At 46.2% G+C, this 72,089-nt stretch overlaps 1 protein-coding gene across 2 annotated transcripts; it reads right to left on the bottom strand.

The window, feature by feature from the left end:
• Positions 1-30,177: 30,177 nt before the first annotated feature.
• On the bottom strand, positions 30,178-38,691 carry ATP5MC2 (ATP synthase membrane subunit c locus 2). Of its 2 annotated transcripts, none has more exons than XM_086965233.1 (5): positions 38,619-38,691; positions 37,417-37,489; positions 33,830-33,907; positions 31,038-31,228; positions 30,178-30,482 (listed from the first exon to the last, which is right to left on the bottom strand). In XM_086965233.1, the coding sequence occupies exons 2-5, from the start codon at positions 37,453-37,455 to the stop codon at positions 30,368-30,370; spliced, it is 423 nt and encodes a 140-aa protein (XP_086821359.1). In that variant the 5' UTR covers positions 37,456-37,489; positions 38,619-38,691; the 3' UTR covers positions 30,178-30,367. The 2 variants fall into 2 exon arrangements, with proteins under 2 accessions (XP_086821359.1, XP_086821366.1); XM_086965240.1 differs by having other exon boundaries at positions 38,566-38,619.
• Between the last annotated feature and the right edge of the window lie 33,398 nt (positions 38,692-72,089).

Genomic DNA, 72,089 nt, shown 5'->3' with positions numbered 1-72,089 from the left:
CACTTGGAGGTCGGGAGGTCCGGGATGAGTGAGTCCAGACACCCAGCAGGGGGGTGGAGCCGGCGCCCGGGGAGGCGATGGGCGAGCGGCACTTGGCGGGGGAGAGCCATCGACACCTCTTTCTCCCATTGACTTGCCAAGTAGCCCGCTCACCTCCTGGGTGGATGGTGGTGCCGGGATGTCTGAGGCCTGGCCAGGCCCAGGGTTGAGGTCGATCGGGGGCCAGGCGGCCTCGTGGGGGAGTGTCCAAGATGGCGCCCCAGGATGGGCGCGAGGGCCGGCAGTGGATCGGCCCCACGAGGTTGACATGCTCGAGGGCAGGGGTCCCTGAGGGGACAGAGGACGTGCAATGGTGGTGTGTGGTACTTGCGGGCCCGGACTCGGGCCTGGTTGGGCCGGGGGAGAGCGGCCCTTCATGGGGCCTGTCCAACACTTGCTATTTCTAAATGCTGCGGGAAAGGGCTGGAGATTTTTATCATGAATATATATGGCCCCAACTATGATCACCCAGGTTTTTATCCAGCCTGGCGTCGAAAGCTCAGTTGCACGCGCTGGGTTATGTTCTCTTGTGTGGAGACTTCAATCTGGTCAGACAACCTGATAAAGATAGATCGGACGGCCCAGCCAGACGCCCCTCAGCCTCTGCCAGAGTGCTTGAGACGTCGATGTTGAGTCTTGATCTCTGTGACGTTTGGAGACACAGGCACCCACTACAGGGCGGTTACACACACTATTCCGCACCACATAATGTGCACACTGGAATTGACTACTGGCTGGCCTCCAAATCCCTAAACCAACATGTCGAAGCTTGCACGATATTGCCCACACCTATTCAGGTCACTCCCCACACTTATTGACTATTGCCTCGCCCAAAAAGCGTATTCCCACGTGTATGTGGAGTTTCCCACCCTATTCACTGCTTGACAGTGTATTTAGAGAAGACCTGGCCACATCCATTGAGACTTTTTTCAAAACTAATGTGAGATTGGTGGATTCGTTCCAGACTGTGTGGGAGGCCTTTAAAGTGTATGTTAGAGGGGTCACCATCTCTAAACATGTGAGTGTCCTTAGATTGATTCGGAACAGACTAGAGTCCCTAGAAAAAAAGCTGAAAGAGTTAGAGGCGCTCAGAATTACCGACCGGAGTGAAGTGCTTACTTGCGAGCTAGCGCAGACGCTACGTGATTATCAGGAGGAAGCTGATGCGGAAATAAAACACCTTGGGAAGTATGCCACTGTTGGACTTTACGGTGAGGGGGAACGTCTGGGAATGGTTTTTGCATGAACGGTTAAACAGCATAGAGACAGAACTGCGATTCCAGATGAGGACGCTCCCATCAGGCCCACCACTCACCGAGACACAGGTGGCTGGGAATACTATGCGGCTTTGTATGCCTCTCGAGGACCGGTTCCGGAATTACCGTGGTTATCTAATTTACCGGGAATTCTTAATGCATCCGATAGAGGGCGAGGAGATAGTTTGGGCTCTGTCAGGGATGAAGGCTGGGAGCGCCCCGGGTAATGCTGGCCTTACAGTTGCCTTTTATAAGGCATTCTCTGAACTACTGTTCCCGCAGTTGCTTGAGCTATATGAAAATATTTGCACCTCTGATGCCACCGACTATGCGTGAGGCGATACCGGTTGCTATACTCAAACCTGGGAAACTGAGGTTCCGTGACGGTTCCGTGACGACTTGAACCCGTGTTTTTAAGTTTGTCGGAAATACATAAAAATGGTATCAGTGAACCGCAAATGATCCATTTAGTATATCCTAGTGTTTTCGCTACGCTACGAGCAAGAGCACTCCTTCCACTGACACATTTCTGATATACACACGGCATCCATCTTAGATCGTGGCCGCCATTTTGTGTTTCCTTGCCCTCACATATGCAATAGCCTCTGATCATTTCATTCACTTCACTTTGATTAAAGACACGTAGCCTTAGCCGGAGATTCACCTCTTACGTGACACGTGCACCTTAAACCAGATCACGCTGTAGCTGCATGACTCGACAAAGGCTGCCTCCTCTGCCCGAGGCCAGTCCTGCCAAACTGGTCTTCGTGTCCATTGTACCTGATCATGATTAGGCGGCCGAAGCCGGTAGCCTTGCCCATTTACAACCCACAAACATCTCTTATCCCGCTTTTCTATCTCCTGCACCTGGCTCTACTCTTTTCCTTCTGGGCCTTTATTAGGGGGAGGTAACGAACTTTACGATGAGGCGGTCCGGGTCTTGAATGCAATATTGACAAGGGATTGTGATGGACTGGTGGGAACCCCTCTTCGTGATGTTTGGTATCAGATATTATCGACAGTTCCTGTGTAACGCCAAATATTTATTGTTTAGAGACACAAAAGGTTTGGGAATGTACCGACATGTGAAATATTTGCCTAGAGCACAATTTTTAGTATATAAGGAGCAACCCACTTTGTACAAATCGAACAGTCTCCTAGATTCTGCCCGTGTGTAGATTCTGTGATTTCTGTGTCCCTGCAGTAATAAACCTTTGGTCTTTGACGCCACCATCGAGAAGCCCGTGTTTCTGTTCATTTGTGCACCAAGGCAGGTGGAACTCCGGGGTCTTCGGGTGTTGTACCCTGACACCTCTGGACGGAACCAAAAAAGTCCAGAACTCCAATTGGCGCCCAACGTGGGGCGACGTCATTCGGTACCGGTCCAAAAGCCTGAAGAGTTCGAGAAGCTTCGTGTGAAGATTCCTGAGGGAGGCGCCCCACTTCATCGATCCCGGCATATCGCAAAAGTGGCCCTGAAGTTCTCTTCCACGAGGGTTCCCGTTCAGGACGGCTGCAGTGGGCCGTTGCCTTGACCGTCGCCCTGTCTTGGACCCGAAGTGGTGCAGTCCTTAGTACGGCGAAACGTGACGGGTTTCTCCTTGGTGACGTCTTCAGTGCCTCAGTTAAGTATTTAGTGATAGCTAGCTGGTTACTTTTGTGAGGATTGTTAAAAATCCTTGATCGGTTCTTGGTTTGGTTTGGTTTCGTAAGATTATCACTAGTTGTTCTGGTTACGATAATCTATTTGGTTCAGTTTTGGGTATCGATACATCAGTTCGTTTTTTTGTAGGCCTAAGTTCTTGGTTCAAGTGCACAAATTTGTTTCGTGTTTGTTTGTTTTGTGTTCCGGACTGAAAATGGTAAGTCGGAAAATGTTGTCTTGTTTTAGTTGCAACAGTGACTCACAATTAGAGGACTCTTGTCTGGTTCCTCCGATTGGGACTCCCCTTTATGATTTATATTGCAAGTATGGTGTGGGTCCTATAACTTATAATGAGATATGGGTCCGCTATTGTAAGAAGGATGGTGTCCTTAGTTGGCCACTGCATGGTAGTTTTGAACAAGAGATTCTCGACAATTTAGAAGAGAAATTGTTTAGGAAGAAAGCCCGGCCGGCAATGTTTGATTCCTTCCGTTATTGGCGGAAAGAATCCAAACAGAGAGAAATGAAAAGGTTGAAGAAAGAGCAAAAAGAACAAGAAGAGTTAACTCTAGAGCAAGCGACTAAGCAGTTGCAGGCTGACGAGTGTGAGAAAGCCATAGATGTAGCCATTAGAGAGCGTAACTTAGCGATTGACAAGTGCTATCCTGCCTTGCCATCGAAAATGGCTAAGATACTGGAGGATTCTGAAAACGATCCTCTGCTATCTTATCTGTTACGGTCGCCTCCACCGTATGCACAAGGTGCTACGGCTCCACTGATCCCGAATGTTCAATTGCCGGTTGCTGGACAACCTGGTGTTCTTGTTCCTCAGAATCAAGTTCTTATACCTCCTGTGGTGAATGTAAATGTTCCTACAGCTCCTCCTCTTCCCGCACTGCCCGCTCCTATACCTACCACTGTACCTATTGGTCCTCAAACTATTTTCCTCGATACTCCTACTGTTTCGTCATCTATTCCTACCTCTACTGCGTTCTCTATGTCTGCGAGTGTACTAACTCCACTTTCTGTTCGTCGAAGAATCACTGATTCTGTTACTAATATGCTGTCGCCTATATATAAAACCTTGATTAAGACTCCTACTCCTGACTCTGTTCAGAGACGGAGTCAGCTTCCAAGTACTGAGGAACGGGGAGTTTTAGACTCCACAGCTCTCAGATGGATTACAAAAGTTAGAAGATATAGTACGAAAGATGTGTTAGAGACATTTATGCAATGGGGAGAACCAACGCAACGATACGTCTTTGATGAGATGTGCTCGTTGTTACGTGAGGAAATAGAAGAAGACGATGTCGAATCAGATTTGGAAGATTTAATTAAAGTGCAAAAAGAGTTTGCTGCTGGAATGATAGTGGGTGAGAATATAAAGCAAGCGATGGAATTCATTTTGAGTTTTAGGATTGATCCATCTCTTCGTTCACCGAGAGATTTAGAGAAAGGTAAAATGAAGCTAAGTCGCCAATATCCTATGAGGGAGGTTCCTCCAATTTGGCGCGAAGCCGTGCAAGCTGATGCAGTTGCGGGTGTTGTAGCTGCTCCAGCACAGTTCCAAAGAGTATGGATACATATTCCGTGGAAGCGAGCAGAAGTGTTAGCAGTGAAACAGGCCTTGCCAGATCCACGTAAGAATCCAGCCGGATATTACAAGGAATTAACACAGACAGTTGAGGCTTGTATAATGAACTTAGCCGACATTGATATGTTGTTTGGTAATGTAGTTCCACAACCAGTGTGGGCTAAAATTCGTAGAGAGGATCATCAGGCTGCTTTAGGTGGTGATTGGGCAGCTATCACTGCAGCAGATAATCAACAAATAGGTGGTGCGAAACCTGAACCTTTGATCGCTAATCTGCCAGGTAGAATAATAGATTTAATGAAGACTCTGATGCCAGCATTGCGTGTTAATTGGGATAAATTATCCGCATGCAAGCAGAAGAAAGACGAAAGTGTCTCCGACTTCTTCACGAGGTTCGAAGAGACTTTTGTGGATCATAGTGGTCAGGACATGAGCACTGAAGGAGGACAGAGATTGTTTGTCGATAAATTTGTGCATAATTTGTTACCTGAATTATGCAATAAATTGAAAGACTCAGAAAGTGCGTGGGCTGTATCTACGACAGCGCAAATACTTGCGACTGCACAGTACTATGAAAATAGGGATAAAGAGGAAAAGGAGAAATCAGAGAAGAAAACGAAAGATTTAAAGACTAAAGTTCTTTTACAGCAGGCGTATCCGCCTCGCACGAATCAGACTAATATGCAACAGAATTCGTATCAAAAGACAGATTATAATTCGACCAGGCCTCAATATCAGTGGAATCAGTGCGCGTACTGTAAGAAAGAGGGTCACTATAAAAATGATTGTCCGATCTTAGCGCAAAATAATGCGGCAGCAGCTCAGAGAGGTCGTGGTGGTTATGCGCAGAATTCTAGAGGACGAGGACGAGGTGCTATGCCTCCACAAACGAATGATCGTCCTTCCAATCACTTTGATCAGAGAAATGGACAATCTGTTCAGCAAAATAGATCTCAGCAATATCTTGTTGAGGATTATTGTGAAGTTGAAGAGGGTTTTCAACAAAATGGGTACTAGGACAGCCATGGACAGAGAGAGGGAGTAGTATCAGTTCCAGTGGATCAGAGTGGGCCTTATGTCGCAGTAGCAACATCAGGTGTAGTCGAACCGTTTCTGTTGGATACTGGTGCCGCGAAAAGTTCTATCATGCATGCGAAACTCCCTGGCGCACCTTTGTCTGGCTCAACAAATGTTTCCGTAGGTTTTTCAGGCGCCCCTGTGTACAACCCGATATCTGGTCCTTTGTCTATTTCTGTTGGACCGTGTCAATTGAAAGCACCCTTAATTTTGACGACAGGTTGTAATGAAAATCTGCTTGGTTTAGATTTGTTAAAACGACTATATGCGACATTGTACTGTTCTCCGGAAGGAGTACAGCTTACTTTGGGTAAAAGACTCACCTCTCCGATGTACTTGTCAATGGACGCACTCCCGCCGGAGCTACGTTCACTCCCTGATTCTCTTTGGGCGACTGGTCCCAATGATGTAGGTCTACTAGAAATTCCACCGTATGTAGTAACTTTGAAAGCGAATGTAAAATTTCCAAGAATTCCCCAGTATAAAATATCGAGTGAAGGTGAGCGTGCACTCTTATTGATTGTGCAAGATTTGATTAAGAAAGATGTGGTTGAAGAAACGCGAGGAAATGTCTGTAACAGTCCTGTCTTACCGATTCTGAAGCGAACTGACCCTACAAAGCCTCCAGTTTATAGGTTTGTCATAGACCTTAGAGAAGTTAATAAGATTGTAATTCCGCAGTTTCCTGTAGTGCCAGACATTACTGCCTTATTAACATTGATTCCTGCTACAGCTATGTGGTTCTCAGTTATAGATCTCAAGAATGCATTTTTCAGCATTCCGATAGCTGAAGAAAGTAGGGATATTTTCGGCTTCTGTTTAGGAGGTCGGAGTTTCAGATTTAAACGCGCTCCACAAGGCTATTGTGAAAGTCCATCCATTTACAGTCAAGCTTTAAAAAGTCAGCTAGATTCTTTTGTCCTTCCTCCAGGCTCTGCCCTAGTACAGTACGTAGACGATCTTTTGGTGGCTGCCGATGACAAGGAAACTTGCAAGGCAGCTACAATTTCACTATTGCATCATTTGTCTAATTTGAATCATAAGGTGTCACCTTCCAAAATGCAATATTGCTGCCAAGAAGTAACCTACCTAGGTCACCTCTTATCAAAGGAGGGAAGGAAGTTGACCCCAGAAAGAATAAAAGCAATTACGCAGATGAGTGTTCCACGCACACAGAGGGAAGTACGTGCCTTTCTAGGTATTACCTCCTACTGTAGGCAGTGGATTCCAAATTTTTCACTTTTAGCAAAGCCATTGGTAGCTTTGACTGGGAAAAATGTTCCGAGTCCGGTGCCATGGTCTGATGAATGTCAAAAGAGTTTTGCTGAATTACGAAAAGCTTTGTGTTCAGCTCCTGTATTGGGCACACCTGATTACAGTAAGCCATTCACGCTCTACGTTCACGAAAGAGAAGGTTGCGCGTTGAGTGTCTTGACACAGAAGTTTGGTGATAAACAACGCCCTTGTGCGTATTTCTCATCAACATTAGATCCGGTAGCTAGAGCATTGCCTAGTTGTTTGAGGGCTACAGCGGCAGCTGCAGCTTCCATTCGACAATCTGCTGGTTTGGTGATGAACAATATGCTAGTGGTCATGGTTCCTCATGCAGTGGACACACTCATGAACCGAACGAAGACACAACACCTTACTAGTGCGAGATTATCTGGTTACGAGCTGACGTTATTAGCGAGTCATATTCAGATCAAAAGATGCAATGTATTGAATCCAGCAACATTGTTGCCGACTGATCAAGAGTCGAGTGATTCTGAGCCACATGACTGTTATTTCAAAACGGAGGAAGAGACAAAAGGTCGTATCGACTTGAGGGATACTCCTCTATCCGACCCGGATGGTACGCTGTATGTGGACGGGTCATGTTTTAAATTGGAGAATGGTGATGTGACTGCTGCCTACGCAGTAACGACTTTGAAGACGATTGTGGAGACTGCAAGAGTGAGTCAGAATTCTGCCCAAGCTGCAGAGTTAATAGCTCTTACGAGAGCGTGTGTTTTAGCTAAGGGAAAGAGAGTGAATGTGTTTACAGATAGTCAGTACGCATTTGGCGTGGCCCATAGTTTTGGCCGGTTGTGGAGAGAAAGGGGTTTCATTACGTCCCATGGGACTAAGATTCAACATGGTCAGCTAGTTAACGACTTGTTAGAATCTCTAACCTTACCGACTGAAGTTGCGATTGTGAAGTGCAGTGCTCATAAAGCAATCACGGATGATGTTGGTCGGGGAAATGCCTTTGCTGATGAAACCGCTAAACAGACAGCTAGAGACATGATGAGTAGAATGTACGTTGCTACGTCTGCAAGATGGATTGCTGAGTCTGGAATGTGTGAGGACACAATGGAAAGTGTGAAAGAGATTCAGAAAGAAGCGACTGAGGAAGAGAAACGCGTATGGAGAGAAAGTACGGGCAAATTGGACTCGAATGGATGTTGGATCGATTTGACAGAACAGCAGCGTTGGATGTTGCCTGATGCATATGTGCTTGCAGTAGTGACGATGGCGCATGGAGTGGCGCACATAAGTTCTAAAGGGATATGTAAGATGTTAGCTCCGGTCTGGAAGAATGAGGGAATCAGTAAGTGTGCAGAGAGAGTGGTGAAAAATTGTATGGTGTGCTTGATGCATAATCCTGGCAAGGGAATTCCAACTCCAGCTGGTCATTTCGCTCCTCCTTCCTGCCCCTTTGAAGTAATACAGTTAGACTTCATTCACATGGAACGCTGCAACAATTTAAAATACGTCCTGGTGGTGGTTTGTGCTTTTTCCAGGTGGATAGAAGCATACCCACTAAAGGACAACACTGCTTTATCAACTGCCAAAATTCTTCTCAAAGAATTTTTTCCTAGGTATGGAATGCCACGGATTGTATGGTCAGATAACGGAAGTGAGTTTATAGGGAAAGTTATGCAGAGTGTGTGTGCTGGTCTAGGATTGAAACAAAAATTTCATAGTGCGAACCATCCCCAGTCTGCTGGTTTAGTCGAGGGTTACAATGGCACCCTCAAGCTTAAAATAGCCAAAATTCAAGCATCCACAGGTTTGGCTTGGCCAGACGCACTTCCTTTGGCCTTGTTATCAACGAGAGCAACAGTGCATTCTAGAATAGGGCTTTCTCCATATGAGATTGTATTTGGCCGCCCGGCAAATGTCTGGGGTGTGCCAAGGCCTAAACAATTTTGCTCCATTGAATATCCTATGTTGATAGACTACCTTTACGACTTGACTGCTAAATTAAGTCTTATTCATCAACAGGTTTTTGATGCACTACCAAAGCCTCCGGAGAGTCCAGGGCATCAACTGAAACCGGGTGACTTCATAGTGGTCCGGAACTTCGCGAGGACAAAGAATCTTCAGCCTCGCTACATCGGCCCCTTCCAAATCCTACTGGCAACGAGGACAGCTGTACGTGTTGCTGGCCGGAAGAACTGGATCCACGCTTCTCACGTAAAGCGTGTTCCACTGCCGCTGCCCTACGACGACTGGGTGAAGAAGGGAATTGGTGCCTCCGAATCTGAAATAACTCCAAAATTTGTCCCTTTCAGCGATGCCGATTTGATTTCTGACACTTTGAAACGTGACTCTCCTCCTGAAAAGACTACTTTGAACATTGAACATTTGTCTCCAGCATCAGAAGAAACTTTGCCATCTGCGAACGTAAACTCTGCAACAGCTGCTAGTGATACACTATTTTCCGATCAGACAGTACCAGCGAAGCAGAAATACAACCTTAGAAGCCATAAAAAGGACAAATAAAGCAGGCAACTGCATATTGTGATTTTGATATTTATATACATTGGACTTTTTTGCTTTTCAGCCAGGAAGTTTGCTATTGTTTATTGTTTTTAATAAATTGCCTTGCCGTCTGGGTAGCCGTAGGGTCGTGGCTGTGTGCCTAGTTTGAATTTGCAGGGGTCTGACACAAGGTCGATCTTTCTGTTAGTACTGGGAACTCCCAGGGCTGACAGAGGCATTTTCATCTACGTACACATCATCAGTGGTCGCGAGCGGATTGTAGAAGATGGAACTTCCTGCGCTGCAACGAGAAAATGTGATTTACGTTCGCAGAAACAGACTAAATAGAATTCTTCATAGCAAATGTTTCTTGATGCAATGTGCCATTACATTTTTGATTGTTTTAGCAACACTGGTGGGTGGAATTGTCTTTAGCATAAATTTGATTTTTGTGCCAGTATCTACAGTACCTCCCCTTGATCCTGCTATTTCTACTGTTTCTTCTATACACTCTTTTCACTCGTTTCCGGAACATGAGCAAGCTCGACGCTCAGAATTCATTAATAATACTTTTGTACAGCTCTTGCATCAACACCAACTGGTAGTTAACACGACAGACTGCTGGGTGTGTGGCTTGATACCTCATACTATGGATAAAGGTATTCCCTATCTGGTTTTGCCTTTCAGCTACAATGGATCATTTCAGGCCCTTCAAACCATCTTTGCTTATGCTCTTGAGACCTATCCTCCACGTCCACCACGTTCCACTAAATATAACTCTGCTAACAAAGCTTTAGTCCAGGGAATTATTGACATGATCAAAGACGTCAATAATACTCCATCTTACCCTAGAGACGAATTGCGAGTATATTTAAGTTGGAATACTTCAGAGTATCGCCTTAGTTTAGGAGAAAGCAAGCGTAAAAGCTCAACTCCAATCTGGGTCGTACCTCACCGAGGTCAGGTCTGTTTGCAAGGTAATGGGAGAAATCCGAGAGCTCAGCTAGGGAGGAGTGAGTGCGTAGAGACTTATGTGTTTCCGGCTAACTCTTCCCCTGCCTTCCTTACTGCCAGGGGTACCTACTTCATCTGTCGAGACAGAGCTTATACATGGTTGCCTGCCGACTTCTCAGGATCATGTTATATTGCTCGATTATTGCCTCCGACATACACTGCTTCACCTGATTACCACAGAACAAGAGTAGCGAGAGGTGTCTTCAGCAAGGAAGATACCGCTGGTCAGGAAGCTGGAGACTTCTTCAAAGGCTTCCTTCCGTTCTGGGGGCCTATGGCCAATAGTAGAAACATACGTCAGCTAACACGGGTAGTTGAATCTACTATTACCGAAACTGCTGGTGCCCTTAGCAATCTGACAGCTGAGCTTCAGGCGGATAGGCTCATGACATTGCAGAACCGTATGGTTCTAGATGTTATACTTGCAGATCGAGGTGGGGTATGCAGAATGATCCAATCGAGCTGCTGTGTCTTTATTCCTAATAATGCTCCAACAGTTTACGAGGCGATCTCTAAGTTGCACAAGATTTCGGACTCCATACATGTAGACAAGGGAAACTGGTCCTTCATGGAGTGGTTTTGGACTCTGATCTCAGCGTGGGGATGGAAGGTTCTAATGGTCATTGGTGTCATCCTAGTATTCCTATTCTCATGTTGTCTGATTATCCAGTGTGGTCCTGCTCTGTGTAGTCTTTGTGCTGCAACTTGTCTCAGAAAACCACCTGCGTTTGGAGAAAAGACACGAGAAAGGATGATGATACAACAACATGTCACTGACCTGATGAGTATAGAACTAGATTCTGACATAGACTGAGTAATTGCCTATGTAAGGGCAAAAGGAGGGTCTGAGGTTCCGTGACGGTTCCGTGACGACTTGAACCCGTGTTTTTAAGTTTGTCGGAAATACATAAAAATGGTATCAGTGAACCGCAAATGATCCATTTAGTATATCCTAGTGTTTTCGCTACGCTACGAGCAAGAGCACTCCTTCCACTGACACATTTCTGATATACACACGGCATCCATCTTAGATCGTGGCCGCCATTTTGTGTTTCCTTGCCCTCACATATGCAATAGCCTCTGATCATTTCATTCACTTCACTTTGATTAAAGACACGTAGCCTTAGCCGGAGATTCACCTCTTACGTGACACGTGCACCTTAAACCAGATCACGCTGTAGCTGCATGACTCGACAAAGGCTGCCTCCTCTGCCCGAGGCCAGTCCTGCCAAACTGGTCTTCGTGTCCATTGTACCTGATCATGATTAGGCGGCCGAAGCCGGTAGCCTTGCCCATTTACAACCCACAAACATCTCTTATCCCGCTTTTCTATCTCCTGCACCTGGCTCTACTCTTTTCCTTCTGGGCCTTTATTAGGGGGAGGTAACGAACTTTACGATGAGGCGGTCCGGGTCTTGAATGCAATATTGACAAGGGATTGTGATGGACTGGTGGGAACCCCTCTTCGTGATGTTTGGTATCAGATATTATCGACAGTTCCTGTGTAACGCCAAATATTTATTGTTTAGAGACACAAAAGGTTTGGGAATGTACCGACATGTGAAATATTTGCCTAGAGCACAATTTTTAGTATATAAGGAGCAACCCACTTTGTACAAATCGAACAGTCTCCTAGATTCTGCCCGTGTGTAGATTCTGTGATTTCTGTGTCCCTGCAGTAATAAACCTTTGGTCTTTGACGCCACCATCGAGAAGCCCGTGTTTCTGTTCATTTGTGCACCAAGGCAGGTGGAACTCCGGGGTCTTCGGGTGTTGTACCCTGACACCTCTGGACGGAACCAAAAAAGTCCAGAACTCCAAAACCCCCGGAGGATTGTGCCTCCTATAGACCTTTGTCGCTCATGAATGTTGATGCGAAGATATTGGCCAACCGTCTCAGCCCTCTGGTCACCACAACGGTCGCTCCAGAACAGGCGGGCTTTGTGCCCAGTCGCAATTTGACCTATAACCTTAGGACAGTTTTCGCGGCCATGAAGCACACACACCCGGAGGTTCCTGCTGTGGCAGTCTTTCTCGACATGGAGAAGGCATTCGAGTGGCCTTTCATCAGGCGAGTCCTTGTCCAAATGGGTGTTGGAACGGTATTCCTCCAGCTCCTGGCGACGTTGTATTATGCGGTGCCCCAACGGAACGTATCCGGATTGGCTCCTTGGTTACTGACTCTACACAAATGTGCAGGGGTACGAGACAAGGTTGTCCCCTATCTCCTATACTCTACGCTCTGACAGCAGAGTCATTGGCTTGTGCGTTACGGGAATATCACGGGCAGAGGGGTATACGGTTCCCGAACTATCGCTTAATAGTATCCGCCTATGCTGAGGATACCCTTCTATATTTGAGAGCCTGAAGACAATCTCTCCCCAGTCTTGTGCGAGGTGGTGCTGTTCGGCTCCCTCTCCGGTATTAATGTCAACTGGCATAAGTCCACTATGTTCCCCCTCACGCCTGCCACAGGACGAGTGGACCCGGAATGCCCACTGATAGGGACAACGGATGCGGTTCGATACCTCGGAGTTCGACTGCATACTGATTCTGAGGTGGTGCTGAGGGAAAACTACGGGGTTGCCATCTCCAAACTGGAGGATGACATTGAGAGAGGGATTAACCTGCCTCTGTCGCTGATGGGGAGAATGTCCCTCATGAAAATGATTGTCTTGCCGAGTCTTCTTTTCCTCTTCATTAATATCCCTATGGTCCTGTCAAAAACTTTTTTCCACTAATTGCATTCACTGATGATTCGACTGGCATGGGCGGGCAAGCAGCCATGGGTGGCCTGGAAAACACTTACCCCGCCGTACACGATGGGGGGTTTAAGCACCCCTGATTTGGAACTTTATTATAGAGCGGCACAAAGCTATCATGCATAGCATTGGATCCATGGACCTGCAGAGGGCCCACACATTTGAATAGAGACCATTGTGGCGGACCCAACACCTTTACCTGCGCTGCTGTTTTTGCCCAGAGACCGGCGCACTGGCATATTAGATTCGTTAAAGTCTGTTACGCACGAGTGGCATCATATGCTGGAAGCCCAGGCTTGCAACTTGCTGTACGCTCCATTAGCTCTTTTTGATTGGTGCTATTGGCTCGCCCCATGCAAAGACAAAGGGGTAATAGAGTCGTTGAGAACGATGAAAATACATACTATGGGGGACCTCTTCGCAGATGGCACTGCTCGTTCCTGGGGAGATGTTGCAGGGAAAGGAGAGTCGTATTCGCTGATGCCGGGTTTTCAGTTTCATAGAGTGAGGATGCCCTCAAAGATCTATTGGGAGAGGATATGGCGGAGCCCCCGGAGGTTACGGCATTAACTACTGTTATTAGAGCTAAGTTGCCCGCTAAAATGGTCTCCAGGCTGTATCGCATAACCCTTGCAGAGAGGGACAAGGAATACTCTAAACCACGTATGGAGTGGCAGAGAGATCCCGGAGTGCCATTGACGGACGATAAGTGGCTTTACTGTTGCTCAAGTACTAAACAAATATATCTCAACGGGCGCCACATATTAGTTCATCTCAAATTTCTGAACAGAGTGTATTATATGCCTGAACGTCTCCATAGATACGGTCTGCGAGAGAGCCCACAATGTGAGAGGTGTGGAGCGTTGGTTGCAGATTTTTTGCATGTCGCATGGGCCTGTCCGGGGATTGCGGCCTTCTGGGGCAGGTCTATGAAGAAGTCAACCGTATTACTGAACTGGTATTGTCTCCAGACCAACTCCTGGCTATCTTTGGTAACTCCAAGCCACTCCCCAAGGACCTTAGACGACTGGTAGATATGGCCTTTCTCCTTGCCAAAAGATGTGTGGCCCTCTGTTGGCTGCGAGGTCCAACACCCACACTGAGACAGTGGACGAAAGAAATGCTCTATTGTAGCACCCAAACAGAGCTATATAGCGAATTGCTACCCCCACGCAACAGACCTAAGAATTTCTGGTCCCTTTTCTTGACCAGGGAGCCCTCACGCGAGACACAAAGTCCCGCGCACACAGATTGAATATAACAAGTAGAATACTACTATATGTGATTAACAAAAACAAATGTCCAACGTTGGTTCCTGGAGTTTTGATGTATGTCTCCTTTTATTAGATCATCACACCAATGGTAATTTACAGCCAGCCGACACGTGTTTCGTTAAAGCTCTGCACATATACAGATGCTGTAACTCTTCAGGGCTGGAAAAATACAGAAAAGGATGACCTGTAATCAGCATGCTACAAAACGCGTTCAGTAATCTATGTGCCAGAATGCAAATAGATATGACAATTTCAAAGTTCAAAGAATGTGATAGTACTTTGAAATGAGAAACCCCTAAGTGAAATAAAATCATGTTTTGACATGCATTGATCAATATTTGAAACATTAGAACGGCACTCTCAAATGTAGAGTCCGTTATATTAAGAAAGTGCACTGACATCCGTGATAAATGCGAGACACAGACAAATTATTCATAGTCACTCAACAAGAGTACCTATAAAAAATTCACAAAATGTTTACATAATTTATATCCATACATGAGCAAAGTCCGAATGAGTCCAGGAATTCACTAAAGAATATAAAGGTGAACACAAGGAGTGACATGTCAACCGCAAGCAACCCATCAGTGTTGTGCTTAGTATTAAAAAAAATATATTACAGGGCGACCTCAATGGCTGGATCCTTGATTGTTTAGGACTAATTATTTGTAAAAAAGTAAGAAGGGGAAAAAGAGAAAACAGGGAGAACAAGGGTTAGGTTGAAGTAAGTGCAAATCAAAGGAGGGTAACCCCCAAAACGGGGGGAAAACATCGCAACAAGAGGATTCTCACCCCTGGTCCGGTGATAATTCCAACCCGGCAGGGTGACCTATTCGTACAGCGGTGACGATGTATTATTTCTGTAAAAATGATATAGTACCCCATTTTAGGAATTAAATAAGTAGAACCCGACTATTTTAAATAACACAGAAGCCTGGGTACCAAAAACTAATCAGTAGTAAGTACAGTGCAAAATTATATAGCCAATTCTGTATACTCTTGGGTATTTCTAAGTCTATAACGGTCCACGAAAATTCTGGTCAAATAAGTAGAACCCGACTATTTTAAATAACACAGAAGCCTGGGTACCAAAAACTAATCAGTAGTAAGTACAGTGCAAAAATATATAGCCAATTCTGTATAATCTTGGGTATTTCTAAGTCTATAACAGTCCACGAAAATTAAGGTCAAAGAAAGTTTAGCGTTCTAAAACCAACTCTGTAAATAAGTCAACGAGTTATATTTGACATGACATTGCCTTATGTCTGCTTGCTAAAGAAACTATCATTCAATCAAACCCTCGCCACTCATAGTCATCTCTTACCCGATGTTAACGTGTCCCAATGTATGTAGAGGACGCCAGTATTCCACACTTATATGCCAACAGTGTATAAAGGTCCAAATCGCAAAGACGTACAAATTCCTTCAAAGGACACCATACGGGTACCCGCGGTGTATGGGTTCTAAAAAAAGAATATAGCGGGAACTATTAATAACGTATCCCCAGTTAGGGTGTGTCAAAATATCAACCATTATGACGGGCTAAATACTAGCCATCCAAACTAATAAGAAAGTCATATTTACCCAGGGTTGAATCACCCTCGCTGCACTGGTGTCCACGGACCCGGAAGTAATAACCACCCGACCCGGAAGGTAGAAATAACCACCGCGAGTCAAGAGGGATAGAATGCTAACCTGTTATGTCGTCAAACTCCATAGAAAAAAGACTATGTCGCCGCTAAAGAAGAGGAAAGTAATGATAATTTTATACGCCTCTAACTCGGTTATAAACCGCAACAACAGCGTATAAGACCGGGTCCGTATGAAATATGTCAAATTAAGAATTAAAATCAGTACTGCTTCAAAAGCCAAAACCCTAATTAAAGATGAAGGGTAAAATTGCTCATGTACTCGAAAACGTCCATACGACACCAAAAGGACTGTAAGAAAGGCGAAATAGAAAGAATAATGCGAGTAACAATACAGTATGAATTAAGGCGGTCAAGAGAAAAAAAGGGCTAAGGATTAAACAGATAAATAAATCATGGAAAAAGAAAAGAAACACCTCCAAATTAGTTTCATGCAACAGTATTATGCATAGATTGGAAGACATATGCGAGATTGTGACTGTTCGATGCAACTAATATCAAGAAAAACAACACGTAAGAGTTTACAACATCCACTCTACGTGTTTCATGTAGTAAGTTACCTTCTCAGTTAGAGAAAAGAGGTTATTGTTGCGGCAAAGGACTGTTCTGCTTATAGAGTGTATATATATCAGGGATTCCTAAAGCCCATCAGTCCCCGAGAAAGAATTGCATCTCAGGGTCACAGTTAAGCCCCCGTCCCACTGTATGAAGTCTTATAATCCCGAAGGCCTCAGCACGTCTGAGACAAAGCTCTCTGTTGCCACCTCTGTCAATAGGAATATGATCTATTCCCAAAAAAATGAATTATTTCTTAGGGCCTTGTGCCTGGCAGATGCTAGTGTGGATCGCCACTGGATATCTAGCATCTTGTTGTAATAGAGCTCTGACGTGTTCCCCAATTCTCTCCTTCAAGCTCCTAATAGTGCTTCCCACATACTGCAGTCCGCATTTACATTCAATAATGTAGACCACGAATTTGGTTAAGCAATTAATATTCAGACGAATATCATAGGTTTTGTCACAACTTGAAAAGTTTTTTGTCTTATGTTTAGCCCACCAACACATTCCACAGAATCCTATTTGGAGAGCTCAGCCATGAATTGGTTCTTAAGGTCCTTGGTACTGTAGGGCTAAGTCTATTGCGCAAAGTCCTACCCCTCCTAAATGTGATTTGAGGCTGTCTGGTCACGTAATTGGTCAGTGTCTTGTCTGCAGTAAGGATGTCCCAATGTCTTTTGAGGCTTCTACGTAGGACATGGCTCAGTTCATTAAAGTCAGTGACCATACAAATGTTGTCTTTTTTTTCCCCCATTAGAGATAGGTTTCGGCTTAAGAGTCTCTTCCCTCTTAACTCCCTTGATTCTATTTTTGGCCTTAAGTAGAGTGTGGGGGGAATACCCTCTTTCTTTGAAGCGTTGGTTCATGTCCTCAATACAGCCTTGAAATTCCGTCTCCTCGCTACAATTGCGTCTAGCCCTAACAAACTCCCCATAGGGTATGGCACTGATCTGGTGTATAGGGTAAGAGCTATCCGCGTGTAAGATAGAGTTACATGCAGTATTTTTTCTGAAAAGGCGGGTCTTTAGTTTGTTGTGATCAGTATACAGTTCTATATCTAGGAAGGAGATCTGTGTACTGCTAGATTCCATAGTGAATTGCATACCATATAAGTTACTATTCATATATGCAAGACATTCAAGCAGTTCAACCTGTGTACCTGCCCATAGAAGGAGACAATCATCTATGTATCTCCCCCAATAAATGATCTTGTCAATCCATTTAGCGCCTTTTGCACCCCAGATCCAAATTTTCTCCAGACAACCCTTAGAGACAGGCGAAGCTAGGAGAAAATTTCGACCCCATAGCGACCCCCCTGGTCTGTTTATACCATTTCCCCTCAAACAGAAAAAAGTTATTATTGAGGATAATTTGCATCATTCTAATTAGCATCTGGTTATGTAGCCACTCAGTGGCAGGCCGTATACTCAACATTCGTCTCACTGCTTACAAACCCAATTCTGAGTTGATATTCGTATAAAGTGCGACCACATCAAGGGTGGCCATAATCATACCAGTCTGCCAATCCACATCCGTAAGAATACTTAAGATATGTTTCAAGTCCTGTATATAGCTAGGTAGGTTACGTACCAAAGGGCCCAAAAAAATGTCCACATATTCAGACAGTTTTTCTGTGGGATACCCGATATAATTGGTCTACCCAGCGGGAAGTCCTGTTTTTTATGTACTTTAGGTAAAGTATATAAGTAAGGATAGGTGGGTCTAAAAATCTTTAAGTATGCCAATTCATCGTCATCCAATAAACCTTGGGAGTGCCACTGTACCAAGTGTTTATTGATCATGGATCCCAGTTGTCCTGTAGGGTTAAGGCCCAAAGGTTCATAACAATTTGTATCTGATAGTTGTGTAAGAATTTCATTGGTATAATCCTTTTTATTCATTACCACAACATTACCTCCCTTGTCCGCCTCCCTTATCAAAATAGTTTGATCCTCACTGAGGTTCTTTAAAGCCAGTCTTTCTCCTTTGGTGAGGTTATCACTAAAAAACTGTCCCCGATGTTTGTGTGTGGTTTTTAAGTCCCATTCATCCAGGTCCTGTAAGACCCGTTTATAGAACGTATCACAGAGTTCCCACCCAGGAGAGTAGGAGTCCACTTGGATTTATTTTTCAAACCACTGGTAATTGAACAATCCATGTCTATATCAAGTTCCTCCAATAATTGAGTCATAGTTAGTGGAGTCCTCAACCTCAGTTATAGATAATAACAATCGTGTTGCTTGTATTGCTTGGATACATCAGACACATTACTCATGCTTGCAATTGAAACTGGTTTATTCATTCTAGGATTGCACACAAAAAACTTTTTTAGCTGAAGTACTCTGACAAATTTATACAAATCGACCTTCATTTTACACATCACCAGTCTCTTTAGGGTTAAAGCTCAAACACTTACCCAGACAAGAAACCATATCAGTGTCAAGAATTTTTGTGGAGAGATTAATGACCTGTAAATCCCTGTTGTTGGAAGTTATTTCCTTATGTTGCCTGAGCGAAGTTTCCTCTTGTACTCTTCCTGGTCTGTTTTGTCCACCCCTTTGGCCTCTACGGGTTTTGGATCTTGTGCTGTTCTCCCTCCTTGGTTTCTGTTTCCCTTGCATATTGTTCAGACTTCCAATAAAAAAGCCAAAACTGGTGTGGTGTTGCTGATCTCATTGTCACTATTGCTAATGTCAAGTATACTGTTAAGTGTAGAGCCAGAAGCTACAGAAATATTATCCGCTTCTGGTGTGGCACCCGATTTAGTGTTACCCTTCACTATTGAGTCATATTTGCGTGCATATGTGAACATTCTTCCAGTTTTATGATCTATCTCATCACGTCTTAGTTGTCTCGATTTTCTCTCCTTAATGTCTTTTTGGTGTCTTGATAGTATGTCTTGTAAAATCACATAGTTTTTATCAGTGGCCTCTTTAAGGTTCATGTCCCTTGTTTCCTTTTAAAGGGTGTCAATTTCTGCCTGTAGTTTACTAACCTTTCTGTCTGAACTTTCAATTAAAATCATCATTAAAGTTTCAGAGTTAATAGTCAGGGATTGTTCCCACTTTACTAGGAGATCTGCATCTCGTTCATCATAAGTAGGTAAGACTTGGGAACGCAAGCCTCTCGGAATCCTTTTTAATTGTAAATATTGTTTTAAAGTGGCTCCGTCCCACCACGTAGCCTTTTCAGTTTTTTTCAAGCGTTCAAGTTTGAGAAATTTATCTCTTAGTCCCATACTGCATGTGGTGTTACCACTGGTAGTATTGTTTTTACTAGTATTATCAGTAGAAAGGGTTCCAAATAACTCTTCTGCTTCTTTGTCCCTGTCCATAATTGTATATGTCAACAGAATTTCAGAACGTATAAACAAGTATTAAGACGCTGTGGCAGCCCTTCCCGAGACAAAATATACACAACGAAGAAAAGGGTATTAAGTATACGGGAAGTAGGGGCGCTCAAACAATATTAGCGTAATTTGTTTGAGCGCCCCTACTTCCCGTATACTTAATACCCTTTTCTTCGTTGTGTAACCCTAACGCGAGACTCCAGGCAGGGAGGTTGCTGCCACGGCGACAGGGGCGGACTGCCCTACAACACACATTTAGAAGCCCAACGATAGGCCCCATGCCCCTCCGAATGACACACCTGATTCGCAGACTGTACACAGAGGAACGCGGTGGAGTGAGCTCTAGTGCAGTTTACACAGCCTACTGGGGGACACCTGAGGGGGATATTGCCACAAGACTTCTCAACTATGAATGGAACAGTTGCACTGCCAGGTTCTAGTCTTTAAATGTACTACTAGCCATGTGTCATTTATACTTATTTGCCTTTGATCCTGCGCTATGTGTGTACATGCTGATGCCTTGAATTGCTGCCTTGTTTTTTCTTGTTTCTTGAAATACCAATAAACATATTATAAAAAAAACAAAAGCAGTTAACAGAAAGTTTAACTAACACTTTGCGATCAAAAACCTGTTAGTTATACATAAAAAAACATTGATTAGATACAGAATAGAAAAAAGCATGTTTCAACAGTAATCTGGCTACATCCTAAACTGTTTATAAGTGTGCAAATGTTGCTTACTAAAGTGCTACAGTACTCAGAAAAACCCACAACAAATTGATCAAAAACATGTACTTTTTAGATAAAACCAACATAGATTAAATACAAGTAGATAGAAAAAAGCATGTTGCAACAGTAGTCCGGCTACAACCTTAATTTTTGGGCGATGCTGGAGTCAATATCACGACTATTTACAAGTGTGCAAATTTTTCAGACAATAGTGCTAAAGTGCTATAGTAGCTAGACAGACCCACAATAAACTGTCTTTCACTGGCACATACCCAGCACAGATTAAAAAAGAAAAAGAATAATTGAGACTATAATCTAGTAATTTCCTCAAGTTTTCCTAATAGAGCTTTGGTCAAAATCCCTACTTTTTATATATGTGCATATCCAGCACACTAAAGTGCAGAGTGATGAAATTCCAAGGTGCTGAGGTGCAAAATCTATACAAATGTTATTCCCACCATGGTTACAAGGTTCGCTAAATATTTCTAAACAGCAGTGAATTTCCTTGTAGCGCTTACCCGCCTGGCGTATGCTTCTTCAAACATCATAGTTTGTTTCATTTTGTTTAACCACTTTGAGTAGGAAGGTACAGCTTCCGACCTCCTATTCTGGAGGATTAAAGAACAAACAATGAGGGAGCAAATCGCTGTAAAAGTCTCCTCTGCTTTTTGTCCGATCGTCCCCTACTCTTGTAATGCCTAAGAGGGCTACCTCTGCTTCCGGATCTAGCCTCTTCTGAATTGCCAGGCTAATAGCAGAATTTTTTTTTTTTTACCCAGAATGGCTCTAGTTTTGGACACACGAAGAATGTGTAGCCAAGCCCCTTCACCTTCTTCCCGGCAGCAGAAACATCTATTCTCCACTTCCGGATATTTTTTGCTTAGAGTTTTAGGAGTATAGTATGCCATCCACCAGGGCCGGCCTTAGGCATGTGCAAGCTGTGCACCTGCACAGGGCCACCAAACCCCAGGGGCCACCACGCCAATATACATCCTTATTATGATAATCCTCTGAGAATGACTACATATTTGCGTGGCGGCCCCTGGCAGGGATTTGGCGGCCTCCGGCTCTGTTCCACTTCCAAACACCCTGACACCCACCCCTTCACTGGACTCTGCACCTGCGTTCCTCGGGGGGGCCCCCCTACCTAAGCTCCCTGCCCTGGGTCTCCATGAGCCTAGAGCCGCCCCTGCATCCACCGAGACAAGAAGGCCATCCTTTTAAAAGTGGCTGCTCTTAACGCCTTACTCCCCAACTAGGATATAGACTGCCACTCCTGGCTTGACAAAGTACAATTTGTTTCCTGTGTTACTCTTTCTAATAATTTCTCAACCAAGGGAGATTTGTTCAGTTTACTCAGCTGAGTGTACCAGATGCCCACCCCTCTTAATTTGGCTCGAAATAGAGCAATCACCTGCTTGGTTGGAAAGATATCTTTTTATAAAATGTACAATCTGTAGATACAACAAAAAGCCAAGCATGTTGCGTTCCCCGTATCTATTTTGAACCCATAGCCTGGTAATTATTTTTATTATTCATTAAAAAGTGCCCTAGTTCTTCTAAGCTGCAGTCCTTCCCGGTTTTTAAGGTGGCTAGAATGGATTTGAAGACCCAAGCTTTTACATTCTGCTAACTTTAAATAGTGGAATCCAGAAGAGCTGACATGTTTAAAGAAGGATTGCAATCTAGAAGCGTAGTCCTGCAAAGTCTTGTATCTAGTCCTCTTTGGCAGCTTAGATATTTTTAGAAATATCGGAATTTGAGAGCCATATTCCTGTACCATTTAGTCAAAAAAAAAAATTTAAAAAAGTTAATAATCCATTTGGCTCCAGCAAACTAGCTGTAAGATCTAAAATCGCTGCTTTGTAATAAGTTCGAATTTTCGGCAATGCTAACCCACCCTGATGAATTTCTAGCTATAGTATTGCTAACATGACCCTGGATGTCTTTTTACTCCAGACAAATTCCCTAAACATAGATTCAAGCTCTTCAAAAGTAATTAGTATTCATTTTCAAAAGGCTCGTTCATAAAAAGAAACAAGTAGGGGGAAGTATCTACATTTTTATAAGGGCTACACGGCCTATTAATGTTAAGTTGATATTCAGTAAGTTGTAGTAATTCATGCTTTCGTGACCAGAAAGTTCTTACTTCGTATTCTGGCACGCATTGAATTCTGGAATTCGTAATCCAAAAAGAAGTCCATAGCCATGTAGTATGTTGTAGGTAAGAGCTTTCTTAAGCTTCGTTACAGGATGGTAAGTGGGATGAGTAGTTCAGCAATGCAGCCCAACCAGGAGCAGGATCCGTGCTGCTCAGCCCATCCACTCAAACGGTTTCTCTCTCAGCTCCACCAGGCACTCCATCAAGCATTTTAACATGCCACACACACACCACATTCATACTGGCGGAGCAGCAGGGAATAGATAGCTAAGGGAAAGGTTGCGAAGCAACAATACATGTTGCAACACATACTGATGTCGAATGACCTATACGTTAGTAGTTAGTTGAGGTGTGGGGCTTGAAGATGTGCTTCAGACTATACAATACAGATATGTGAAACAGTACAGAAAATGTAAAGTTGTGGATGCCCAATTATCAATTTATATGGTTGGAGTATATGAACTAGTTATTGAGCCAGTCATGATTTCGTGAACAGAATGTTCTTACTTCATATTCTGGCATGCACTGAATTCTGGAATTTGGCAATCTAATCATAGAACATTGGGACAGTTTGAGATTTTGGGTATGGAATTCCTGTAAGTAACAGGGAAAGACTTGCGTACAGTTATTGTTGGGTTATTTAAGTAGAGTTTTTGATGAAGGACGTGTGGGCTAGTCGCAGGGATTATACAAGGAACTATACACAGTGTTGTGAGAAAATTCCAGTGGTAATGTGAAACTGCAATGGTAAAATACGGAGCTGTCTGACAGCCACTTATTAAATTCTTTGCAACAGCCACAGTGAGTCCACATGCATAGCCAAAGCAAGATATTAGAGAGACAGTAGCCTGAAAATTATGTGGAAATCCCAGTTACAGAAAAATGTGAGGCTCTCATGTGAAAACATATTTTTAACTAGATCATTAAGTTCTGCTATGAGAGTTTAGAGTGTCTGAGCACTTCTAAGATTCCAGAGTTTAGAAGGGTAAGCCGATGGGTTCCTAATCCCGGAGGCAAAATATTTGACTCATTACCATTTGTCCAGTTGCCGCATGCAAGAATCTCCATCTTGGACAGGTTTGGCTTGAGGAAGTAGGTAAGCATCGATAGGTCAGTTACTTGGAGGCATTTTACCATGGTATGAATCAGAGATGGAGAAACTCTCAGGAGGGATTTTATTTTGAGTGCCAAAAGCATAGTCGTAGCTGGTGGAATTGAAGGAGGATGTGGTGAAGTCTCTTTTGGTATGCTCGTTGTAGGGGTGAGCAATTTAGAGAAGACAAAATAAAGTGATATGGAAAGCATCATTTCAGTGGGGTGAAATGCAAACCATTTTACACAATTGCTTGCATCTCCAGCTCCATAAACCTTTGTAGAGGGTTGGCAATCAACAGTTAAGTGCACAATTGTCTTTATGTCATCCAGTTAAGCCTTGATTCCACGCATCAAAAATATAAAACCTTCTGGTGTTCTGAAAAAAGAGACTTTTCTTCTGTGTGTTTAATTGCTCACCTTTCGATGAGCGTGCCTACATTTTTTGTTAAAGGAATACCACCGTTGGTCGATGGTTATTCAGGCTTGCAAATGTTTTAATTGGTTTAATCAGTGTCTTTTTTGGGAACGTTCCAGTTTCAAGGACAATTATTTTGGCACAGACTGGATAGCAGCAGAGACGTTTTGTGTAACCTGGTGATCCAAAGGATGATCCAATGGCTTTTGTTGGGTTTTGAGAAAATCTGATGCTGCAAGAGGGTCGAAGTAGAGCAACAGAGCATCTACGGTATTATTTTGTTTGCTGTCACTTAGCGCTGACAGGGGATGCCAACTGCCACTCCACATGTCATAGTACCCCTTTCCTGCGGCAGGAAGCCACTTGGACTTCCTGCAGCGTAGGAGAGGTACACATGCCGTTTGAACTGGTAAGGAGCACCGGACACGCAACAAGGTCACCTCAGCCCGAATATCTACGCTGCCAAAGCGGGCTTCTTTTTGATTTTTGTTTAAACTTTGCCAGTTTTGCACTTAACAAAACTGAGGAAATAATACAGTGATACACTACACAACTTTATATACAGAATGGCCAATTGTGGATCCTCTACATATGCACCCATAGCAGTGGCACAATACTTAGACTTCGCACAAGGAATTAAATCTTTGACTACATTTCACCAAATTTCCAATAGCCTCCAGATTTGTACAGGTTATGCAAAGGTGGGTTGATGAACATTCATGAAGAATATAAAAGGATTTTTAGGTCTCGTCTAGGCAGAGCGCATGCGCTGCTCTAGGAGGGCCTTTAGTCATCGGTCTGCTCATTTTGAAGCACACTTGTGCTTGTGGCGGCATTCACCTTGGGGGAGCGAGCAGCAGGCGCATGCTAATTGGCCGCTGCTCGCTCCCGCAAGGTGGATGCCACCACAAGCACGAGTGTGCCTGAAAACAGCATTAGGAGGCTCTGGTAGCCAGCGTGCGGCTCCAGGTGCAGTCTCTACCCCACTAGAGCCATCAGTCTGATCGAAGGTCCAGCAAATCTGTCCACCCTGTCTCAGGCACTCTGTCTCTCCCCGGATCCCACGGACTCTCCCGCACTCTGCGTCGTCCTTGCTCTTCATGACAGACACGCTGACTGTAAGTGGCAGCTCTGCGAGGCTTCCCCTTCCTCCAGAATCGCAGTGGTCTCATCCGAGAGCCCTGCGAAACGCAGTGGTCTCATCCGAGAGCCCTGCTTCCTCCTCTACCTTGCCTGCCTGTAACTTATCCCCACACAGACTCTTCTGCTGCGCTGCCTCCGGGCTTCTCTCCTCATTCTCTGACCTTAGTCTTTCCCGCTTCACATTTTCTGCTTCCACCCCTGCTCTGTGGCTTCCCTTCCTTTCTCTGACTTCTCCCACTCTCCGCTCCTTTATTCAAGACCGCAAGGTACCTATGGTCCTAACTGGTCCGCCAGGTGTGGGTGCTTGCACTCCCGCTCATGCACAACACACCAAATCAGATGGAGTTTATGGGAACAACCTCGCTGCCACCTGGGAGGTGAACTAGCGCCATCAAAATAAAACAGCCTCGTTCCCCCCCCTTCTGAGGCCAGTTTTTAATCGGCTATACATAGCCTGAATTAATTATACAAACTGTCATTTTTCACCAGCACGGTTTTTGATCATTCGCTACCATAAATCCCATGTCGCTTTCGATTCTGTTCCTATTGTTGCCCTTTCCATACCACCCATCACTTCACTGCTATTCCCAGTGTCTGACAGGTCTCTTTCTCACCGCGCTGGGAATATGCTCACCCCCTCTTCTGTACTTCCATTCCTTCTCACACCCCTCTCTTCATCTACATCATTTCTTCAGGAGAATCCCGGAGCTCCCCTTACATGTTATCCATGGTCAACCACTGGAGAAGTTCAATTCTGACGCTCTAGAGACCCGGACACAATACTCTAGGCGATGCCTCACCCACGACCAGATCTGTGGTAGCAAGGGCTAAATGGATGCCTGGCTTTTTAGCCAACAGCATGTTGCATTCTGGAACTTGTAGGGTCAGTAGTTCAATTAGCATTACTTTGCTGCTCAACGATGGCTAAAAACCAGTAACTGGCTAAAAGTGTGTGGGGGTGCATTTTGCAGCTGTGACAAGGCACCCCAATGTTAACTCTTCCCCGATGTGTAGCACCAGGACCGTTTAAACTAATTTCATGGATTGGCATAAAACCTGGCACGGCATGATCAGGATTGCTTGGTAAATGAAGTGCAGTTTTAGTTTCATAAGGGAAACCTGTGACAGACATCCAGACGTAGGCGGGTTCACCAGGTAAGAATATTAATGGTTATTACTCTGGTGTAGGGCACTGGGTAGATGCAAGGAAGGATCACTTGTGAGGGACCCAAGGAACCGAACCTGTGGCAGATGTAAGAGGCATGATGTGTAATCAAGGCTACGCAGCCTTTGTATTCATCACCCGACGTCCGATGGTGCAGGCGGTGGGATACTGAGCATAACTTTGAGCTCTGGTACTTATTCTTTTATAAATTAATCACGAGGCATGTCCCTAGGGCTAATAACCATAGTCATGATAACGAGGGCCTCGGTGAGGCTTAAAAGCAGCTTATGGTCCTTATAGACCATGGGTACTCGTAAACATTTTGCCCAGGGGCCACAAAGTATGGTATGAGGTGTGACCGAGGGCTGCACTGTGGCAGTAAGGGATTGTGTAAGGAGGTTTAAAAAATTTTAATATACAGGCAAGCATTTATTTGCAGGTTAACTAAAGTTAAGTGGAGCAGGACACCACAGTAGGTACTTCATTTAACCTGCAAATAAATGCTTGCCTGCTAATTCAACTTTTTTTTCTTAATATTAGTGCTCAGCAAGTAAACAGTAGCTTGTGCTACTGTAGGGAGGAGGGGGTGCTACACATAAAGGTCAAGGGGGCAGCAAGTGGTCCCGGACCGTACTTTGAATATCACTGGTCTAGACTAAACCTCCATACTTGCTAAGCATTGTGGGATCCTTCTTGGAACTCTATCACAGCACCTCAAGGCCAGAGCCTTCCCAGAGAAAGCTATCTATTCCCTAAACATGCAAACAAGACTGCGGGGTGGGGCCTAGTGGGTGCACTGGCAGCCAGACAGAATTAAAACAAGCATTGGCAGAGCTAATCAGTCGCCTTTGGGACCTTATAAGTGTTTAGTAATCCAGCACAATATCCTTGGTGCAACAACAATATCAAGGGTTGCATGGCTAAACACTTGTAAGGTCCCGAAGGCGAGACCTATTGGCTATGCCAATGCTGGTTAAAGTCTGTTGTTGTGCATGATTCCAGCAAGGACTTCTTTACACAGCAAAATTAAGCGAAAGTTTCTAGGAAAAAGTGAGACGTGCCCGTTTATCCTTGACGTTGAGAGAATGGCTTGAAGGTCAACAAAATTCCCATAAAACATGACTACCTAACTGATAACTTTTAAAGATGAACTCTTATAACATTGTTTTATTGTTAACATTTTCCACGCAAATTATGAAGGCAAGACTTGTTTACTCCTAAGACAATATTTAAAACTATATAGAAATATTTACAGAATTGCGATGATCATTTAAAAATTGAGGTTTCAGGCTGCCTAACCTCACCTGTGTAGGACGCTCAATGAGCACGTTATAGCTAATTTGTGCACAACTGGTGTGTTGGGTGTTGAGCATTTAACTACACGGTTTTAGAATTTGAAACCGGTTGTCCAGAACTGAATGGGAATGGATATTTTTGACCTCACCCTCTCTACCTCGAACCCCAAACTATCAGCACAAAATTTGAAAGATGAACCATAGTGGAATATTTTAAGTCACTACCAACTTTTGTGAAAATTGGTGAAACAGGGCATAAGTGAAGCAAATCCAAAAAACATGCTTTTGCCCGTACGGAGGTTCTTAAATATAATCGGGTGCTATTGTACGCTTAAAAGACATACCCAACCAGATTACCCTGATCTGGCCCCCACCAGCACAAATACTTTTCTTGCACAAAGTACTCACATTATTTATATGCCGCTACACTCAATACAGTATTTATTTCTGCCTTTTTATGAGACGTGAAGCGCATTGTTTCTACAATGTGGCCCTACTGAGATATTTCTAGAAGTTTGTAATCTCTGTAAAACACATCTCTTTAAGTAGGAATTTCATCCAGTGGTTATTCGGTTGCTAGTGATGCACCTAGTTGTAGGCCTATGCATGGTGCCCTCCCAGCGGTTTATGTTAAAACCCTGTGTTGCTCACTTTTGTGGCGACCCACTGAAGCCCCTCTACCTCCAATAACCTAATGCCCCTCCCCAAAGGAATGTTGCAAGACTAACTACAAAAGGGCCTTAGTTCGACTTCTTTAAAATTACAGTATTGTATGATCACATGCCTTCATTGAATTTGTTTAGCTTATTGTTAAGCATAACAAATATAATAGTAATACCATGAATAATAAAGTCATATTTTAGGGAACATCTCGGGGCTCTAAAGTCTCCACTGTTTGACCTGATCACACTACCATGAAAGCCATGATGTGGGGCAGGGATCCCCAGTACAATATGAAAAAGGGGCAGGTGATCAAGAAATAATTTTCCTGTCTCTATGCCATATGGTTATGAATTGGTGCCCAACATAAGCGGGTTATTTCTCATAACTACGCATTAGCAATTGCTTTTGGTGGCTTTAAGGAAGCTTAGCACTTCCTGCTGTTGAATATACACTGAACACAGATGGAATTCAGAGCACTGCTACGAGTAGGCTGACAGCACACATAACCTAGTCTTGACACATTCATCCCTGTCAAACTGGAGACAGATTATTGGATGGCTAAGAACGGGCTGAGGTGGAACCCAGACAGGATGAAACTAACTCAGTCACAGAGCAGGCTGGGTTGAGCGGACAAAAATGGGAAACTCTGGACCTCACTGGATGAATACTTTGACTTACACAAGCCGCCATGATTGTCTACAGAAGTGGCGCGTAAATTCAACAGGCAATCAGCCAGTATCACCTCAAGGTTAATCTTGGTGCGCTAATGCTAGATTCTATTCCCTACAGGATTTCATAAACCTCCGACTCCGGGACTGTTGTTAATATGATATTGTGTGCCTTCTTGCAGACTTACCTTCATATCAGTGAATTGATGCAACGTACTTATGTATATTTTCATATGTATATTTTATGTACACCACCATTGTGTACTCTTTTATATCCTTTATGTACCCTTTTACTATATGTTTATGACTGTATTACATGGCTGATCACTTCTTAAACTCCCAATAAAAATCTGTGAACTTAAAAAAATGCTTACCTATCTCCACAGCCAATATCAAATCTTACTATAGCCCAATAACGTAGTCTCAGACTGCAATTGAAGCAAATACATTTGATAAGTAGTTGAGTTAAAAACATGCTATTTGCAGTTGTCCAATGAAAGCATGGACAAGCTGACCTACATGCAACTCCACAGGTCAAACTAGTGGCGAAAGACCTGCTTAACAGAAGCAGCAGCCGCATGGCACCTGATTCGAGCAGATACTCCTCAGCACTATCAATTATGGCTCTAAAGACCATCCACACTTCTGGGCCCTTTGATCCCCCGTCCTGAATGAGCTGAGGTTACACCAGCATGAGACAAGTATTTGCAGACTCGCAGCACTTTACGCAAGTGATTTGAGTTTTTTTTACATTTAAAAAAAATTACCACCACAAATAACGAAATTGTATTGTTGAGAGAATCTCATGAGCTGGGAACAACTACTTGTCATGACAGAGAACGGTTTACCACAAGAAATGAAGGGCAAACAGTCTAGGGGTTCGATAATTACAGTTTTTATTCACCTTCCCTCAGAGTAACAGAGGGCCAGCTGAGGCCCTGAACACAGCAGCTGAAATGGAGAGCAAATAGTGAGGAATTACAAGTGCCCATGGGGTTATGGGAGGAACGATTGAAGTCACAGACACCTGAACATATATGTAAAAATAGGCCAGGGCTGTCAACACCCTTCACATAGCAAACAGGATGAGGAAGGCGACCATCAAACAGAAGAGACCCATGGCTTCGGAGAGAGCAAAGCCCAGGATGGCATACGAAAAAAGCTGTTGTTTTAGGGATGGGTTTCTGAAAGAGGAAGAGAGGTACATATTAGACAACAGCATCAGAGGAAACTCAGTCTTTAGTACAGCAGCTCACTAGTGTCCATGTCTTCTGCCCTTTTAGTTCAGTAGAAATAGGTTCTTGAAACTAGTAAGGTAATTTTATTGTTTTAATGGTTTCAATTTAAATGTGTATTCTGTAGAAATGTGACAGCAAGTGCCGACACAAAAGTTTCCCGGATGTTGGGCTATCGATTTCAGACAATTGCTGTTGAAGTCTTCTTGTACTCCCACTGATAGTGTTTGGAAAGTTATGACTGACAGGACATGTTGGTGCTAATTTAGTATAGGGCATTCGAGAGCTGGCTTAGATTGGGAAACCTACTAATGCTGGCATAGGAAAAGACTGGAAATACTGGCACAAATGTGTTGCAGGGGTCAGAAAACGTTGGCCATGATGGAAAAGCTAAAAGAGGTGGCGTGGACAGGGGTGAGATGTTACACCTGACTTGAGCACAGGGAACTGTGAATGTTGGCCCTACATGGGGGACTGAAACTGGGGGCTTCAAGAATTTCTTACCTGGCATAGCCAATGATGAGACTTCCAAACACAGTACCAATGCCGGCACCAGATCCAGCCACTCCTACAGTGGCAGCACCAGCGCCGATGAACTTGGCTGCAGTGTCAATATCTCTGGAAACAGCACTGGTCTGAAACCCTCGTCGAGCGACCTGGGTCAATACATTCTGGACTGGCAGCACCGAGAGAGTCTGGCAAGGAGAAACAGATGTCAAAAGGTGGCAGTACACAACACAAGCAAAGGAGCCTAGAAAATGTAGGACTTCAAACTATGCACAAACGAACAGGAGTTGTAAAACTTGCACTGTATATAGATGCCAGAGACACCAATTAACAATTAGGCATAAGGATGCAGCAACACACAGGTTACAGTTAATAGACTTGCACACAATTCTCACTGTCAATCTTAACACTCGGGTCTGTATATTTTAACGCCATGTGAAACTGACAGAACGGGTTATAAATTAAACTCTTTTATAAACACAAAAAGGTACACACGTGTGATAGAAGAATCAAAGGCAGGCTTTTACAAAATGTTGTGACCTTAAGAATGCAGGTAGAAGATGCATAAATGTGCATGGAGGAGGAGTGTGAGAGGGGAGAGGGTGGTAAGCGGGCTCTTGACCCAGACATGGAGTATCAGTGTTTTCTGATAACCTACTCGTGTGAAACATTATATTTCTCTACCTAGTCCGAAGGCACGACCAATGGAATTATGCAATTCCAATGTGCAGCAAGGATTTACAGCATAATCTGCAGATTTCAATAAAAGAAACATTTGATTCTAGCTCAAACTGATCACAAGTTACTAAAAGGAGCTGAACACAGTAACGTTCAACGCATTGCACCAAGTTAACTGGTTGACTTTCGATGGTTTGGTTTCTAGAGTCAAGAACTAAAGAGTTGCTAATTTTGCCTCAATTCTGTCCACCAATTTATAATTATTAATCCTTGAAAACATTAATGCATGCTGTGTTTCAAAGTTGACGAAAGGGGATAGCTATTAGTATGTGACCGGCCATGCAAATCCTTTTGAGGATGTGCAGTCTAAGGGCTGGCTCTGCACGGTGCATCGGAGCAGGAGTCCTGGTCTTAGACTCAGCCTAATCTAGATCATTTTAATGCTGAACTCTAGGAGTCGAGAATTCTTATTCAGTGTATTAAAGCACTTTTTTGGGTGTTTTGCCAGACGCTTGCCTTAAGAGGATATCCTGGCTGTTTTAATAGGCGTGTTTGAGCTATTCTTCGTTTTCATTAGTGTGACACCCTGTGTACGCCGGGTACACCCAAATGTAGGTCCCGTACTCGCTAGGTCACTGCAACCAAGCTGCAGCAGACTGAAGAGATTCAGCTAACTTAAACCAGTATTTTGTTGATTGCGCTCTGGATTGGTGAGGACCTGCTTGGCCCTTTAAGAACAGGACCAAGGCTGATATCCATATAACTGGGTGTAATCTGAGGCGGCATGATGGGCAAAAGAAATGATAGATTGGATTGTGGCCCAAGTAATCATCAATAATGGGCATTAATTCAAGCATGCCAACATCGCTTTTTGATTTACTTCAGCCTGGAAACCTCTATTTAGGGCTTCTGAGGTGATTTTCTTTCTGTTCTCTTCCCGGTGTATGTGCAGAAGTGTGTTGACTTGATCGGGTATTATCCCATCTGACACACGTGGCCATTTGTTCAAAATCCCAAAAGCTGCAACTACTTCAGTAAAAAGTATTTTACGGGTCAACTCTAATTCCCCTTGTGCCAGCTTTGAGGACTTGCAGGGTGATACATCTTTAAAGCAAGGATATTGTTAAGACCATACAATAGGACAAGCCCACACATCTACCACATACTGTTTCTTACCACCACCGAAGCTGCATCACAGGTGTGATTAAATGCGAATATAATTGTGTTCTGCGACTCTTTCTAAAACAGAATGCTTTATGGTAGCAAACACCATTCATACATTATGAGCAATTTAGAGGAAAGAATAAAATAATAAATAGCCCAGTATGGCAACGTCAAAGAGAACTGACTTTTCTGATGAGTCCTCCGACTTTCCCAGCTCGTCCCAATTTCCAGCTACCATGCTGATCGTTTTTCAAAAATTGTTATAACTACTTTACACATTTCAAAACACTATTAATATTTTATAATAATTCAAACTTTAAGTTCGAAATTAAAAATCAAATATAAAAATGAATTTTACAAAGCAACGTACCATGGTTGCCGCTTAGCAAAGACCGAGGCAGAGATTCGTTTCCAGCTTCCAAACAGTTGGTTTGTCGTCTTATCATATTTGACTGACATACTAGACAAGACCGCCATCTGCTGGTCGGAGATGGAAACTGAATTGCAGCGGTCTTGCATTTATTTACCCCCCAAAACATACACACACATGGCCTGTTCTGTGCAAGATGTGACACCCTAGTTCAGAATGTTCGGGTTCCTGCAAGGAGCCCACCAGATGGCTGCCCAAAGCCCACACACAAGTGGAGTAGCTGTCTCGGCTCCAAGGGGGCATGCCTGGCGAGGAAGGGCTCTCAAGGACTCGAGTGCAGTGCCCGAATGAGGAAAATGGTGCAGCGCTGCGAGTGATCACCAAATATTGATGCGCCCTTGTATCCAATAGTGCAGCCATGAAATGAAAACCATTTTGTGAGCAGACGATTTACGCCAGCCGATTAGAGATGACTGCTTCGTCTGCATCCGTCACAGCCCATTGGGAAACATACCGAACTGCACTTATGGTATAAGCATGGCGAGTGGCAAAACACACACTTCACTGGCTACTTTACCTGCTCTGTGCTGGCTTCAGGTCGGTTCAGCACGGATGCCGAGAGTGGTCGGCAAAGCAGCCTGGAGCCATTTTTCACCTGTTTTAAATAATTAAAATTAGAACACAGCACTTCCACGGTCTTACAAGCACATGCAAACTTCAAAGAGAGGCACAGGTCGCATCAATAGGACAGCATATGACCACACTGGAAGAAACCGCAATAATTCCTGTAATGTATGGCAACAGCAACTAATGAGTTGGTTCTGCTGCATGGCACCGGCAAGGAAGGGCAGACAGACATTCTGTGCTCAAATGAAATGTTATGCTCCGGTCCCAAAAACTTTTCACACCAGCCCCTCCTTATATTCTCATAAATTCTGCTTAAAGTAAAGTCTGATACAGACCGTTATTATTGCTCTAGTTCTATCTAGAATACACGAATGCAATTGTTTATATAAAAAATTGCCAAAAGTCCTTGATGAACTTCAAATTCTACAAAACTCTGCAGCACGTTCGGCCTCTCAAGCCATCATTAAGCTGTATTGGCTACCTGTAAGGAAACGGATAACATTTAAGGGCCGGTGTACAGCCTACAAAGCACTTCATGACCATAGCCCCATATATTTAAAAAGACCGATTCAGATGGTATCTTCCAGGCAGCAATCTTCACTCCAGCCTAGATAGAGACTTGGTAGTTCCTACCTATAGATTGGCTACCGGGGGAGACAGGAGCCTAGTCGGTTGTACGTCTCGAAATTGGAACACTGCCTCTGGAGTTTAAAATGGCCCCCTCTCTATTTAAGTTCAGAAACAATTTTAAAACCTGGCTTTTCATGCACGATTAGTGTTCTCCGTCTCCCTGCTTATCATTTACCTGTTTAGAGCAGCGCCAAGACGCCTCCGGTCCTTCGTTTGCGCTTTATGAATTTTAAATCAAATCAAGTCCGCAATAGGGGCTCCTGGATTTACACAGCTAAATCTATCTCTGCTGTACAATTTACTTCACAAAAAAGTGCTTCTAACACAATCAGATCAAGAGTTATCAGAAATGCTGCACAAAGATGGATACATTGCTGCGGACAACGTTCAGCTGCTGAATTCAAGCATTTAGTCAAGAGACCATTTTGGACAGCATGAGGTATGCTCAAATGCGAGGGCGGTTGAGGGCTGCGTTTGAAGCACGAAAACAAAATATTTACACACTTCAATGCAATTCAAAGTGGAAAGGATCATGCCTTTTGTCATGAAAATATTTAGTTGGACTACAACTGAAAATGTATGCCACTGGCTTTGTTTTTAAGTAGTAATTTCACACTCTGCTTAACAAGGAGCCCACATAGTTTAGAAAACTCCAAAAATGAGCAAGTCCAATATTACTATTGTGAAAACAATCCACAATATGACAAATCTCATTATTCAGCACGAAGTCGTAGCTACTCGGCCAACCAAAATTTCAGCTGACTGGTTTAATGATGGACTGCGTGACTCAGCCATTGCTGGTGGCAGCCAATGAACCATATTCTATATACTACTAAAACCTCACTGAAGCTCCCTTGCCCCCCGATCCTTTGGCTCAGGGGTTTCACTGCCGTATATTAAGGGAGCCTGCCCTCCTCTAACAAGTATAACCACGCCCTCCATTTACAAAACATAAAAAAACCACCAAATTAATGGTTTGTTGCTAAGTGGTGTAGTGAAAGCCGGCTTTCCGCTTGATCCGAAAAATTCTCATAAAAGTGATTTTGCCTGTATATAATGTCTCTGCAACCTCGCAGAGACATAAGAAGGCTTGATCATGTATCAAGGCAGAGAAGCTGTAACAGAACCACTGTATGGCCCAACAAGGGAGGCCCTGGAGAGAAAGCAATAAGCATAAACACCCCAAGCACTAACTTCAACTACAAAGTCCAAGGTCAAATGTTGGCAAACTAAAAATGTAAGGGGCGGGCTTAATCTGCTCAAAGGCAATAGCAAGAAACATTTCAGCTTTACAACATAAACAAACTGAATGCCACATGAAGCAAAACAGAGATAAAGAGAACTCGAATGATTAAAGATTCAGGTGCGCTCCTAATAAGACTGGGAAGATATGCCCAGCGGTCGGGTACTTAAGTGCAGATATTAACTAGAAGGCGTTGCTAAGCAGTGCACAGCGTTAACCTTTGAAACTTGGCTGCCAACCAACAAATGTGGTCGCAACAACATAGGGTCAGCTGGGGTACTTTATAGTTTTGGAGAAGGTAGGGCTTTGCCCAAGTGTTGCTAGCCGGAGAACGAATTTAAATTAGCGTATCACCCACAAGGGTGGCCCTTCGGAACACTAGTCCCCAGAAAGAGTCAAGGCTTCAGCAACTGTTTCCATCCGTATGCAGAAGACAAGTTTCAAGCCGAATATTACCTCTTAAAGGGCTCAAAGAGAAGATTTGCGAACTCATCTGCATTAGTTGGTTAAAAATTACTGTAGAAATCATGAATGTGGAAGACCTTCAAAAGCGAAAGGGCAGAATCAGTTATATGAAGACTAACTTTCAAGGCCACCCAAGGTGAAAGATTCTCCTTGAATAATACTGCACCACCTTGCTGTAAGAGATTCCGATGGACAGCATTTACCAGAATTCTGAATTTGCTTGCTGAACACAAGTGTTTCTATGTTACGGGTGTGTTTACTGCGAACCAGCTCTAAAGCCAAGTGTTAGATTGAGTTTTTAAACAAGTGGGACAAGAACCAGTGGTTAAATAAGGCATAGACTTGAGACCAATTTGCACTGTTTACAAAGTCCCGTAGCCCGAGCAAAAGACCTGGACATGAAAAGATTGTAATATCAGGGAAGGTTGTTGATCCCACACAACTGAAAACTCCATGGAAAACAAGAAAAAAAAAAAAGCCAAGCGTCTTCTAGAAAACAAACAATCTAAGGGAATAATTTATTTCTAGTAGGTCTACTCTGTGGACCTAGTCACAGGTGACGCATAATTGCTTTACAAATATAGCAAAAGTAAAAAAAAAAAAAAATAAAAAAAAAAAAAAACACTATTTAACATTTAAAGTGGGAATAAGCAAATAATATTGTTGTGAGTATTAACCATAATGGTTGGGTTTTAGGAGGTGGGTTTTCAAGTCCTTTCGGGATGCAAGGAGAACACGAGTCATAGGCTCCCATAATAAACACATCCTATGAAAAACCCTTCATGGACAGGTAAGTAAATGTGTAAAACCATCAATCCAGTTGTAGGGGACAGGAGCAATCAGTCAAGGATTGACACTAATTATAGTGTTTAAGAGACATGAATACTGAAGGTATCTGTGGGTAAGTAGCTTGAGTAAAGAGGAGACTTAATAGCTAAGATACGGTTTCTAGGTCCTCCTAGGTATGACATGCAAAGTGCCACCACAATCTGCTTAAAGCATCAAACTCCTGGTGTGACACAGAAAACTAGTGATTTCCCCCCCCAATTAACACAGAAAGTGTGCATCATTGTTGGACAGGAGCATACAACCAGAGACCACCTAGAAAATGTACTGATCAACATCTGCAACCTATAGCGACAATTTCCATAATTTTCTGCAACCATACACTGAAGGGAAGCAGTATCGAATGCACTTACCAAGGAAGGGGTGGACACAAACTTGGCGCAGGCGTACATGTTGAGGGTCAGCAAGGGATGGATACACAAGAAGCTGCAAACAAATATCAGACAAGACATTATAAAATCTTCCCTTAAGTCCCAGAATATTTTTTATGTGCAGAGCTATGGTGGTGGAATTACATCATTGAAGGAGGTCTTTGGTACGTATTATGTACTAGATCAGCTGAAGGGGTGGCTTGATCCTGGACTCCCTCAGTAGATACCATATTACGTTTTGTGCTCTCTACTTAGATTAAAAAAAAGAAGTAGAAGGATTCACTGGCCAATGCACGTTTGGTCCAGTAGGACAACATTTGTTTGTTGCAGTTATAACATCTCTAATAACATCTCTAAAAAGAGCTAGACATAAAATATACTTATCAGCAACATTATGGGTATTCAAGCCCCATACTAAACGTTTCTGGAATACAACACCAATGTTGCACCAAAAGGCTCCAAAGTACTTTGGATATCCTTGTCGTGTAACAACAGTATAATATTAAACAATTGACTTCCGAAAACCAGATGGCAGTGATAAGTATGACCACCACCAAATTATCAGTCCAACAATGGCAAAGCTGAATAAGACGCTCTGCAGTTATCAATCTTTGCATAAAAGAATTGTTGTCTGCAGTGATTGCCTCCACACTGCACAAGCTCATCTTCAGTAATCCTCTTAGCATTGACCGTTAACTTACTGCAGTAACCCTCTCAGCACTGATCTACCCTACTCCTCAGCAATTGCCCTGAATTAGCCAACAATCCCTTCTTGGGGAAACATAGTATATATATCTCGGGTGCATATAGTTGTTAACCTTTCAAGATATAAATGAGAATCACTAGCTTAGCTGAAAATGATGATATAGTTTTTAATTCCAACTGAAATGTACGACAGATGAATAAATAGTTGAAATCTCAGCAGGATAACGGGTTATTAGATACTAAAACAGTGCAAAATGTTGGTCCGCCACTCAAATTGGAATCACTTGATAGATATGACTGCAGTGACCCCTCCCATTTGCAGCACTCCTCGCAGAAAACAACCCATTGCAGTAACCTTCTCTGCAGCGATCACGTCTCACTGGTCGCTCACCCCTTATAAGCACTCTTACACAAGCAGTAACCCACCAACAAGTTAACTGGTGTCTGGATGTTCTGGGCTGGGGCCTGCTGTAACCTACCTGCTCAGGGACACAGAGGGAAAGAGAAGGGAGAATTGCGCCTGCGCAGCCACGGGAAGTGAGCTAGCCAATCGCGCCTTTAGGCTGCTGTGAGAAGGAAAGAGAAAACAGACTAGGAACAAGCTCCTAGCACGGACACGCCCTCAGTCGACATCCACACCAAACGACATTTTGAAAATATGCACATTTAGTGATTATAGTATAAAGAAACAGCCAAAAGCAAAGGAAAGCTAGAAGAACAGTGTCAGCATAAACAATTATAAAATGAACTCAAAATGGAACATCGTTGGAAAAATGTTACAGCAAATATTAACTTCTTAGAATGTGGTTCGTCTGCTTTAGTTACTAAGATAACGGTTATGCACCGAATTTTAGAATATTTCCGCTTCTTTTTTCCCTCATAAAAATATTTACTTGACAAAAAATTCTTGTTAACTTATGATGAAGGTGTTTTTCAAAGATGGTTACAGCTTTCTCTACCACCAATGAGCGAGACTTCCGCCACTATCGGTCTATTTTCTGTGTTAGTGATAGGCATCTGATCATAAACATAGTTTAAAGGCAAGGATGTCACTGTCTGTACCACAACATGTCAAAACTACAACTCAAATAGGAAAACTGAAATAAAACATTATTTGTTATAAACATTCACTGTAAACGTAATTCCTTTCCGCTTAATTTGCACAACTCAATTGCATTTAAGTCAGTGAATACATATATCTTTTATAAAGATTAACCAATTCTCAAATTACATTTCTCATTGCTATGCAAAAAAATACCTTATTTGTGTTTTTCCTATCTTATTTCATCACAAAATTTGCTACTTTAAGGTGGCCGACAAATTGACTCGAGGAGTCGTGTTCGGGCTCTAACCGATCGTAGTCTCTCTTCTGTTTCTAAGGACACCTTCCGTCCTCTCCTTGACTCTAGGCCGCAGCCAGGCGCGAAAGCCTGAACCAAGCCGACACTCAGAGGTCGAGACAGTCTGCGACTGCGTGGCTCGCCCGAACGCAGGGTCTTACCCACAGAAGGTCATAGATGTGTTCCATAGGAACTCTGCGCCCTCTGCCGTTGGTCCATGGTTGAGTGCTGGATGGGCCACTTAGTTGCTTATAGTTGCTTATGGGCCACTTCTTACGAAGGGCTGGCTGGTGTTAAACTTCCTAGAGTACTTACTCACACAAAATAAGATGAGATAAAAGCGCCAGCGATGGAGAAAGTTACATTAATCATGTGTAAATATGAGGATTAACTGTCAGGAAGCCCTGCACATTACAAGGTGTCAGAAGCGACCCCTTATTCTCCTTGCTGGTGTATTTTTCATTTATTTAATGCGATTTTATATAGCGCGACATTACCCGAAGGTGTCAGAGCGCTTTGCATAAGAACCCGTTGCGATATATAAGGATTTAGGATTACATGAGTTACATAAAAGATACAAACAGAAAACAAATTGCAAATGTACAAGTTGTAAAGTCACACAAGGAAGAGGTAGAAACTGAAAAAAAAATTGCAAATGTACAAGTTGTAGAGTCACACAAGTAGGAGATACAAACCGATTTTTTTTGTGCAAATGTACAAGTTGTAAAGTCACTCAAGGAAGAGATATACATGGATAAACTCTAAGAGTCATATAGGAATGGTAGAGAGTATAAATGTCTACTACATATGAATGAATGAATAATTTTATTGTGTGGTTACTTAAAACCATTACATTAAAACCAAAGTATAAAATTACAAAAGGTAAAACCAAAGGTGTTTCTGCAGGCAAGTTATCAAAGTTCAGAAGGACACACTCAGTCCGGGATCGGGGCGGGCCACCCGGTGCCCCACAACAAAGTCTCTATTCCTGCGTGGCCTTGGCGGCCATCAACTCGGACCGAGTCTGTTGTATGAATTTTCCAAATGAGGCCATCTGTTTTACTATGCTCAAGGTGAATAGTTGATGGATTGCTTCCTTAGCTGTACGTGATCCGGCGTCCCTAAGAATGGGCCTGAGGTAGAGGGTGCGGGGTACACGTAGGGCAGGGCAGCAGAATAGTAAGTGGGCCAATGATTCACGTTTATAATTACAGAGTCTGCATTCCCGAGGCCCCGTGCCTGCTTTTCCCGGGTGATATAGTTCTTTGAGCGGCAGGGGGTGTAGTCTGTAGGCGAGAATCTTGTGGAGTGCTGAAAGGTCCACGGCCTGCGTGAGATGGTTTCGGGGGTTATGCGCGGTGTGCGGCAGGCATAGGGACTCGTGAAAGGCTCTTTTCGTGAGGGACTACAGGTCAGGTCCCGGGAGCATGCACGTACTTGCTTTTTTGTCACGTGTTTGATGGTCGTGTAATTGACAAGATCTGGGTTCCACGACTCAATCGCCAGATTCAGTTAAGTTTTGGCTGTTTCAAGGATGGCTGACCAGGGGTTCCCTGGTTCAATAAAGATGTATTTCAAGACGGCCTTCAGTGTGTTGTCGCGTGCCGCTGTTGTGAGGTAGTAATATTTACTTAGGGCTGCCATCTCTTCCAGCATTTGTTGGTTAAGGGAGAATTCCAGGCGAATTAGAGTGTTTCTTGTGCATTTCGGTAGATGGTACAGTCTCTTGTATGCCCCGCAGTGAATTTTTTCCATCTCCTTATTCAGTTTGCCTGGATAAGCCTGTTGTGCGTAGTTTAGGGCCGGGATTAACTTGGCCTTGAGGACTCTTTGGATGGCAATTGCTGATGGGCTGTGTAGGGAGGCTTGTAGTTTACATAGGGCAAAGGTGATGGTCTTCCCTTTACCCTGGATTTTCTTTAAATGGGAGCCGTACAGTCCCGATTCATGGAAGGAGACCCCTAGGTACACGTATTTCTGGATGCTGTCCAAAGTCAGGTGGCCGAGGCTCCATTTGCTCTTTTTTTTTTGGGATAGTGCCCGAAGATGACTATTTTTGACTTGGTCGGGTTTGCTACCAGCCTGTTTTTGTTGTTATATATTGCCAAAGCAGTGAGTGCCTTTTGAAGTCCTATTTTTGTGTGATCCAGGATTACGAGATCATCCGCGTACTGCATGAAATGTATTTTGATTGCCCCGATCTTTGGCGTTGCTAAGGCGGCCCCAGTCAAGGCCATCTCCATGTCTGCTGTATATAAATTGAACAGCAGGGGCGCCAACACGCACCCTTGTTTTAAGCCACGGTTCGTGTCTATCTTGTCGGTTGCAGATTCATTAGAGAGTTTGATTCTTACCCAGGTGTTTTGATAGAGGGATTGTATCGCTATTAGCAAAGAGGGGTCGATGTTCCAATGGACCAACTTTCTCCATAAGATGGTGCGGTCTACTCCATCGAACGCCGCTGAGTAATCGATGAAGTAGGCGAATAATGGGAGGCTTTTGCGTAGCCGTGCTCGATTGACTAGGTAAGAGAGTGCTGTGATGTTATCTACAGTCGAGGAACCTGATCTGAAGCCGGTTTGACAGAATGGCAGAAGATTTTCTTCACTGGCCCAGTCTGTGAGGTCCTTCAAGATGGCACTTGCGTAGGCTTTGCCCTCGATGTCCAACAGGGCGATCATGCGGTAGTTTGTTGGATCCGATTTGGTCCCTTTCTTATGAATTGGGTGCAGGAGTGAGCCTCGCCATGAGTCGGGCACGGCCCCCGATAGCCAGCAGTGAGAAAACAAGTAGGTCAGATTTTCGGACCAAAATTCAATATTTGATTTGAACAAGTGGCCTGGGAGGCCGTTGGGGCCCGGTGCGCCGTTTGCTCTGATTTTTTTAAATATTTTGGACACTAGAGATTTTCCGGGGGGGGGGCATTAGGTCGGTGATTGTGACTGGATTCACTTTTGGTGGAGGCGTGTTGTGTGGCTGGGTGGTTGGTCCTTCTTCATAGTAGAGCGCTTTTACGTGAGAGACCCAGACCGATGCCTCAAGGGAGTTTTCTCTATGGTTTGTGCCTCGACCAAGATGGCTTATGTAGCTCCAGAACTCTTGTGATTTACCAGGGCTCAACAGTTCGAAGATTTTCAGCCACTGTGCCTCGCAGTGATTACGCTTTGCAGCCCACACTTTTTTGGAGTGGCTCTTTGCGGCCTCCTGCAGTTGAATTTTGTTTTCGGTTGTGCGGTTTTTACTGTGGGCTTTTCATTTTTTGTTTAAGTCCTTAGCACTTGTTTTAATTTCTACGTTGAATCCAAAGGCCGTCGGAGGGTGCCAGTGAATTGCCCTAGGTTTGTCCCCGCATCCCCGGAGTTCTTCCGCTAGGGTCAGGGTGGTTCCTTCCCATGTTGCTATTGCCTCCTGGTTGTATTTGCGCGGGGGCCAGCCTGCCCACGTGTTTGCCCAGTTGTTAAAAGTTGCGGTGGCTACCTGTCCCCATTTGATTCTTCTAGGCAGCTTTATTAATTCTCGGCCGTCCGATGCCCCGATGCATGCAGGATTGTAGCGTAATTTCACTGATAGGTTCATAGTGATTGTTAGAGCTGCGTGGTCGCTGTCGTTGCGATGGTGAACCGTGAAGTTTGTCATTTTGTCGTGCAATTTGTCGCTTAAGATGATATAATCGATCGTCATTTTATTGTTGTACGTGTGACCGATCAAGGCTCCCGGGGTGTTCTTTAAGAGCAGTGTGTGGGGCGTCGCCAGTTTGTAAGATTATAAAAGATAATTCAATGCTTTAGTCGCCCCACGCTGTTGGTTTTGCTCGGTAAAGGCCCCTATGTTGTGGATGTTGAAGTCACCGAGGATAATGCTATCTAATGATGGATGGCATAGCAGTAAAGTTTCGAGATGGTTTGCGAGTGAAAGCAAATTAGATGTGTTCTCCTGTGGGTTATGGTAGATATTGATTAGTAGTATGGGGGCAATGCCATTGGTGGAGTGGGGGAATTTCAGGATGCCCGCCTGAAAGGTGTCTGGTTGATTATGGAGTTCCATGAATTCGGTATTCAGTGAGTGTTTTATGTAGATGCAAGTCCCCCCAGAGGGTCTTCCGAATATGTTGGTCTTTTTTGCTGCTTTGCTATATTCTGCGTATCCTCTTAGCGACAGCGGTTGGATCAGCCAAGTTTCCTGTGTGCATATAATATCTGCTTCCTCCAAGAATTTCACCGCAACTGGGTTTAGTAGCAGCTTTTTGAGTCCTGAGACGTTCCACGTCAGTATTTTTAAACTCTCTGTAGTTTTCTTTTTTTAAAAAGTTTTTACTCGCTCACTGGCAGTGTGTTGAGGGGTTCCGTCTAAGTTTGCAGGGCAAAGTGTATTAGGGGCTGGAATTTAGTGCTGATGACAGCCAGGACCAGTCGTTGCTTTCGTGACCCCTAGTTATGCACAGTCGTTTCCCTTGACTGGGGTTGGTTGTGATCTTGACTGGGGTTCCATTGATTGAGCTGTTGTTTGTGCTGCCTTTGCACCCCTGAAGGACGGACGCAGCTTTTGGCCGGTGGGTGGAAGGAGCGTTTATGCGTGTAAAGTCAGCCACTTCCTGTACCTGGTTGTCCGGCTTAAAGTGTGGATTAAAGGTTTTTAAGATAGAAGGGTATTTTTGTGCCGGCTTTGGCTTTATCTTTATGCCCCAGCTTTCCAGTAGGGAATGTTGGTTCCTCAGTGCCTCCGCCTGGTCTGGGCTGTTGAAGGTTAGTTCTGTAGTTTCGTTTTTTTCCTCCGCATCCGGGGGCAGGAAGGAGATGGTTTCGATGTCTGTGGTATTTATACCTTCCAGTCCCGGGATGTTTGCGCAGAGTGTTAAAAGGTTACTTCGGTTGAGGATGTCCCATTTTCCTTGCGAGGTGTATTCAGGGTATAGCAGTATTTTCCGGTCCTTAGCATTTGCTTGACTTGAGCTGGCCTCGTTGAGCCAAATTTTTCCCTGGGTCTCGATTGGAGGTGGCATTGTCGGACCGGGCTGGTAAGAGTTTGTCTACTGGTTTGGCCCTGTTGAAAGTTGAGGTGCCTCCGTGGGCGTTATGCTGGGTGGGTGGTTCTTATTCCGTGGCCTGTAGATGGCATGCTCCAGTTTGAGGGATGTTGACCCTAGGGGGGCGCTCTGGAAGTCTCCAATGGTGTCGTTGGTGGTTTTTGAGTTGTCTGAGTCAAATGCTCCGCTCGTTGGAAACTTGGTTTGCGCTGGGTTCTTAAAGCTGGTTTGGATGGGCTCCTGCTTGTGTTGTGTGGCTTCATCGTGGCTGTCATGCGCTTGTTTTTGTGTTATTGGCGCTGTGACTGGTTGAGGGGCCGCTGGGAGAGGTAGCAAACTTGGTTCCTTAGCTGAGGTGAGTGTGTATAAGTTTCCAGTAGATGGACCGATAACTTCTGCGGTATGTTTTGGGTCTGCCAGGTTAGGTGTTTCGTCTGTGAAGATGTTATCGGGAGGCTGCTTATTGGGTCGTAACCAATTGTGAATAACGCTGGTGGCATATGCGTTATTTTTCTTCTCCTTGTTGAGTTTTCTTAGTTTTTTCTTGTTTTTCCTTGACAGGTTTTGTGACCCAGGACTGGGTGGCTTGAGAGTTTGTTGCGGGGCGTGGCTTTCGACCTTGGTCAGGGTGATTCTTGTTCCACCAGCTTTTGGCGAAGCCAGTTGAGCATACTTTTCCGAGCTGCTTGGGCAAGGATATGCTGGGCTATTATCCATGGAGTGTGCCTGGGCGAGACCCTGTGTGATTAGAGGCATGCTCTTCTGGCAGTTTTTTTTGTTTACCTCGCCCTTGAGGTCCTCTATCAAGGTGGTCATGATATTTGGAAGTTTTTCAAGGCTGTGCAGGATCGGGCTGCAGCTGCATGGCTCTGGCTTGAATTGTGTGCTGTCCTGTGCTCTGCGTATCAGTGCATTCAAGTTGTCCAGTTTTGAGTCTATCCCAGATATCAAGTTTGCCACTATTTGTAGGATGTTAATCTGCACATCAAGCTTGTCCGCGTGCATTATCGCTGCTCCTGTCATTGAGACGAGGGCTTCACTAATATGTGATAGATGGCTTGTGTTTGCGGGGCCGCTGTCAGAGGGCGATGACAGGGACGTTTTGTCGTGTTCTGGGTGGCCAGGTACTGGTAAGTTCAATGGGTGGATTAGGGTCCTGTCGAATGATTGTCGGGTTGCACCTTCCTTTGTCGCGGGGGGGCCGGAGGTCAAATCTGTATGCATCGCTGTGGTGGGGGAAATTATGCCTCCTTTCTTGTCGAAGTGAGTACTGTTGGAAGTGTCGTGCATATTCGTTTTGGTTGAAGGAGGGCTGCTCCATGGTCGGTCCTCTGGCGGGGGAAGAGTCCGGGCCGTGATGTTTGGGTGGGTGGGCCCCAGTGCCACCATATCCGGGGTCTTAGATTTGGGGGGTATTCCGTGCGGGAGGGTAAGTATTGTTGGTGAGAGGGGGATCCTGTTGGCCAGGGGACTTATTTGTGTAGGGCTCAGCCCTTCCTCCTTTACTTTTGTAGTAGGTGAGCTGGCCAGAGACCTGGGGCAGGGGGAGGAAGAGAACGGTTTAGGGTTAAAAAAACTTCTTATGTCTCTAATCCCAGCGGAGCAATTTGAGCGTTCTTTGGTGGAGAGCCTGGCCTTGTGTGCGTTCAGCTTCGGGGGGCTATAGGGCTTCCCCATGTAGTCAGTCGGGGGATGGGCTGGGTAGAAAGGGGCCGGCGGTTCCACGTTGAAGTCAATGTGAGGTACCGGAAAAGTTGGCGTTGCTCCTGTCGCTCCTGCTGCACCTGAGTGATCCCCATCCCAGGGCCCTGGGCCTTGATAAGATCGCCCTAGTTCTAATACTGGGGGGTAAAATAGCTTCGCCTTCCGTCTCTTGGCGGAGATGTGTGGCCGGGGCCTCTCCTGGGGTTGGATTAGAGTAGAGTTTCTGGTCCTCATTTTAGGGTTGGTTTTGAGTGACTTGCCGGCTCCTAGGCTGCTGCTGCTCGGTTGAGCCCAGGTAGTGGATGGAGTCTGTGGGAGTCTATAGGAGACTCCTAGAGTTTCCTGCGGGATTGAAAAGTGCACTGGGCTCCCTGCGGCTGTTGCTGCGAGTCCAGGGCTTGTGCTGGGGGGGAGATGCAAGTTGCAAGTTGCAGGTTGTAGTTTTGAGTTTTGGTGCTTAGGGCACTGGTTCTGGCTCTGGCACTGGCCTGCCGCTTGGTGGTGCTGGGTGCTGGATGCTGCGCTCCTGTCGCGCTCTTAACCCCCGTTAGAGCGGGGAGCGCTAGGCCCCTGACCCACTGGTCGCCTGGCCTCTTGGCCCACTGAGGGATTATGAGGAGTTATGGGGTTGGCACCAGCAGGGTCCTTGCTGTGCCTGGGCAGCCCAGGCCCCTGAAGGCAGTCCTGACCCCCCCCAGCCGCACTTTCCCCCTGATGCTTCCAGCTACCCCCCTGCGCCCAGGTCCTTGCCACTTGCCTGCTGTTTGCCTGCGGCTTCTATGGCCTCGGCTGGCAGCACGTGGGATCCGCTCGATCCGCTCGTCGATCTCTCTCACTGGCACTGCGGCATGTGACAGGCGCTGTGGCAGGTGGCTGTGGCAGGCGTGTGGTCGCGGCGGGGAGGAGCAGGGGGTGAATCAATGTTCTGCAGGATTTTACCTGCCTGCCGTTCGCTTCTCACTCCCCGCCTCACTGTGACGCTTTTCTGAGGTGCCTCCGGTAACTGCGAGTGAAGGTGAGGGACGCCCGCCAAGTTAATCCTGTTGGCTGCTCGGCTGCATGACAGGTGAGGCCGCGGCGGGCAGTTAGAGGTGGCGGTGGTTGCGGGCGGTTGCGGCGGGGAAGAGTGCTGCTGTGTGCTGTGTGCTGTGTGCTTACCGCAATCCCACGCTCCGCTTTTCACCGCTGTCTCCTTTCTCCTTTCTCCCTTTGCCGCCGCGTTGAGGCTGCGGGCTGCGGCGGCCGCGGCGGCCGCGACGGCTCCGGTCTCCCGCTCTGGCTCCGGCACCGGTCTCCTGGTTCTTTCTCTGTCGCGATGGCGGCGACGGCTTGCTGCACACCGGTTGCTGCAGCTATCAGACTGTCCACTGCTGTCCGCTGCTCACTGCTGCCCTCTCGTGCCCTTCACAGTTGCTCAAAGCTGCGTGCGAAAAGCTCCTAAACTCCTCAATGGCTCAGCTACTACATATACTACTACATATACTAGTGGTTAGAGTTATCTCTATATACATATATATACAAATAGTAGATTTTCTTAGGTCAGGACCCAAAAAACAAGAAGAGCAGAGTTCCATTAGGTGGGGTCTGAGGGGGGACGCAGACACAGCACCAAGGGAGGGCAGTAGAATGTCTGCTGTTTCGCAAGATGGTGGACCAAGGACAGGAGCGACAACAGGAGACGGTCCCATTATGGCGAGGCGCACACATGTTTCCAGTCCAAAAGTTATGAGTGAGTGCTCCCCCCGGGCTCCTTCCCCGGTGGCCGGGCGGCTCCTTCACCCGCATTTGAATGCATTTTTTCCTGTGGGATGTATTTCTTTGTTAGGGTGGGAGCAGCAAGGGGAGGGTGGTTTCTCCTCTTGGGGGCCGTGTGGCACCTTTCCTTTCCTCCGGTGGATTCATTACTTTGCAGGGTTGGGGGCAGCAAGGGGAGTGTGGTGCCTGGGGAGACGCTGCCCTGGCCGCTGCAGCCTGGCATGGTGGAGGGGTTCTGCGGCGTGCGGTGGTCTTGTCTGGGGGATCACTCCAGCTGGCCCGGGGCCCCTGGGACCTTGCGTTGCGGGGGCCTTACCTGCAGCGGATGGCTGCTTTCTCTCCACCCGACCCCGGGGGGGGGCGGGCTGCAGCTCCTGGTTGGGCCAGTTTTCCATGCCTGGTAGCGCCCCGGTCAGTGTCGGCGCCCCAGACCTGGCTGCGTGGCGGGCCCGGGGGGCCAAGGGCCTCGTGCACGGTGTTAGAAGTGAGGAGATCCGATGTGGCAGACGCCCTTCCTCGTCTCCCAGCGCCATGGGCTACGGTCGGCGGAGGCGGCCACCGTGAGAGATTAGTGTAAAATTAGGGGAAAGGCATTACATTACATTTCAGAATTTCAGGCTAATATTATGCTGGTATTCCTATTTTTTTTTTGCCCTGAGCTGCGCCCCTCAGGGCAGCACTTTTTGACACTCAAAATTTCTAATTTTCAACCGTTCCCAAAAAATACTTTGGACATTTATTACTTTCCCCAAAATAAGTCAAGGAGCTCCAGAAGCTCGTAGGTAACCTGGCACAAAACTCGATGAAAATCTCACAGACAATTGGGAAAATCTGGGAGATGGCGATAAGTGCGCACACCAAGGTCTCACACATCCAGAATCTGGTACTCAGACCCAACAGACCTATCAGGACCAAGCCCTTGTCAAATGAAGAAGCTCTGGCCTTACTCAGATCTTATGAACAACCTGCCTGCAGTAGGGAGGAGAAGATCAAAACAGTACCCATTGACTCTAACAGAATGTACAGAAAGAATGACAGGAAAGCAATTCTCCAAAATTTACAACATATTCAGCCAACGGCATCCGAATCCGATAGTAAAAAACTCGTTAAATCACAGAAACCCCTGAATTGCCTACTACTTAATTGTCGTTCGGCAACTAAACATGCATCAGACATAGCTGCCCTCATCATTAATAAGGAAATTGACCTGGCCATCCTCACGGAAACATGGCTCAATGAATCATCATCTCCTACCATGGATCTCTTAATACCCCCACAATATAACATCGTCAGGTTAGATAGACCAAGGAATGTGGGAGGAGGCATAGCTTGCATTCACCGTTCAGAGATCGAGGTCTGCCAATTCCAATCTGACCCCCTAGATTCCTGCGAATACCTTCGTATTAAGGTGAGAACACCAAATAATCAAAGTTGCAACTTGCACGCATTCTACCACCCACCAGGAGAGAACGCAAAGTTCACAGAGCAACTGATGGAGATCATAACGACCAACTCTAATTCGGAGGCCAATAACATATTCCTGGGCGACTTTAACCTCCACTGGGATGACGGCAATGACAAACTGGTCAACTCGCTTAAAGACTTCCTCAGTGAGCTAAAACTTATACAAGCATGCAACCAACCCACTCACTCACATGGAGCGACCTTAGACTGGATTATTTCAAGAAAGGATGAGGCATCAATCCTCGCTATAGACCCATGTGATTGGTCTGACCATCACGTCATAACATTCGCGATACCTACAATGAAAAAGGGCAGGACCGCGCAACCACGCAAGCTCAAGAAACTGATCAGAGACACAAAAGAGGCTAATATTGAACTACTGGTTGAAAGGTGTGAGACAGACCTGAAGCCACCCAACAATAAGCAAAATGTCAATGAGCTGACGGACCACTACTTAACCTCGATCGGTAATATTGTCAATGACACCATGTCCCAAAAACTGAAAAAAGTCTCAGAGAAACCAAAAAATCCTTGGTTTAATGAGTCATTGAACGAGGATAGGCGCAAACTGAGAATGGCCGAAAGGAAATGGAGACAACATCCCTCCTCCCCTGAGCTGAAAGCCCTCAGAAAAACAAGAAAAGAATATAACAAAAGGATAATCAACTCCAAAAAAGAATTTATCAGATCTGAATTGGACAGTGCCTTAAACAGACCACGAAAGCTCTTCGAGATTTTAAAACAACAGTCAAATAAACTAGCCAAAACGGTTCAAGAGAAGACAAAAACACCCATAAGCTGCGAGGAATTCTCTGCATTCTTCACGGAAAAATCCAAATTGCTAGAAGTTGAACTCACAAATGCAGCAACTAACCTTATGACCCTTCCTCCACCTAAAAATGAGGCCAATGTCTCAACAGAGGGTCTCCAAACAAAAAATAAGGCAAAATGGGACACATTTGAATTATACGACCAGGGAAAAATCGCCAAAACGCTGGCGGAACTTAGACCGAACAACCACTACCAAGACCCTCTACCGGGAAAGTGTGTAAGAGAAATCAGCCACACTCTAGTTCCGATCTGGACCGATATAATAAATGCCTCACTTGCACAAGGAACCCTCCCTGACTGCCTAAAAACAGGGCAGTTGATGCCCATCCTCAAAAAACCGACAGCTGACGTAACAGACCCGAACAACTATCGACCAGTGACCAACATCCCTCTACTGGCCAAACTCATTGAGAAATGCGTGCAGGGCCAACTAAGTCAACACATCGCTAAATTTTCACTACTTGACGATTGCCAATCAGGATTCAGAACAGGGCACAGTACTGAAACTGCGATCCTGCATATTGTTGACGACGCCCTACAAGCCCTAGACCGAAATCAAACATGCTTACTGATCCTCCTAGACCTGTCATCAGCATTTGACACGGTAAAGCACGAATTGCTAATGACCAGGCTACAAGACAGGATGGGTCTGTCCGGAAACGTGCTGAAATGGTTCAATTCTTTCCTACAGAACAGGACGCAGCGATGCCTGGTTAACCAAGCAATCTCCTCCCCGAGCCCCAATGCAATCGGGGTTCCACAAGGCTCAACGCTATCCCCAGATCTATTCAACTTGTATGTAGAACCTCTCACGGAGATCCTTCAAAAATCACAGGTATCCTATCATATGTATGCAGACGACACGCAACTATACATAAAGATCGCCTCCCTTGAGGACATTGACCTAATGAACAGAACACTAAAGAGAGCTTTGCGATGGTTAACAATAACCCATCTGAAACTAAATGCCCAGAAAACAGAATTCCTGCTAATTTCACCGGCAAGGAGCCAATCTGAAGTTAAAGAATGGACTAAACTGGTGACGGCGCTAAATTGCACCCCGACCCTAGTTAACTCAGCCAAATCACTTGGAATTACACTAGATGAAAACCTCGACATGAAAGATCATATTAACTCAATGGCCAAGAGCGCGCGCTTCCACTTGAATTACTTAAGAAAATTGAAACCCTTTATCTCAGAGTCGGATCTAAAACTGGCTATCCAATCACTAGTTATCTCGAGGATCGAATACGGCTGCACCACATTAGCGGGCCTACCGAAAACATCCACTGCACCACTAAAAGCCTGCCTCAACGCAGCGGCTAGACTCATTACGGGAACGAAGAAATTCGATCACATATCCCGCACCTGAAAGCACTAAACTGGCTACCTTACGAGGCCAGAATTCAAATGAAGATGGCCTGTATTACACATAATCGATTTACAAAAGGGGGTGGTGATGAACAGAGTGTCTGAATTGAGCAGACCACTCTTACCCAGTCCAAAGATCAGGGCTTGATCCATCACCGTTATTTATCTCACTGCCCCATCCCAGCTCAGAACCTGGCTATATGCAAATCAGTCTGTCCCTGGCCCAGTGCATCATGGGAACAGGGCAGACTAAACTACCAAGCCAATTCTTTACCAGAAAGGAGACAAGCTACCGGGGACCGGTTTCTGGCATTTCAGCCTCTTCGGCCCGGCTTGCTTGAATCCTGATGGAGCAGTGAGAAAGGGACTCATGTCTGAGTATACCCTGCCACACCTATAGTGGCCAAAATCGATTTACAAAAGGGGGTGGTGATGAACAGAGTGTCTGAATTGAGCAGACCACTCTTACCCAGTCCAAAGATCAGGGCTTGATCCATCACCGTTATTTATCTCACTGCCCCATCCCAGCTCAGAACCTGGCTATATGCAAATCAGTCTGTCCCTGGCCCAGTGCATCATGGGAACAGGGCAGACTAAACTACCAAGCCAATTCTTTACCAGAAAGGAGACAAGCTACCGGGGACCGGTTTCTGGCATTTCAGCCTCTTCGGCCCGGCTTGCTTGAATCCTGATGGAGCAGTGAGAAAGGGACTCATGTCTGAGTATACCCTGCCACACCTATAGTGGCCAAAATCGATTTACAAAAGGGGGTGGTGATGAACAGAGTGTCTGAATTGAGCAGACCACTCTTACCCAGTCCAAAGATCAGGGCTTGATCCATCACCGTTATTTATCTCACTGCCCCATCCCAGCTCAGAACCTGGCTATATGCAAATCAGTCTGTCCCTGGCCCAGTGCATCATGGGAACAGGGCAGACTAAACTACCAAGCCAATTCTTTACCAGAAAGGAGACAAGCTACCGGGGACCGGTTTCTGGCATTGCAGCCTCTTCGGCCCGGCTTGCTTGAATCCTGATGGAGCAGTGAGAAAGGGACTCATGTCTGAGCAAACCGGGCCGAAGACGGCTGTAATGCCAGAAACCGGTCCCCGGGAGCTTGTTTCCTTCCCAGTGTAAGAATTGGCTTTTGTAGTTTGGTTTGTCCTGTTCCCATCATGCACTGGGACAGGAACAGACTAATTTGCATACAGCCAGGTTCTGAAACTGGGATGGTGCAGTGAGCTAAAAAACGGTGTTGGATCTAGCCCTGATCTTTTGACTGGGTGAGAGCTTTCTGCTTAATTCAGAGACTCTGTCCCTCACCACCCCTTTTTGTAAATATGTATTACACATAAAGCGGTTCACTACAACATGCCTAGATACCTAGCCAAGAAACTTAAGCTATCAGGGGGTAACAGAACAACCAGAAGCGCAAAAGAGTTACTACTACGACCAGCCTTTTTCCACAAGAAAAAGACCTACAACCGAGCATTCTCCGGAGCCGCCCCCAGAATCTGGAACTCACTCCCTCCAAACATCAGGAAGATTCAAAATACAGTGACATTCAAACGAGAACTGAAGAGCCACTTGATGAGTAAATACCCTACATAGAAAAATTACGATTACTGGGACGATCACTTACAATAATAGAGGGTTGTTCCTCTTCATGAAAAATGACTGTTGCCGTGTTCAAGCTGAGGCTAGACACCTATAACTATATCTCACAGACAAACTATATAACCGCTACCTCACTGTATTTATTTATTCATTTTATCCTTGAGATGCTCTGGAATGCCTTATAACCCTACCTCACTGAGCTGGGTTTGCTATTCTGACCCGAGCCTAGCCTGCTCGACATCTAATGCTAATTGCGCAGACAATAGGAATATATATATCTAATCACGTCCTTACAGTATACTGCCTTCTACCTCATATCTATTTGCTATTATTAATGCTATTATAATGTCTATATGTAATTTCTTTCCTTGTTAAGCATCTAATGCTAATTGCACAGACAATAGGAATATATATATCTAATCACATCTTTAGAGTACATTGCCTTCTACCTCATATCTATTTGTTATTATTAATGCTATTATATTGTCTATATGTAATCTCTTTCCTGTTAAGCGCTCTGATACCCACGGGTCTTGTCCGCGCTATACAAAACTCTATAAATAAATAAAATAAATAAATAAATAAATCCAGGACTGGAGTTGGAATAGTAAATAAACCTCTTGGAATATTTGGGGGAAGTTGCTTTTCCCCCAAATATTCTAGGACTGGAGTTAGAATAGTAAATTTGACCTTCCAGTGTACCAGCTACCCGGACGTCCAGGCAAGAAGCATGATGATGCTTCTATTTGTTTTTTGTGTGAAAAAACATAGCAGCCTATCAGAAAAAGTTGAACACAAAAACTAAATTTCCCATCTTCCAAATCTACCATATTCCACCAATCACTGCCCTTTAGTCTCCTCAAAAACAAACAGCAGCATTTTGCCTGCTTTTTTGCTGCTCAGAAGTCAAGATAAGTACTATCATATTGAGTTTCTATATGTGATCTGTAAAGTTAATGTAATTGATTGTGATATAATTTGAGTGTTTCACTATTACAACGAAACCTGACCACCGCAAGCATTTGTGCTCGGGTGGATGCGTGCTTCCGTTGACGTGTTTATCACATCTGCATGCTAAGCGCAATGCAAATACCTCTATGTGTACTTTTGCCACTCTATGCATCTTTTTTACCTCCACAAGTACTTTAACCTCTGCCACTGTAGTTGTGGCAAAACAAGTTGTGGAGTTGTAGATCAGGACAGACCGCTCTCCAGGGAGCGAGAGAAGTGCAGTCCTTTTTTTGGGCTCGCCTGCTGATGCGCTTCTGCGCATAGCTGGCGAAGCTCTATTGTGGATTATCCAGAGTTTAACCACCACTGGCGATTCCACTGGCGATTCCTTGCAGTGCATGTGCTTTTTAGGTCATTGCGCAAGCACAAGCCCTAAAAAGCCCGTGCACAATGCCACCAGCCGCCTGCCTGCCTGCCTCACATTACCACATCAAAGGCAGACCAGCCTCTCCTCCCACAAGCTTCTCAGCGTGCGCTCTGCCTCAGGCTGGCATTTCTCCTCTCCTAATTATTCACTGCACGGCCTGCTGCTTCCCGTGCGTCTCGTCACCCTTCCTCCCTTGTAATTATTTACTTCACAAAGCAAGCCCACGTTTACTCACTTCTTATTTTAATTCTAAACGGCAACGCTTTGACTTTTAGAGTGCCTTTAATTGTTTAAGATCGGAGTCGATTTTACAACATATTTCCATTTCTTTATTTCACAAACCAATTAATTGGCTTTTCCAAAGGTGTTGAACCAACAGCCAGTTCTCCCGTACCCAAATTACTCCCTCCCGCTGTTCACTGTTAATCCAACTTGTCTCTCCTGTCCCAGCCTCTCATCTCCCCACCGCAAACGACTTCCCTTGCCGCAGTCTCCTGAGCGCTGATCGCTTGATTTACAACCACAATAAGTATAACTCTAATTTCCTCGGAAAAATACATAAAAATCCAAACTGAAATCAAAATATCACATGATAAAAACATTACCATTTAAAACACGAGTACCTCTAACTTTCATAAATACAACACTGATTGCATTGCAAATTCTTGTATCTCAAGCATTCAGTCTCTCCTGACACACCCCACCAGTACTTAAAGCCTGTCTCCCCCCTCTCCTTGACACCCTGTCCCATCTTTAACCAGAGGCTCTCTGTTTCTCACCCCCTCACTCATATCATCTCAGTCTTACAGTCTCTCCTTGTGGCACACCCCACCGGTATTTCACAGCTATCTCTCCTGTCTCCTTGTTACCCTGTCCCTCCAATCATCATTATTTTTTTTTCTTACTCGATTACTCATTTCATCTGTCATTCGCTCTGTCCTTGTGGTACCCCCCCCCCCGCCCCCCAAATGTACTTCACAGCTGCCTCTTCGCTCTCCTGGTCATCCTGCCCCTTTCAACACTAGAGTCTCTGCTTCTTGCCAGACTCCTCCTTTCATCTCAGTCTTTCAGTCTCTCCGCTCTCCTGGTCATCCTGCCCGTTCCTTCACTAGTCTCTGCTTCTCGCCGGCCTCCTCCTTTCACCTCAGCCTTTCAGTCTCTCCTAATGGCATTCCCCATGGGCTGCCTCTCCGTGTCTACTGTCCCTCTTTTCCCCACATGGCCTCAGTTTTTATCACCCGGCCCCTCTTTCATCCCAGCCTTTTCACTTTCCTCCATCTCATCCATTCCTTCTCATTACGCCTCTACCACCGGTACTTCACTGCTCTCTCTCAGCTCTCCTGGTCACACTGTCCCTCCTTTCACCAGAGGCTTGCGACTGCTTACTGGACTCCTCCTTTCACCAGAGTCTCTGCTTTCACGCTCTTCTAATAGCCCCCCACCCTCCCCTCCGGTACTTCACGTACTATCTCTCCCCTCGTCATTCTGTACCTCCTCTCACCAGAGGCTCTCCATTTCTCACCCATTCCCATATTTCATCACAATCTTTAGGTCTCTCAATGTGGCACTCTCCACCGGCATTTCACGGACTCTCCTTGCCATCCTGCCCTTTCCTTCACTAGAGTCTTTGCTTCATACCGGACTCCTCCTTTCACCTCAGCCTTTCAACTCTCCTATAACACTCCCCACCGGCCGTCTCTCCCCTCTATGTGTCATACCACCGACACAGCTCCACCGATGCACACACCACACAGCTCCACCTATGCACCCACCACACAGTTCCACCGAGGCACCCACCATACAGCTCCACCGAGGCACCCACCATACAGCTTCACCGAGGCACCCACCACACAGCTCCACCGATACACCCACCACACAGCTCCACCGATGCCCCCACCACACAGCTCCACCGATGCACCCACCATACAGCTCCACCGATGCACCCACCACACAGCTCCACCGATGCAGCCACTACACAGCTCCACTGATGCAGCCACCACACAGCTCCACCGATGCAGCCACCACACAGCTCCACCGATGCAGCCACCACACAGCTCCACCGATGCACCCACCACACAGCTCCACCGATGCACCCACCACACAGCTCCACCGATGCACCCACCACACAGCTCCACCGATGCAGCCACCACACAGCTCCACCGATGCAGCCACCACACAGCTCCACCGACACAGCTCCACTGATGTACCCACCACACAGCTCCACCGATGCACCCACCACACAGCTCCACCGAGGCACCCACCACACAGCTCCACCGATGCACCCACCACACAGCTCCACCGATGCACCCACCACACAGCTCCACCGATGCACCCACCACACAGCTCCACCGATGCACCCACCACACAGCTCCACCGATGCAGCCACCACACAGCTCCACCGACACAGCTCCACCGATGCACCCACCACACAGCTTCACCGACACAGCTCCGACGATGCACCCACCACACAGCTCCATTGAGGCACCCACCATACAGCTCCACCGATGCACCCACCACACAGCTCCACCGATGCACCCACCACACAGCTCCACAGAGGCACTCACCACACAGCTCCACAGATGCACCCACCACACAGCTCCACCGATGCACCCACCACACAGCTCCACCGATGCAGCCACCACACAGCTCCACTGACACAGCTCCACTGATGCACCCACCACCCAGCTCCACCGCTGCACCCACCACGCAGCTCCACCGACACAGCTCCACGATGCACCCACCACACAGCTCCACCGATGCACCCACCACACAGCTCCACCGAGGCACATACCATACAGCTCCACCAAGGCACCCACCACACAGCTCCACCGATTCACCCACCACACTCCAGCGAGGCACCCACCACACAGCTCCACAGATGCACCCACCGCACAGCTCCACAGATGCACCCACCACACAGCTCCACAGATGCACCCACCACACAGCTCCACAGATGCACCCACCACACAGCTCCACAGATGCACCCACCACACAGCTCCGCCGATGCACCCACCACACAGCTCCGCCGATGCACCCACCACACAGCTCCACCGATGCACCCACCACACAGCTCCACCAATGCACCCACCACACAGCTCCACCGATGCTCCAACTAAGCTCCACCAATGCACCCACCACACAGCTCCACCAATGCACCCACTAAGCTCCACCGTTGCACACACCACTCAGCGCAACCACAGCATCACTCAGCGCCACCACAGCATCACTCAGCGCAACTACAGCATCACTGGTTCAGATATGTTCTTTCAATTTTTCAAGCTGTTTTCAAGCTTTCACGCTTTATTACAAATCACAAAAAGATGTTAATAATTCACTTCTGTTCTTGGATTTTCGTCACAATAAAAAACACTGAACATAATCTTCACAAAAGTTATTTACAAAAGTTTAAGCTATTGCCATTACAAATTAAATACATTATTTAAGTATTAATTATTTAAAAAAATTAAAAGCCATTGTTATTTGTAATATCAATACTTCTAAGTCAGGTAAATACAAAACATGTTGCATTACAAATGCTATAGGTGTCACATTTGCGAAAGTTATAACTATTGGCATTGTAATTGACAAAGTTATTAATTTAGCTATTTTAAAAAATAACACATAAATTAAAAAAAATGCATTTATAAGACCAATAGCTCAAACTTTTCTAATGCGAGCCCTATTGCATTTCCAATGCTTGTTCATTTCTACTACCAGGTCAGTGCTCGTACCTCAACACACCGATTCAGATTTTTAAAAAAATCACACCTTGGTTTGGTAGCAACAACAGACCGACACCAGCACTCGTTGTAACACTCTGATGGAGAGCAGAATTAGAAACAACGTGTAGAGACCATCCTGAAGAAACCATCAGTAGACCCCACCGACCTCAAGAACTACCACCCCATCTCGCTCCCCCCTTTTCCTGCCAAAGTCATCGAGAAGACCGTCAACAGACAGCTTGCCGCCTTCCTCGAGACGAACAGATCCCTCGACCACGCGCAGTCCGGCTTCCGAGCCAACCACAGCACCGAGACCGCCCTCATCGCAGCCACTGACGACAACCGAGCCCTGCTCGACAACGGGGAATCAGCGGCCCTCATCCTCCTGGACCTCTCCGCAGCGTTCGATATGGTCTGCCACTGCACCCTAGTACAGTGCCTCAGCAACATCGGAATCCAAGATAAGGCACTAGAGTGGATCATATCGTTCCTCGCCGGAAGAACCCAGAGAGTCCGCCTCCCCCGTTCAGATCCGAGGCCACCGAAGTCATCTGCGGCGTACCACAAGGATCATCACTCAGCCCTACCCTCTTCAACGTCTACATGAGCCCCCTCGCAGCCATCGCACGCCAACACAACCTCAATATCATCTCCTACGCCGAAGACACCCAGCTGATCCTCTCCCTCACCAAAGACCCAGCCACCGTCAAAACCAACCTTCACGAAGGGATGAAAGATGTAGCAGAACTAAGACAAGACGGAAGTCCTCATCCTTGGATCATCACCCTCTGCCTGGGACGACTCCTGGTGGCCCCCTGCCCTGGGCAGCGCACCCAAACCAACGGACCACATACGCAACCTGGGCTTCATCCTGGACACCTCCCTCTCGATGACCAGACAAGTCAACGCCGTCTCATCATCATGTTTCAACATCCTACGCATGCTCCGAAAGATCTTCCGATGGATCCCCACCGAAACCAGGAAGGCGGTCACCCAGGCACTCGTCACCAGCCGACTGGAATACGGAAACACCCTCTACACCGGGACCACAGCCAAACTACAGAAAAGACTCCAACGCATCCAGAACGCCTCCGCACGACGCGTCCTGGACCTCCCCCGACACAGCCACATCTCCAGACCTGCACTTGCTCCCCGTCAGCAAGAGAATCACGTTCCAACTCCTCTCCCACGCACACAAGGCCCTCCACGACCTGGGCCCCAGGTACCTCAACACCACCTGACATTCTACACTCCCACCCGCCAGCTACGATCATCCAGCCACGCCAACCCTGCGATGTGCAGTCACGTAAACATATTTTTGATTTGCTTGAATTCTGAGAACAGGAACCCACAAGGGGGATTTTCGCTTATCTTAATTAAAAAAAGTATTGACCTCTTGAACCTGTCAACTTGCAGTTTTGGCGTATAAATATCACTGACTGTGTGCAGTACTTCAGATATCAGGTTTCAGCCTCCACTGAGGAGACTGATCTCCACAGCTGTTTTTGATTAAACCTATATTACTCTGCCAGTTGTGACTTGGTTTTTATTTCTCAGATTTTCCTCCAAAATTATGGCGAGCCCCGTAGCCAGGAGTTTCACTTGGCCTCACCGATTGCCACCATCCGGAGTATAACCTACTTCCGTTGAGTGGATTGCGCATCCTGAGAGAAGGTAATAAGACACCCATTTCATGAGTTGTGCCCATTCCCGGGGGCGGGGAGGACTCGAAGTTGCCATCATTAAGGTGAGGACCACCCAATAACATGTACGCATGAGCGCGCGCGCACCTCTTTTAAATGTAGCGTGCAGTGCAGTGTGTGGAGCGCGCACACACACACCACATCAAACAAGAACATTTGCGCCACTACTTTTGAAAAGCGAGAAGCGCGAAAAAATTGTGTTTCTTTGATATAGAGCCTGGTTGCGGTGCATACTGTGTGCTTTTGTTTAAGTATTCGTGTTAATTGCAACGCTGTCAGGAGCTGCAATTAACATGAATACTTTAAACAAAATCACACAATCTGCCCATCACCCTGCAGCTGTGCTCTATTAAGAAAAGAAATTCAGGGGCGTGGCCTGGCGCGGAAGGAAGATGGCCGCATAGTGTGTGAGCTCCGCCGTCCGTCCTAGCCCACGTTTATCTTGAGGAATTATCCGCTACACCCGTCGACAGCCCCTGACGCCGGAACACCAGTGGAGCCCAACCCGCCTGCTCTGGTGTGCGGATCGAGCCGGGCGATTGAGATTTCAGCCCTGGAGAGTTGCGGCCTGAAGCCAGGACCCACAGTACCTGAGCCCACCGGAAGAGAGCTCCAGCCGGCCTAACGCTGCTCGGCGGTGGTGCCGCAGATCAAGGCGCTGCTGCGATCCCCTAGTAGCTGAGCACCCGGGAAGATTTTAGTACACGTGGCTGCAGCGGCAATCATAGAACCGCTAAGGAGAACAGGTGTAAGGAAACTAGACGCATGCACTGTGACGAGGTAAGCGCGCCGGCCGCGAGACAGTCAATGGCGGCGGCGCGTCTTCAATGGTGAAAACTCTCTGTCTGCCTTCCCCATCATCGCTGACCCTGGCTACGCTCGCCGGCAGTAGGAGGCCCTCTCATATGCACATTTCTGGTTCCCCAGGGCTCTGAAGCGAACCCCCCCTGGAGACTCGGCGGCCCCCTGCTCCTTCTCCTCAGTCTGGGGGCCAGAGGCCGAGGTGACTGCATTTGGTGATTTTATTGCTCTGCACGCTTCACCCTGTGAGGCTAATGACAGCTTCTCAGCTGATGCGCCCCAGTCTTCGCCACCTGCCATAGCCCTGGAGTGGTGGGGCCGCCGGGATCTGCTGTGAAGGGCCCTTGCACCTGCGGGGAGCAGGAACTGGCCCAAGACCTGCAGTGACCCACGCATCAAATTGGAACCGGTGTAGAGAGCAGTGCCACATCTGACTACCCCTTGCACTTTAATCTTGCCTGGGAATCACCTTGAACACTACAATGGGGCGCATTAAGGGGTTTGGGTCCCGGGAGCCGAAACTGATCCAAATCAACAAGCTGGACCGTTACACGGTCTCCAAAGAGGCGCATCGGGCCGTCTGTCGGAAGAATCCGCACGAGGGAGCCTGTGGGAAGAGGAGCAGGAACTTTCCTTTAAAGATGTCATGGAGGCCATCACTGGTGTTAAAACCTCCTTGGAACATAAAATGGACACTATGGCCATTGACATTAATCTCATCAGGGCCGATCTGGGAAAACTCAATGAAAAAGTCAAGCAGGTGGAAATTACGGCCGCTAGCCTTGTGGGAGACGTCACGCAGCTGCAAAGGGAGGTCTGTGAACTCCAAGACTCTCGTAACCGTACAGATCTCAGGCTAGATGACCATAAAGGCAAATCCCAGACCTTTTGTTAAAGATCTCATTTTTAAACATTTGCAACCCAAAGGCCACAGTAATTTTTTTTGTGACTGAACAAGCTCACAGGGTCCTGGGCGGCCGACCCAAACCGGGCGCTCCCCCGTGGCCCATGCTGACTCGGGTCCTAAACGTCCGTGATAGGGACGTGATTCTCCAAAATTCCAGAGCTGGTGCCCCCCTCTGCTATGAAAATGCTGACATTTCCATTTTCCCGGACTTCACACAAAGAGTACAGAAGCAAACGAGGTGATTCCTTTCAGTGAAACGCGACCTGATAGAGAAAAGGGCCTGAAATACTCAATGCTATTCCCAGCACGCCTCCGGGTTGAGGTGGAGGGAAGAGCGTGGTTCTTTGACCGACCGGAAGCAGTGGCAGAATGGATCGAATACCAAGGATTAAAGAGCCTGACAGACTGAGGATATGGGGAACATGCGGACATTCGGCCTCCCTGAAATGGAGACTTGGACGTTGGCGGCCTTGCATAGAGTAATGGGGGGAAATTTGATGAGGGTTGAGCGGGGGGTGGAATATCTGTGCTTTATTTAAAGGGACTGGTAGTTCTCATATGGCTCTAAGTTATCAGTTCAACAGGGGTGTAACATAGACATTGTCTAGGGCAGGGACACAGAGCGCACTTCTTCCCCCCCTGTTTTTTCTTCCTTTGAATTCTTCTAGGGCGACAGGCCCTCTGCAAGTTTTTGATGGGCAGTTTTTAAGCCCAGAGAGCAGGGTAGGGGGTTGTTGGGTTGGGGTAATTTGTTTGCTAGTTCTATATCTTTTTTGTTACATCGGTACAGTATATGGTTACATCTGTAAAAGAACTATTGGGAAAGCAAACGCAGAGGATTGTTGGCATTGCCACTTTCATACCAAGGATAATGGGGGATAAAGATGTCAAAGTTCTGAGCTGGAATGTTAACGGGTTAGGGGACATTAAACGAAGTGTAGTTCTCCAATACATTAAGAGACACACTCCGGATGTGGTCCTACTTCAGGAGAAGCACTTAGCTAGGAACCTGTGCAAGGCAATGCACAGGGGGGATATAAGATGATTGCACACTCTGGATTTACATCAGGGTCCAGGGGTGTGGGTATCATGACGAGAAGTACATTCCCGCTAGCAGTGAGTTCCACATGGATGGATGATTGAGGCAGATGTGTTGGCATCACTGGTATGTGGGAGGGACGTTTAATTACTTTTATGTCCATCTATGTTCCCCCAGGCCTGCAGGATACCACGTTTGCTTACTTGGGTGCTGTCCTACTGACTGTTCCAGATGGGCTCCTGATTCTAGGAGGTGACTTTAATGTAGTCGTCTTCGGTACGTTAGATAGATATCCTCCCCGGGAGGTGGGACGGGCTGCCAATTGGTTACCGGATTTCTTAGAAGCTATGGGCCTGGTCGATGGCTGGAGGCACTACCATCCAGATCGGGTACAGCACACTTTTCACTCTGGGGCTCACCATAGTATCTCCAGGTTAGACTATTGCCTTGTACCAGCTGCCCAAGCCACCTATATAAGCAACATTAAACATTTAGCCAGAGGTATTTCTGACCACTCACCACTTTGGATCCACCTTCTTATAGGCCGGGGCACGGCGAGGAGGTTGGCACTAATCAACCCCTGGTACCTTCATAACCCTAAGATCTGTAAAGACCTTCTTAAGACCATGGGCGAATATTTTACTAACAATGTGGGATCAGTGTCCTCCTCCCAGTCATTGTGGGAGGCATTTAAGACTGTAATCAGGGGACAGGCGTTATCGTTAATATCTTGCTCTAAGAGAGACAAGCAAAAAGAAGTTCTTGAGCTTGAGACAGACATTTATAGGCTGGAGGATTACTTGGATTTGGGGGTAACGCCGGATAAGCTTCATATGTTAAGCCTAAAGCAGCACGACTATAAAACACTGGTCTCAGATAGGACTAAAGCCCTTAGCAGGGAACATCAGGGTAGGCTTTATGATATGGGAGGTAAGGCCGGGAAACTCATTGCATGGCTGGACAGAAGGGAATGGACAAGCCGCCTTGTTCTGGAGCTTAGAAGAGAGGGAGACGCCCCAATCTCAGAGCCGCATGAGAAAGTGGAAAAGGTTCGCAGATCATTTTCAAACAGTCGACACAACAATATCCCCCCACTTGGAGGCGAACTCTCAGGAACTACTTTGTGACATCAAACTCCCTTGTCTTTCCCCTGATGACCGAGAATATGTGGATAGCCCCCTTACAACTGAAGAGATTGCCCAAGCAATTCGCTCGCTAAACTCAGGGCAAGTATTGGGCCCAAACGGACTCCCCATCGAGCTTTACAAACCTAGGCCAGATAAACTTGCCCCCTACTTAAAAACAATGTTTGAAGAGTCTAGAGAAGCTGGAATGCTACCCCTGGAACAAAGGATAGCCTCTATTGTCACCATTCACAAGGAGGGAAAGGTCAAAACCGATTGTGCCTCTTACAGGCCCATTTCTCTCTTGAATGCCGAGCCCAAAATTTTGGCCAAGCTCCTGGCTAACCGATTGGTAAAAGTGATCAGCAACTTAATACATCCCGATCAATCCGGCTTTATGCCCCATAGAAACACAGCCCTAAATCTACACAGAGTACACAGGGTGATAGATAGAGCCCACACCCTTAGAGAACCAGCCTTGATTGTATCATTGGACGCGACCATGGCCTTCAATACTATTGAGTGGCCCTATTTGTGGGCAGTCCTGGCTAAGTTTGGGTTTGGTCCAGAGTTCATCCAGTGGGTACGCCTTCAGTACTCAGCACCTCTGGCACAAGTGGTGGTAACAATAAAGTGTCAGCTACATTCCCGCTTAGTCGCGGGACGCGTCAGGGTTTTCCGCTAGCCCCCCTCCTTTTTCCCTGGCGTTGGAACCCCTTGCTGCGTGGATTCGTTGGGATCCAATGATAAGAGGGCTGAGGTGGTCCCCCGGATGGGAGGACCGCATATCTTTGTACGCCGACGATATTGTGCTCAATATGGCTTCCCCCCAAAATCCCTTGTGGTTGTTCTTGATATTCTTACAGTCTTTGGAAGATTTTCGGGACTCTCCATCAATTGGGGGAAATCCTTAATGTTTGTTCTAAGGGGAAGCCCTCCTGTTCCTCCCTGAAACTGCCAAATACAAATGAACACAGTTGGATTTAAGTACTTAGGGATTTTCATTTCTCTTAACTCCTCAGTTAGGTATACCCAGAATCTTCTTCCCCCTCTTCAGAAACTCAAAAGTGACATTGCCAACTGGAAGAAACTCCCCATCTCACTCCTGGGCAGTGCCGCCTTCTTCATAATGATGGCCCTGCCAAGATTCCTCTATGTCCTACAAAACACTTTAGATGTGAGTTCTAGCGTTTTACTTCAGGGAAATTGAGGGCCTGCAAAGGGACCTATGATGGGATGGCAGACCTCAGATTGCACTAAACAAACTAATGCTAAACTGGAACGATGGAGGCATCAGTCTCCCAGACATCAGGAAATACTACTGGACCTCCCAGCTGGCGGCTATTAACCATGGTACGTTCGGTCGTGCAGACCACCCGGGCTACCCCATGGACAAGTGGCTCCTTCCAGGTGGGAACTATATTAGAGCACTGTACTCCTGACCCCAGCGATTTTTATTAATGGGCCACACAAAACATTCAGTTCAAATTTGGCAAGACGCCACTGGCTCTCTGGGATGGAGACACACGTTAACATTAGCCACCCTTCTTTGGGACTCGGAGAAATTGGGCGATCTCAGGAAAACGAAGGGCTTCAACGGGTGGGATTTTATTGGAATCTCAGCTATCAAGGATATGTGGGGGAAGGGAGGGATCAAGACCTTCAATGAGCTTCAGAGTGAATACGAACTGGCAGACTCAGAGTATTTTTGTTACATGCAGGTTCTACACTCACTCCAGTCCTCCTTACCCAAAGCAACGGATACCCCGAGGCTTCTCCACTGGAGGACAGAGTTTTGGATGGTCACCTCCGCGAAAAAACGAACTCACTAATATATAACAAGCATTTGCAATGCAATAGGTCTCGCATTAGGAAAGTTTGATCTATTGGTATTGTAAATGACAATTATTTTATTTATGTGTTGGTTATGAAAATAGAGAAATTAATAGCTTTGTCATTTACAATGGCAATAGTTTAACTTTCGCAAATATGACACCTATAGCATTTGCAATGCAATATGTGTTGTATTTACGTGACTTAGATGTATTGATATTGCAAATAATAATGTCTTTTTTTGGTGTGGAAAATGTAAATATTTTTAAATTTTTGTTTATGTTTTTCAAAATATAAAAGTATTAATTTTGTTATTAGATATGCCAATAGTTATAAAATTAGCAAATGTTACATCTATAGCATTAGTAAAGGTACATGTTTAGTTTTCCCCTGTCTTACATGTAATGATCTGACAAATCACAATTTTTTAACAAGAACAGAAGTGAAAACATTTAACATCTTTTTATGACATTTGTAATAAAGCTTGAAACATTGAAAAAAAATCTTTGAACCAGTTGTTGTTGAATGTTGTGGTGCCACTGAGTGATGCTGTGGTGGTGCTGAGTGATGCTATGGTGATGCAATAGATAGAGTGAGTGCAATAGATAGATAGAGGGAGGGTTATAGATAGAGGGAGGGCGATAGAGGGAGGGCGATAGAGGGTGGGCGATAGAGGGTGGGCGATAGAGGGTGGGCGATAGAGGGAGGGCGATAGATGGAGGGCGATCGAGGGAGGGAGGGTGATAGAGTGATGGAGGGCGGTAGAGTGATGGAGGGCGATAGAGTGAGGGAGGGCGATAGAGTGAGGGAGGGTGATAGAGTGAGTGAGGGCGGTAGAGTGATGGAGGGCAGTAGAGTGATGGAGGGCGATAGAGTGAGTGAGGGCGATAGAGTGACGGAGGGCGATAGAGTGAGGGAGCGCGATAGAGTGCTTGAGGGCGGTAGAGTGAGTGAGGGCGGTCGAGTGAGTGAGGGCGGTAGAGTGAGTGAGGGCGGTATAGTGAGTGAGGGCGGTAGAGTGAGTGAGGGCGGTAGAGTGAGTGCGGTAGAATGAGGGTTGGTAGAGTGAAGGTGGTAGAGTGTGGGCGGTTGAGTGAGGACGGTAGAGTGTTAGGGTGATGGCGGTATAGTGGTAGAGTGAGGGCGGTAGAGTGAGGGTGGTAGAGTGGTAGGGTGAGGGCGGTAGAGTGGTAGGGTGAGGGCGGTAGAGTGCTAGAGTGAGGGCGTCATAGTGGTAGAGTGAGGGTGGTAGAGTGAGGATGGTAGAGTGAAGGCCGGGAGGGCGGTAGAGTGAGTGCGGTAGAGTGGTAGAGTGAGGGCAGTAGGGTGAGTGTGTGAGGGCGGTAGAGTGGTATAGTGAGTGTGGTAGAGTGAGGGCGGTAGAGTGGTAAAGTGAGGGCGGTAGAGTGAGGGCAGTAGAGTGAGGGCGTGAGGGAGGTAGAGTGTTAGAGTGAGGGCGGTAGAGTGAGAGCGCTAGAGTGGTAGAAGTAGGGCGGTAGAGGGAGGGCGGTAGAGTGGTAGAGGAAGGGCAGTAGAGTTGTAGAGTGAGGGCGGTAGAGTGAGGGCATGAGGGCAGTAGAGTGTGTGAGGTAGAGTGAGGGCGTGAGAGCGGTAGAGTGAGTACGGTAGAGTGGTAGATTGAGTGCAGTAGAGCGAGGGCGTGAGGGCGGTAGAGTGGTAAGGTGAGGGCGGTAGAGTGAGGGCGGTAGAGTGAGGGCGTGAGGGAGGTAGAGTGTTAGAGTGAGGGCGGTAGAGTGAGAGCGCTAGAGTGGTAGAGTTAGGGCGGTAGAGTGGTAGAGGAAGGGCGGTAGAGTTGTAGAGTGAGGGTGGTAGAGTGGTAGAGGAAGGGCGGTAGAGTTGTAGAGTGAGGGCGGTAGAGTGAGGGCGTGAGGGCAGTAGAGTGTGTGAGGAAGAGTGAGGGCGTGAGAGCGGTAGAGTGAGTGCGGTAGAGTGGTAGATTGAGGGCAGTAGAGTGAGGGTGGTAGAATAGTAGAGTGAGGGCGGTAGAGTGACAGCAAGAGTCGCCATATACAGAAGCAGTTGCTCAAAGTGCTGTTTGCAATAATCTATGAAGGGGATTCCTCAGCTTCTCTAAACTGATTGGTAAGAGGCTGCCTCTTTCGACTGACCTCTGCACCCCTACATGTTTTTTCTCTAGCATGCTGGAGATGTCAGTAGATTTCTAGACAATCTGGTGTATCTAAAAAGCCGGCGAGTTTGGGGTTCATTGCAGGATGGTATAGACGAGAAGTAGGTCACTGTCTCGGAAAAGCTGATCATGCTTCACGGGGGTGGAGACAGGATTGCCCAATATGCCAGCACATCTGAAGAGCTACTACAGATAGTACAAACAGCTTGGGTAGAAGTGATATGAAAACAAAGACAAAAGAAGAACGCACGTTTGTCTGACTGCTGCAGCCTACACAGTACCATGTGCCTTACTGAAGCTTGCAAAACAGTTTTACTATGCAAAAGACAAAAAGACCGACTTTGTCAATGTTTTAAGGGATGTAAATGAATACTGAAACCATCAAACTAGCAAGATCTACTGCCAGCGGTAACTAAAAAAAAACAAGGAGCTGGCCAACGAGCAGTGGAGCCATTCTATTTAAAGGACGGAAACCACACTATAACAGGGTGGACATGTGCAGAACGAACGGGATGCGGTGTAAAAGGTGTGGGGCAAAACGCTCAATGGTGGGGCATTGGAGAGACACAGAGACGGGAAGGGACTGACCAGAGAACAGAAGAAAAGAGGAACGCCTCTGGGACACTAAGGTGACACTGGTAATGGAAAGGGAGGCGACAGTGAAAAACAAGAAGGGGGAGCAGCAGGCCGTGCAGTGAATAATTAGGGGAGGAGAAATGCCGGCCTGAGGCAGAGCGCACGCTGGGAGAAGCTTGTGGGAGGGAGGCTGGGCTGCCTTTGATGTGGTGATGCGAGGCAGGCAGGCAGGCGGCTGGTGGCATTGACGGAGGGGAGAGAGAGGGGAGGGAGAGAGGGAGAGAGAGAGGAGAGCAGGCAGAGGGGGAGATGGGGAGAGGGAGAAAACAAGCACATCGGCAGGCGAGACCTAAAAAGGAGAGCAGGGGGAAGGTAAAGAGAGGGAGAGAGGAGAGGTCAAGAGAGAGAGCACGAAATAAGTAGGGAGTAGTATGGGATGACAACGAGGGAGAGGGCAGGAGACCAAAGTCAAAAGAGAGAGCACGAAATAAGTAGGGAGAGAGAGGGCGCAGTGAGGAAACGCCCTAAGAAAGACCTTTACAGAGTGTAGCTACAAGATGACCACATGCCTTCCGGGTACCGAGTTTCCTTTTACAAGTCATTGTTTTAGAAACGTTAGTCCTTTCTTTTTATCTGTTGAGATGAATCAAGACTACAGCTCCCAGAATGCAATAGTCTGTTGCAGGAAATTCTGACCTGGCCTATGGTCTCCCTGATGACATGGAGTCATATCGTAATCTTAACAGAATACAGGGAGCGAGAACGTGGTAATAATATTACTACATTGGCAGTGTCAATTACATAAAAGCATTACAACCATACACAAACGAGAACCATGAACAGAAGAAAGACATTCATTAAACACAAGTTTAGAAAATCATAGCTGGGACTACCCTAATAATAACAAGACCTAAACAAGCAGTTAATCAAGCCCACCGTTCACTATCAAGACCTTGACTGGATTTTTTTTTTACAAATTATTGGGTCCAAAAGCTGAGCATGAAATGAAATGAAATGAAATGAAATGTGTATTTATAAAGCGCGATTGCTGCCCAGGGGCGTCCAAGCGCTAGTGTGAGGTGTAGTTGCTGACCAAGGGGGTTCTGCCAGGAGATTAGTGATGAGCATTAAACAGGAAAGTTTTCAGTTGTTTGCGAAAGGAAAGGAGGTTGGGGTTGGACCTGAGTTGGAGGGGAAGGGAGTTCCAAAGTTTGGCGGCATTGAGGGAGAACATTCTGTCTTCAGCTCTTGCCCTTTTTATTCTGGTCACTGACCAGAAAAGCCTGACTTGATCGAAGATATCTGGTGGGGTGGTACTGAGTTATTAATTTGCGGACAATTGCTGGTCCTGTATGCCAAAATGCCTGATGGGAAATGCACATTGCTTTGAAGGCGATTTTTTGTTGTACGGGTAACCAGTGCAACTTGCTCAGCCCTGGTTTGGCTGATTGTCTGCGGGACAACTGGAGCAATGCGCGGGCTGCACAGTTCTGCACTATCTGCAGCTTTCGTAATGTGTATTCCGGAGCACCGTGATACAAGGCATTACTGAAGTCCAACCGAGATTGGATCCGGCCCTGGACGGCTACCTGCTTGGCCTCCATAGGGAGGAGAGTGAGGACTTTCCTCAACATCCTCAGAAGACCGAAACAGGTTGCAGACAGTTTCATAGCCTGAGTGTTAAAGGAGAGAGCTTTGTCCAGCCATACCCCCAAGCTCTTTATGTTGTTTTTGGGGGCTGGGGGGGTTGCCTAGGCAAGGGGGCCAGAGGGAATTGAAATGTACCAGAGGTGTGGGACCCAGAAGCATCAGCTCTGTTTTATCCCCATTGAGTTTGAGGGAGGATGTCGTCATCCATCCCTTGACTTCCTCCAGGCATTTCATTAGTCCTACTGATGATGTTTGACCGCTCTCCTGCGCCAAAGAGACCACTAGCTGAGTGTCATCCGCGTATGAGATGATTTTGATACCAAACGGATGGACAACCTCAGCCAGTGGTTTCATATAGATATTGAATAGCGCAGGGCTTAAAGAGGAGCCCTGCGGAACCCCACAGTTCAGTGGCCTGCTCGTTGAGATCGTGTCTCCATCAAAGATCTGGAAAGACCTGGTGCTCAGAAATGATTTGAGCCACTGCAGTGCCCTACCTGCTATTCCGACGTCCGATAGACTGCTCAGCAGGGTGACATGGCTGACCGTATCGAAAGCAGCACTCAGGTCAAGGAGGATCACTGCCACTGATCCCCCTTGATCTAAGATCTTTCAGGTTTCCTCAGTGACTGCTAACACAGCGGTTTCTGTTCCGTGCTTAGGTCGGAAGCCTGTTTGGGTGGCATCTAACAGCTGGTTATTCTCGAGAAAGTCCATTAGATGGAGATTGACATGCTTCTCGAGAATTTTGTTCCCCCAGGGGAGAAGGGAGATCGGGCGATAGCTACCGGGATCCTCGGGATCAAGATTTTATTTTTTAGCAGAGCCCGAACCCTGGCCTTCTTCCAGGCAGGCGGGACGGTGCAGGAGGTGATGGAGGCGTTCAAGAGATTCATTATGGTAGGAAACACAACCTGGCTTGCCAGCAACATTATCTCTGGCGGGGCTGGGTCGCAAGACGATCCCGATTTATTTGGCGAGCTAGTAAGTCCAGGGATTCAAGGTCTAGCAGAGGGAAATGATCTAATGTCACCAGAGGTTGAGGGGGAACTACCTCCGGGTTCCCCTGTCCCTCTGCTGTAGGATCTGTTACTGCAGTCGGGAAGGAGGAGTAAATTTGGTTGACCTTCTGGTGGAAAAATTCTGCTAGGTCATTGCAGTGAGCTGATGTTTTGGCAGGAGGCGTGGCAGAGGTGGAGTGCATGATAGCCACATCCATCAGTGACTGCACGTTCATGTCCACTCCTGGTGTTGCCACCACGTGCTAGTCCCTTTAATTTCGCCGCAGATATTTCCATAACGTTGATAAGACAGCCTGTTAACTGCTAGCTGTTTCCTGAAAAGCAAACGGCCCTTGCCAAATTCACAGTCCGTTTCCCAAAACGGTTGCAACAACGCCAGTGAGGGGAGAGTGTGTGTAAGGGGGCTCAGAGGGTGAGAGGAAGAACTCAGTAGAAAGCAATGCCAGGAGAAAACATTACATGTTGTATTAATCCAGGAGCTGGCTAACGAGCAGGGGAGCCATTCTATTTAAAGGACGGAAGCCACACTATAACAGGGTGGACATGTGCAGAACGAACGGGATGCGGTGTAAAAGGTGTGGGGCAAAACGCTCAATGGTGGGGCATTGGAGAGACAGAGAGACGGGAAGGGACTGACCAGAGGACAGAAGAAAAGAGGAACGCCTCTGGGACACTATGGTGACACTGGGCATGGAAAGGGAGGCAACAGTGAACAAGGGCGCAGCACAAGCTACACGCAGATACATGGGCCATAATGCAGGGAAGTGGCCTGCAAGACTTGGAAGCACCGAGGTTAGTGGGATGTTAAAACAAGCACTGACTGCGGCACCTTCTGCACATGTTGCATCTCTTGAAGGCAAAGTCAATGTGAAAGAAGTGTGCGAGTGAAGCAATTTACCGCCTGCCGAAGCAGCGGTGGTGACTGAAACACTGAAGAGATCA

Source organism: Lissotriton vulgaris, chromosome 1_1, assembly GCF_964263255.1.
Source record: "Lissotriton vulgaris chromosome 1_1, aLisVul1.2, whole genome shotgun sequence".
NCBI classification, from domain to species: domain Eukaryota; kingdom Metazoa; phylum Chordata; class Amphibia; order Caudata; family Salamandridae; genus Lissotriton; species Lissotriton vulgaris.
Note: the sequence above shows the minus strand (reverse complement) of the source record. Positions and strands in the feature narration are given on the sequence as shown.

Excerpts from the sequence above, each read along its gene's own strand:
- ATP5MC2 (XM_086965233.1), bottom strand. The coding sequence starts at position 37,455 with ATGTACGCCTGCGCCAAGTTTGTGTCCACCCCTTCCTTG. Across the intron at positions 33,908-37,416 it reads TTGTGTCCACCCCTTCCTTG|GTGAAAAATGGCTCCAGGCT; the intron begins GTAAGTGCATTC and ends TATTTAAAACAG. Across the intron at positions 30,483-31,037 it reads CTCATCATTGGCTATGCCAG|AAACCCATCCCTAAAACAAC; the intron begins GTAAGAAATTCT and ends TTCCTCTTTCAG.